The following is a 72,089-nucleotide window of genomic DNA, read 5'->3' on the forward strand; positions in this document are numbered from 1 at the left end:
TCTGCCTTAGAAGCCCGGCGAATCCTGTGTGTTTTCCTTTCATTGCCGGTGCTCCATCGGTAACAACAGCCGACAGTTTATCAAAACCCCCATATTGCTGCACGGCACTTTCAACAGCGTTTCATAATGTCCACACTAGGGCTGACCCCTATTAGTCAAATAGTCGACTAATCGATCGAAAGGAGCCATAGTCGACTGCCAACTCTTCTTAGTCGAATACAATACAAATTTTTTTTTTTTTTTTTTTTTTTTTTAATATTGGTCTGGGGCCGCATGGAACGTCGGTGAGGGCCGCATGCGGCCCGCGGGCCGCCAGTTGCCCCTCCCTGATATGGAGGATATCTAATCCATTGTGCATTGTGACGAACCCGTGAACGGGGGGACCTTGCTCTTACTGACTGTGCCTTTCATTGCAGGCGGGAGGACATTATTGCACGCCCGGTGCTTGGAGTGCCTAAAACACCCCAGTACAGACAGAACAGTTTTTAGCCCGAAGGCGGGAGGGGCTACGGGAGCGGAAGGAGGTGGCGCCCCGGTCATACTTAAAACCTTTGTTTTTAGTGTTTGTCAACTCAGCGCTTCCACTGCCCAAACCTAGGCTAGGGAATGAGAGGAGTATTCTAGGCCTAGGCCCTACCCCTAGCGGTGAGCAGCCTGTGCTATTTTATCCCAGCCCCCTTAGTTACTGTTTACTGCAGAGTGGAGGGACTGGGAGACCCATGTTACTGACCAGACACTCTATATCAGTGATGGCTGTTTACTGCAGAGTGGAGGGACTGGGAGACCCATGTTACTGACCAGACACTCTGTATCAGTGATGGCTGTTTACTGCAGAGTGGAGGGACTGGGAGACCCATGTTACTGACCAGACACTCTATATCAGTGATGTCTGTTTACTGCAGAGTGGAGGGACTGGGAAACCCATGTTACTGACCAGACACTCTATATCAGTGATGGCTGTTTACTGCAGAGCGGAGGGACTGGGAGACCCATGTTACTGACCAGACACTCTGTATCAGTGATGGCTGTTTACTGCAGAGTGGAGGGACTGGGAGACCTATGTTACTGACCAGACACTCTGTATCAGTGATGGCTGTTTACTGCAGAGTGGAGGGACTGAGAGACCCATGTTACTGACCAGGCACTCGGTATCAGTGATGGCTGTTTACTGCAGAGTGGAGGGACTGGGAGACCCATGTTACTGACCAGACACTCTGTACCAGTGATCAGGGGCGTAGCTGGGGGGGGGGGTAGCTTAGGATGATTCCAAGGGCCCAGCACTGGGGGGGGGGGCCAATTTTTTAACTAGACATCACTCATGTGTATGATTGATGCTCTCATTGATACTATGTTTGTTTCTGAAGTGTGTGTGTGTGTGTGTGTGTGTGTGTGTGTGTGTGTGTGTGTGTGTGTGTGTGTGAGAGATATATAGAGAGAGGGGGGGTGAGAGAGATGAGGAAGGGGCAAGAGAGAAAGAGAGCTGGGAGAGTGTGTGTGAGAGAGAGAGGGGGGGGTTGATTACCCAGCCCTTGTGTGGGTGAATGTAACAAGTTCCTAACGTTTTCTTTCCCCTATTATTTCATGCACACTTTATTCGTTGTTTTAAATTATTATTTTCTTTTAAGTTATTTTGTGCATCACTCTGTTTTGAATTTGATGCAAATTTGCAATGCATGAGGGTCATCCTTTTGTGTTAAATGGCTGCATAAAGCAAGCATTTGTTGACTCGCATGTTGATAAGAGTATTAAAACTTGGAACTTGAAAAAGATCTGTTTAAGGTAGAAAAAAAAAGCGAAAAAAATGTGATTCAAACTGTCCAGGTCCGCTCCCACCACAGAGCTTGCTTTTTTGACCAGTTTGTTTATTTTGTGTGTGTTGGTGTTGCCCCCCCAGCATACCACAGCGAAGAAGAGGGCACCAGCCACCACAGACTGGTAGAACATCTGCAGCAGTTTGCTGCAGACATTAAAAGACCTGAGCCTTCTCAGGAAGAACAGTCTGCTCTGTCCCTTCCTGTAGGGCCTCGATGTTGTTCGTCCAGTCCAGTTTACTATCACTTGACCCAGGGTTGTTCCCAGCCTAGTGCGACTCAAGGTTCTTTGGTAGACTATTGCATTGGTCCATTCATTGAAGATGAACACAATGCGACATCCTTTACTAGGCTCACCCACCAACAGTGCAGGTGCTGAACTGCTGATCCGAATGTATAGGTAAAAACCATATTATGCGTTTTCATCAATAAATAAATGGCCAAAAAAAAATTTGCTTGCGCGCCAACGCGCGCTCGCATTCTTTGGGGGCCCACTGATACATTCTTTCATGGGGCCCAGAATCTACAGCTACGCCCCTGCCAGTGATGACTGTTTACTGCAGAGTGGAGGGACTGGGAGACCCATGTTACTGACCAGACACTCTGTACCAGTGATGAGTGTTTACTGCAGAGTGGAGGGACTGGGAGACCCATGTTACTGACCAGACACTCTGTACCAGTGATGAGTGTTTATTGCAGAGTGGAGGGACTGGGAGACCCATGTTACTGACCAAACACTCTATATCAGTGATGTCTGTTTACTGCAGAGTGGAAGGACTGGGAGAGCCATGTTACTGACCAGACACTCTATATCAGTGATGTCTGTTTACTGCAGAGTGGAAGGACTGGGAGACCCATGTTACTGACCAGACACTCTATATCAGTGATGTCTGTTTACTGCAGAGTGGAGGGACTGGGAGACCCATGTTACTGACCAGACACTCTATATCAGTGATGTCTGTTTACTGCAGAGTGGAGGGACTGGGAGACCCATGTTACTGACCAGACACTCTATATCAGTGATGTCTGTTTACTGCAGAGTGGAGGGACTGAGAGACCCATGTTACTGACCAGGCACTCGGTATCAGTGATGGCTGTTTACTGCAAGGTGGAGGGACTGGGAGACCCATGTTACTGACCAGACACTATGTACCAGTGATGACTGTTTACTGCAGAGTGGAGGGACTGGGAGACCCATGTTACTGACCAGACACTCTATATCAGTGATGTCTGTTTACTGCAGAGTGGAGGGACTGGGAGACCCATGTTACTGACCAGACACTCTGTATCAGTGATGGCTGTTTACTGCAGAGTGGTGATAGTTTTAATTCATTGATCTGTTGTCAATATCTTATATATCTTACGTCAGATGTCTCTGTGTAAACACAGGCCCGATGAAACGGTCTCTGTGTAAACATACTGTAGGGCCCCATTTGAAACAGTCTGGACAGGTGCATGATGATATCAGAAGCATGCAAAAGCCCACACACACACCGACACACACAGACTCACACACACACACACCAACACACATGCACACACACAAATTATATGCCGTCATCTCAGACATCAATGCACACACATAGAGAGACATCGAGAGTGTCTCACTTTAGCACACACACACACCGACACACACACACTCTAACACACCAACACACACACACACACACACACACTCTAGCACACTAACACACATGAACACACAGAAAAGCATCTGATAAGGAGAGCGGAGGAATCAGCCCCTCCTTTCCCCCATCTAAGCAAACACCAGCACACACACACACACACACACCACACAGACACCAATGCATACACACCGAGAGAAATACACACACCATCTGATAAGGAGAGCGGAGGAAAACAGCCCCTCCTTTCCCCCATCTAAGCAAACACCAGCACACACACACACACACACACACACAGCACACAGACATTCATGGATACACACCGAGAGGGATACACACACCATTCTGACGAGAAATGTATAAATGATGTGACGATGTATTGACGAAACCACCACTTGGCACTGGCTCGCTCGGTGTGCGGAGGTGCGTGGTCCGGATTGTGGTCTACTTGTGCTGTGACGGTTCAGTAAAACTCTGCAGATTGCCATCTGACTCTGTCTCACTCTCTGTTCACCTCGCCGACATTCAATCAAAGAACTATGAGGGAATTCCTTTCAAATGGGGGCTCGACCGGGATTGGTGATCGGAAAGAGGTGAGCAGAGACCGAGTAGATTATCTGCAGAGTTGGCACAGGATGAGTAGATCATAATCTGTATTTTTTTTTTTTTTTTTTTTTTTTTTTTTTTTTGTCTTCTTGTCCGTGTCGTGCATTTATTGGTCCAGGTCGAAACGAGAGCCGGTGCTTTTTCTTCAAATGACGAGGTGAGCTGAAAACCCATTACTAAATGTTCAGCAAATTGGCAAATTCCAAATTTAGAATAGGTGTGTCATTTGAATGAAATATGCCTGCATAGGATTTCGTGCAGTTGTTGTTTTCTTTATCGAGTGAAGGTCTGATAAATAGGGTTTGAGGCCTAAGGTCTGATAAATAGGGTTTGAGGCCTAAGGTCTGATAAATAGGGTTTGAGGCCTAAGGTCTGATAAATAGGGTTTGAGGCCTAAGGTCTGATAAATAGGGTTTGAGGCCTAAGGTCTGCCAAATAGGGTTAGAGTCCCCGGGTTAAAGTCCCACCAGAGGTTAAAGTTCCCATCAAAGGTTAAAGTCCTGAGAGGGTAAGACGGGGGTTGAAATTCAGAGAAGGTTAGAGGCCTGGGGTGGGGGTGGTTGTGGTAAGAAAATGTGTGGATGTGGAAAAGCAGTGTTTTAACAGGGATTTTGTGTCTAATGGCTAATTGGATCTTAACGGAAAGGATTGAAGACAAATAATTTCTGCAAATCTTTAAGATTACTATCGTGACGGGGTTGGGATCATTAGGGGATACAGAACTGATGCTTTCTTTTATTTCTAATTTGGACTGATGCAATAGAGAGGAGCACTTTTAGCATCCTATTCGGTTGTTATACACACGAAATTGTTGCAATTTAACAGTATGTAGTTCATTTAATATGCTATACTGAATTCCATTATTACATGGTTTGGATAAAGGCATGTTACCATTGTTACTTAGCTCATCCTATTTGGTTTTAACCACACACATGAAATTGTCACAGTCTAATAGTATAGGTCATGATTGTAAATTTTTATTTAATTACTCTGGGCGAAGTTTTATGTATTATAAGGCTGTGTGTAGTCTGTTCTCTCAGTCTTAGCTCCTCTCGCTCTTGAGCGTGACCTTTGCTCTTTAAGGGGCCCACACACACACTCGTGCAATTGTTACCCAGCACACACGCACGGCGTGACTCGTTGGAGGTTGCTGCCTATCTCCCATATTAGAGACGGAATAGATTGGTAGGGCTACTCTCTCTCAAATCAATTCAGGCCCCACGCTGGGATTGATTGATCGCTGATCGCTGTCACCAGCTGATAGACTGAAAACAGTCACCGTGCCAGCCTGTGCCACGCCCTGCAATTGGCAACTCTAAATTTATGAATATTTGTCATTTAATGAAGAAGGATACCTGTGTCAGCACAACCCCATAGCCTAGGTGTTTCTGAGGACACAAAGTCCAAATAATATGGTGAACCGGTTTCATACATTTTTCTTTTATTTTCTTCCGTTTGATATACATAGTATACGGTAAAGGTTTTAAAAGTGGGGTTAGAGTCCCCGGGTTAAAGAACCCTGGTTAAAAGTCCTCCGTGGTTAAAGGCCTATATAGCACCGTTCCACGTAGCCCACGTAGTCACGGCTGCATTTTTATAGGGGTGACAAAAGTATGAAGTTCCATAGTGATGGGTAAAGCCATGTGTCCAGTCGAGTCAAGTGGATATATGAATATTCGTCACGGGATACAAAACCGGTGCGTTATGTTGTTGATAAGGAGGCCATTATCATTATATTATAATGAATAGTGGTAGGGAGGCCAACCTATTATTATTAGAATAAATAACCTATTATTATTAGAATGAATATCGTCCATATTGCATTAGTGTGCTGCTCTGTGGTAGAGGGATGCGGCCGCGGAGCGAGGGAACAGGTCTCTCTCCACATTGCAGTTTAATCATGATCCAATTCTTTAGCGGAGTTCTCACTCGCTGTCTCAGCACACATGAAGCGCGCACCGCGCACTGCTGCTGCTGCTGCTGCTGCTACCCCCTCCCCACCTGTTGCATGTAAACAGAGGCTATTGCCTCACCGTGACGTTAGTCTAGTCAGTGTGGGACCTTCGTGAGATAACGTTAGCTACCGTTACAAAATGACCCAGTCAACTATTCACTTAGTTTAATACATGACTTTGAGGCATTGTGTAACGTTATCCAGCCGGCTAGCTACGGATAGCTCCCGACATCAACAAATCCATCAGCAATAGTCCAGTGCATAATACCTCGGTTGGCTAGGTAACTAGTCACTACGAAATGTCGCAGTAAACTAAATAGTTCACTGAGGCGTTGTCCCAACGCCATCCAGCAGTAGCTACAGAAAGCTCCTGGCATCAATGTCCTACAAGCGTCCTGCAAGCTACCTACAACAACAACATGCGTATTCGAGTCCCTGGTTTACATCGCATGAGTGAGGGCTGCTGACTAGGGTCCAGGTGCAGCGCCGGAGAATTCTTTTGCATGCTGATTCTGAATGTAGCGTTTAGGGTCCAGCTGCACCCCCGGAGAATCCTTGCTCGAGTATACACACAGACAGTGGAGCTGTTTGCAGACAGCGAGGTGGCGATGTCTCGCAGATAATACAACTACAAGTATGATTATATAATATATATATATTTTATTCAAAATAATAATTATATAATTTTTTTTAATCAAAAACAATCGATATAAATAATGGTAAAATAGTTATTTAAAAATTTGCCCCTAAAAAAAAAAAAAAAAAAAAAATATATTTTTTGCCCCTAAATTTCTCATTTAGGGGCAAGTGTGCCCCTAAGTGAAAAAGCTTAGCGTACAGCCCTGTGGGGGCTATGGGTCTTACGTCTAGGTCAGGCATTATAGCTCAGCTACAATCAATGGGCGCAGAGAGATTTGTGTCAATGTCAATCCGTGACGTAGCATTTTTTAAAGAAGGTATGTTGCGAAATGGGGCAGGAGAAGGAAGGGTGATTACGTTTCCCCCCCTCAATCCCCATTAATCTATCTTGTGTTCCCTCTCTCTTAGGCCTAAGGGGGAGTGGGTGTAGACTGGATGTAGACTGGAATTAGCTGAGATTAGGGGTAGAAAGGGAGGAAGCCCTGCGTATTAGGCACTGTTTGTTTGCCTAATACGATACTAAATTCCAACTAACACATGTGTGTGTGTTGGTACCGGTGTGAAAGGTTGTTGTATTTGAGTGATAGGTTTTGTTTGTCATGGTTCCTGGAGTATGGGTGTGAACACCGCAGCCAGGCACCGCTGGCACCGCAGATCAATCACCGCTGATCGTCGTCTACGACACGCAGTTCATCCACGACTAGAACGGGGGAAGCGGCCGCGGGGGAGACACTGAGCTGAGTTTGAGTGGTGGTGGGCCGGCCGGCGAGGGGTGGAGAGGACAGTCTGAGACACTGGGATGGCAGCGGACCGGAGGAGGCACGTTTGTCTAGGGGACCGCACCCTGGAACGGGGACCAACCTCAGGAGGTCAGCCCTTGCCCTCCAGAAGACGGGGCCGACCCAGGTGGGCGGTGCACTGTGACAGAGGGAAGGAAGCGCCCTGATGGACGTTGTGTGTGCCTACGGGAACCAGCTCAGGAGGAGACCCACGTCCCCTAGAAGACGGGACCAGGGGTGCACTGTAATAGAGGGGGGGTTCCTCTGGGTTAGGTGATGAGTAAGGGGGGTCCGGTGGGGTTACGTGCTATCTTCTGTTAAGTTGCCAGAATTGTGTTTCTCTCTTTCTTCTCTCTCTCTCTCCCGCTTTCTCCCCTCCCTCTATCTCTCTCTCTCTGCTCTCCTGGTGTTGATTGTCCTGTCTGGTATTGGATGTGATGCGTGTAATGAGGTGACGATCGACGGACATAGATCAATGAACTGTGTGTTGACGTTTTATTTAACGTCAAAAGGGGGAATTATGACGAATATCCTCTATATACTCATTAGAATATTGTCTACTCATGGGATATTGTATACTCTTATGTGGGACAATGTGTGTTTTGTTTTGATTTGTTTTATGTGAATTTTAGTCTGATTTTCTAATGATCCTTCGGCATAGAGATTGCAACCATTGAAAATCATTGCATTATTTTTTCTTCTTTTTCATTTGTGAGTTTGGGTGGTGGTGACGAAGTATGACGCGGATGTGCCGGAACTTGGAATCTGAAAGTTGAGTGGTTCTTGCGCATTTTTATGTATTTCAATCAATGGGTTTTCTCATAAATAAGTCTGGATGCATTGTACTGGTTGTTGAGTAAGCTGTGTGGTGTTCTGTGTTCTGTGAATCTGAAAGGCTGTCGGGTTGGGGAGCGACCATGGACGCGATGGGGAACGGTCGGCTGTCATCCGCTTCATTGGGGACGCTGTGGTCATGCTGAGAACCGTGCCGAGGCCCTTCTCCTCTCCATACCTCCGCCGGTGGTGGGGTGGAAATGAAACCCGGCCGATATCACGAGATGTCACGAGCTGTCGCTCGCTGGTCGCCTGAAAATGTGGGGCTGATGCCGGATTGAGGGGGAGGGGCCGGCAACAGGACTTCGGCCTGAATTCAGTATGATGCAGTGTCCTCTGGGGGAGGTGATGGCTGACTGACGAGGAGCGCTCTCTGCCTGATGGCCTGCGGGGGATTGGTGTTGAGACTGTGAGATTCACAGTCTCAAAGGGGGATTGTGTGAACTGTGTGGACTCCACACAGCAACTGAATGGTGGACTCAACAACTGAATAAATTACTGAATTTAAATAATTAATTGAAATAAGAATATTAGAATAATAGATGAGAAAGTGTAAATTGATTGAAATTATGCAAAATGTGACTGAACTAAAACTGGACTGTCTTATAAATTGATTGAAATTATGCAAAATGTGACTGAACTACAACTGAGCTGTCTTGAAATATGAGTGATATTGTGCAAAAGAAAACTGACCTGTCTGAACTGTCTTACATAGTATTTCAGGCATGTGCATTGTGCGAAAGCGGTCAAGCATCATTTCCATATTTTACCGGTCCTGGTTAAGGTTAAATCAACGTCAGTTTATTGTTATTTTTTTTTGTGTTTTCATTCCTCTATGAATATACATTCCTGGGTTATATTGGGTAATTGTAATTAGTATTTCACGTGTTTTGATCTATGGCCTGCCCATCTACGGCCCTGACGAACACTGGACGCTACTGGATGACCACTGGACCATCTAATTGTCACATGTCTCTGCTATACCATACGCTTCGTGCTATGTTTGCCTCTGGGCCCCCGTATAGTTAAGCTTCACGCTTCTATGATATACACGCCTGCCTTGGATTAAGTGCAGGTCTGGTGTATTGATGACAGTGTTGGTGGTCATCCGATATGTAGGTATATGTCCGAAAATGTACTCTATTTTGTTCCTGACCTTGGCCTAGGGAGGGGATTAGGCACCCCGAACCTCTAGGCCAAAACAGGCGGCAGTGGGCTCGCAAGAGTCTGGGCGCACGTTAAACAGGAACTATAGTGCTGGGGAGTGACTGAAGGCCCTCGTGTGTAACGAGGTATGAATTAACATACCACTGTGGTACCGTCTAGTCGGCCCAGGAAACGTCGCACGTAAGTTGGTGTGGGCACTGGGTGGTACGTGGACGACAGTTCACACCTAGGAGCAGGGCGGTGCACCGGAGGGGGCACAGCGCCTGCCGTGAACAGGCAAGGCTGGCGAAAACGGTCAATATTTCCATGCCCAGAGCAAGCGGGGTGGGGACAAGACCGTCGGTTTCTAAACTGAGTGGCTGATAGGTACTACGGACAGTCAGCCGCTTGGGGTCCTGACTTGATGACGGACTATGAGGTCGCTATCGACTGGGTCGCCAGCCGGTTGGGAGAGCGTTATGACCCTGTTTATAGTCACAGAAACGTGGGATGTGACCGTGAGTGACTGGACAACAGTGGCATAAATGCACCTGGCTCAATGTACAGTCAGGCCACAGTAACCTTACTAGCCGATACAGGGTTAGTAGGCGAGCTGTGCTTCTGTGATCAGTGTTTTTGAAAAGAAAATGCTGGGAAGCAGAGGGATGGGGGTGTCAATTCAGAGGAATCTGAATTGTCTCTCCTAAGATTGGAAAGGGACCCAGCCTTAAACTGCACCTGAAGGTAAAATAAGGGGACTTCTTCTGTTCATGTGAGGAGACCTTGGCCTGGAAGTGGAGGCCTGTATCCTTGGTTGGGTGAGAAGGGGTCCAGTGTAGGCGGCGATGCGGCCCTGTAGGGCCGGTCTCCCCACACGTGGCATCTCCTGATCCTGGCGGGGAGAGGTGCATCTAAGTAGGGCAAGCAGTGCGTCCGAACGGGAGGAGGGTACTCTTAACTGGAAGGAGGTTAAAAGGGTCAAAGTGTTTTGACAGGTCCATGCTTAGTGTATGTCTTGATGAGTGATGGTTGTGTCATATTGTTGGGTGCACAATGAATTGTTGTGTTGACATATGGATTTATATGTCAAAAGGGGGATTGATAGTTTTAATTCATTGATCTGTTGTCAATATCTTATATATCTTACGTCAGATGTCTCTGTGTAAACACAGGCCCGATGAAACGGTCTCTGTGTAAACATACTGTAGGGCCCCATTTGAAACAGTCTGGACAGGTGCATGATGATATCAGAAGCATGCAAAAGCCCACACACACACCGACACACACAGACTCACACACACACACACCAACACACATGCACACACACAAATTATATGCCGTCATCTCAGACATCAATGCACACACATAGAGAGACATCGAGAGTGTCTCACTTTAGCACACACACACACCGACACACACACACTCTAACACACCAACACACACACACACACACACACACTCTAGCACACTAACACACATGAACACACAGAAAAGCATCTGATAAGGAGAGCGGAGGAATCAGCCCCTCCTTTCCCCCATCTAAGCAAACACCAGCACACACACACACACACACACCACACAGACACCAATGCATACACACCGAGAGAAATACACACACCATCTGATAAGGAGAGCGGAGGAAAACAGCCCCTCCTTTCCCCCATCTAAGCAAACACCAGCACACACACACACACACACACACACAGCACACAGACATTCATGGATACACACCGAGAGGGATACACACACCATTCTGACGAGAAATGTATAAATGATGTGACGATGTATTGACGAAACCACCACTTGGCACTGGCTCGCTCGGTGTGCGGAGGTGCGTGGTCCGGATTGTGGTCTACTTGTGCTGTGACGGTTCAGTAAAACTCTGCAGATTGCCATCTGACTCTGTCTCACTCTCTGTTCACCTCGCCGACATTCAATCAAAGAACTATGAGGGAATTCCTTTCAGTGGAGGGACTGGGAGACCCATGTTACTGACCAGACACTCTGTACCAGTGATGGCTGTTTACTGCAGAGTGGAGGGACTGGGAAACCCATGTTACTGACCAGACACTCTATATCAGTGATGTCTGTCGGAGTGTAGAGCTACTGTATCATTCTAACACACTGTAGACCACTTATACCAACAAAATACCACTTACAGCGCCTTTAAGTAAATAATTGAGTTTGAGTACTTCATCGAGCACGTCGAGTGGTGGGCAATCCACTACTAAGGCATGTCTGAATTTAATTAACTTAATGATGTTGTCAACATATTTGGGGTTGGGCAATCGAATTACTATAATTCAATCGAATTAAATACATATCTAAATAGGCCTTGCAGTGATGAAAACCTGACTTAAACAAATAGCATCACCCATAACACACAGAGGCGAGCATCTCTCCTCCTTGCTTGCAGCAGTAGTAGCAGCAGTAGGCAGGGCTTACCAGCCATGCTCTTCCCACCCAGGGGAGGGGTCTGTGATTGAAGCCGCGTTGGGGCATCGCTTTCCCCGCACTGATTTCCGCGCTGCGCGCCGCTACACGGGGAAGATGGAGCTACTGCAGACGATACTGTCCGCGTTGGTCATCCTGGCCATCGCTTTCCCGCAGAACGCGGCGTGTTCGCGAGGACGTGCCGGACCCAAAGTGACCGAAAAGGTGGGTAGTCTTCCCGTTACATTACATTTACATATACACCGCACTCTCTCACTGTCTCGGATTCGGAGCGTCTTGTTGTCATCTTTTGGTGGAGCTATTATTACGCGCGTCTCTCGCCGGTGTGCGTGGGAACACATAGGCTGGATATCTAGCAGCATGTATCTCTCCGGGACATCTGGAGGAAACGACACACATGCTAGTAGTAGGGTATAGTCTACGTGTCGTTTCACAGCGAGGAGGCCCTGTAGTGTATCAGGACATATCAGCAAAACAGAAAAGCGCAATGCAGGTTATACCCGCAAGCCAGGCCATTCACCCCGATGGCACCTGACTTGCATGCTAATAATATTATAGGCTACTGGGATTACATTTAATTTAGGTTTAGGAGTTGGGACACACACAGGGCCAGTTAGTTGGTCCAATGATAACGGTCGGTGGTCATCATATACGACTAGTCAGATAACACAGACCGAAGTGCAAATTTGCCTAAAAAGAAAAACAGTGGCACCTGCCTTTTATTATGGAGAAAACATTAAACACCAGCGAGGCTAATGATAGAGATACTATGAATGATCATGCTATGGCTAGCCTACTGTGTGTGTGTGTGTGTGTGTGTGTGTGTGTGTGTGTGTGTGTGAGTGAGTGAGTGAATAAATGAACTTTATTTAACAGATTGCAGAATGGGTACAATACAGTACGGCACACACAATTGTTAATTCATTCAATTCAATTCTGTGTGTGTGTGTGCACTATGAACGATATCAGAACTGTATGTTTGTGTGTATGTCGTATGTACTCTGGTATGTTTTGACATAGTGAACTAAAACAGACCTCTCTCTCTCTCTCTCTCTCTCTCCTCCATGTGTGTCTCTTTATCTCTCTCTCTCTCTCTCTCTCTCTCTCTCTCTCTCCATGTGTGTCTCTTATCTCTATCTCTCCTCCATGTGTGTCTATTTATCTCTCTCTCTCTCTCCATGTGTCTCTTTATCTCCTCTCTCTCTCTCTCTCTCTCTCTCTCTCTCTCTCTCTCTCTCTCTCCATGTGTGTCTCTTTATCTCTCTCTCTCTCTCTCTCTCTCTCTCTCTCTCTCTCTCTCTCTCTCTCTCTCCATGTGTGTCTCTTTATCTCTCTCTCTCTCTCTCTCTCTCTCCATGTGTGTCTCTTTATCTCTCTCTCTCTCTCCATGTGTGTCTCTTTATCTCTCTCTCTCTCTCCATGTGTGTCTCTTTATCTCTCTCTCCATGTGTGTCTCTTTATCTCTCTCTCTCTCTCTCCCATGTGTGTCTCTTTATCTATCTCTCTCCCATGTGTGTCTCTTTATCTCTGATTGATTGAAAACTGAACGATATCAGAACTGTATGTTTGTGCAGGGACGCGGGAAGTCCACAGGAAGTGGGGGTGCTGAGATATCGATAGTTTTTGATTATTATTATAATTTTTTTTATATATATAATTTTTTTTAATAAAATATATATATTATATAATTATACTTGTAGTTGTATTGTCTGCGAGACATCGCCACCATGCAACACGTCAAAATGCTCGCTATCTGCAAACAGCTCCACTGTCTGTGTGTATACTCTGCTTTGGTCAAATCACATTCAGCATGGGTGGGGCCTGAGAGTGCTGGGGCTGACGTTCTGCAGATGGATACTATTGAGTCAGAGGCTAGAGCGATAGTTCAACAGGGTCTGAAACGTGTTATGAGGGGGTGCTGAGATAAGTGATATAATAATAACGTCATAGGTTTACCACAAACCAACACTCTCGTTCACTAGAGGAGACTGCTGCCCAACTCTGCGCTCTCACGCTCAGCTCTGCGGAGCGTGCGAGACAAACAATGTAACCGTTTTGATGCACACATCACAGCCCAGCTTACCCCACCTGTTGCGCCCTCCCTCTGCAATTCGTTCCCCGCATACATGATCGCCGACATGCAAAAGGTCTTCGACCACCCTCCCGGGGGCTCGGATAGTTCTGCTGGCTTGTTCACGCCAGGGAAACCGCAGATATATTCCTTTACTGCGAATTCAGCGTCCCAAAACTATTCCAGGCTGCGTCTATTTTTTTTTACAAACGGATTTCCAGTTAAGCGTTGACGATTCCAGGCCGCGTCTATTCGAATCCCAACCGGTTCATGCGTCGGCTACACGCTGTTAATAACACTGAATTATCGAGACAGCGCCCCTATGAGGATCTGGCAATGAATTCCAAGAGTAGGGTAAATCTGCAGTGCCGCTCCGCTCTGTGACATTGAGTAGCCTCGGTTACAATGGAATAAAAGCCAAAACAACCTTGCAGTTGCAGTTACACTCCCCGCCAGCAGGGGGTGCTGCAGCCCCCGCCGCACTCCTACTTGCCGCGTCCCTGTGTTTGTGTGTATGTCGTATGTACTCTGGTATGTTTTGACATAGTGAACTAAAACAGACCCCCCCCCCTCTCTCGCTCTCTCTCCCTCACCCCCCTCTCTCTTTCTCTCTCCATGTGTGTCTCTTTATCTCTCTCTCTCTCTCTCTCTCTCTCCATGTGTGTCTCTTTATCTCTCTCTCTCTCCATGTGTGTCTCTTCATCTCTCTCTCTCCATGTGTGTCTCTTTATCTCTCTCTCTCTCTCTCTCTCCATGTGTGTCTCTTTATCTCTCTCTCTCTCCCATGTGTGTCTCTTTATCGCTCTCTCTCTCTCTCTCTCTCTCTCCATGTGTGTCTCTTTATCTCTCTCTCTCTCTCTCCATGTGTGTCTCTTTATCTCTCTCTCTCCCATGTGTGTCTCTTTATCTCTCTCTCTCTCTCTCTCTCCATGTGTGTCTCTTTATCTCTCTCTCTCTCTCTCTCTCTCTCCATGTGTGTCTCTTTATCTCTCTCTCTCCCATGTGTGTCTCTTTATCTCTCTCTCTCTCTCTCTCTCTCTCTCTCCATGTGTGTCTCTTTATCTCTCTCTCTCCATGTGTGTCTCTCTCTCTCTCTCTCTCTCTCTCTCTCTCTCTCCATGTGTGTCTTTCTCTCTCTCTCTCCATGTGTGTCTCTTTATCTCTCTCTCTCTCTCTCTCTCTCTCTTATCTCTCTCTCTCTCCATGTGAGTCTCTTTATCTCTCTCTCTCTCTCTCTCCCATGTGTGTCTCTTTATCTCTGATTGATTGATTGAAAACTTTATTAACAGATTGCAGAATGGGGTACAGTACAGTATAGCTCAATACATACAATTGTTAAGGGGATGCAGACCAGAGAAAGACTTTCATCTTGTTTACATCAGGGTCCCCCATTTTCAATTCATCATAACATATATGACGTACATGACATACAGATAGACAGTACTGCTACATCTATACATTTATGACATACCAGATTTGCAAATACAGTACTGTTTGTGATACAAAAAGAGTCCAGAAAAGAGAGTATATACATTTGACGTAGAAACTGTACATTGGAGGAGGTTGGGTAGGTGGGGGGGGTAGGAGGGGCGGGTGGGTGACACTGTACAACTGAACAAGCAAAACTGTACATTGGAATATTGACAAGACCATACTTGGTCATTTACTGTACATTGGGGGGGGGTTGTGTTAGGACATTTACAGGGGCCAGTTTCGAATTGCAGTCTCCCGTAGGTGTTTTTTGAGTGTTTTTGAAAGTGGGTAGTGATTCACATTACTTTACAGCTTTGGGTAGGGCGTTCCACATTGATGTGGCATAATTGCTAAACGTGTTTAGTCCCTTGTTTGAGCCGAATCTGGGTTTAACATGATTTGTGGAGCTCTCTCTGGTGTTGTGATCGTGGTATTCACTGACCTTTGGGAAGTATTTTGACATGTACATGGGTACCTTGGTCGTGTAGTGTATCTTGTAGACCAGGCCCATTGCAAGTTGCTGTACTCTGTCGTCTACTCTAAGCCATCCTAGGTTGTCAAAGTGGGCAGGGGTGAGGTGGGTTCTAGGAGTAAGGTCAAGCAGTAGTCTGACCAGTTTGTTTTGAGATGTTTGTAATTTTGTTTTTAGCGCCTTTGAGGTGCTTTGGTACCATGAGGTGCAAGCATAGTCGTAGTACCCTTGAATGAGTGCTCCTGCCAGAGTCTTCAGGGTATTCTTGTTTACCAGTGAGGAGATCCGGTACAAGAATCGTGTTCGTTGGTTGACTTTTTTTTATTACATTGGATGCCATTTTGTCACAGGAAAGATTTGCCTCTAGGATGGAACCCAGGTAGGTAATATCTTCTTTCCTTGTGACAATATTGTCACCCACTGTAACTGAGAAGCCGTCGGTCTTGCTGAGTTTGTTATTTGAACCGAAGAGAATGGACTCTGTTTTGCCCATGTGTAATGATAGTTTGTTATCAGTGAGCCATATGCAGATTTTGCCTAGTTTTGAGCTGAGGGTTTTTTCAACCTGTAACTTGTTCTTGTCAGAGACCAGCAGGGCTGAGTCGTCCGCAAACAGGAACAAGTTGCAGTCACAAGCTGACGACATGTCATTTGCATTAATTAGGAACAGTAGCGGACCTAGTATGCTTCCTTGTGGAACACCACAGCTCACTGTGAGGGGGGGGATAGGGTACCGTTTACCTCCACCATCTGCTCTCTCCCCTCCAGGTAGGATTGCATCCAGCTCACTGATTGACAAGCTAAAGAATGGTGTGATTGACAGTGTCGAAGGCCTTTTGTAGGTCCAGCATGACCATGCCGCAGAATTTGCCCGCGTCCACCTCTTGTTTGATGTGGTTGTTTAAATAGAGAAGGCATGTGTCAGTGGAGTGGGATGTTCTGAAGCCAGATTGGAATTCGTAGATTAGATTTCTTTCCGCGAGGTATTTTTCGACCTGTTCGTATAAAAAATGTTCCATGACTTTCGAGATGGAGGTAAGGATAGAAACAGGGCGGTAGTTGCCAGGGTCTAATTTACTGCCTTTTTTGTGCAGGGGTGTTACTCTCGCAATTTTGAAGTCCTTGGAGGCGTGTCCCTGTTTTATGGAGAGGTTTATTATGTGTGTGATGACTGGGGTGATGGCGGCTGCTGAGTCTCTGAGGAATTTGGAGGGGATGTTGTCATGGCCAGTGGCCTTGTTAGGTTGGAGGGCACTCAGTTTTTTGAGTACCTCATCTGTTGTTACCATTTCCAGTTTGAAATCGTCTTTGTGGACCCCTAGGTTCTTGTAGTATGCTACTACAGTATGTGTTCTACCCCATACTGCCCTGAGTGGGAGGGTAGTTTGTTTACCAGTGTTGTGGCTATGTTTGTGAAGAAACTGTTTAAGTAATTGGCTACATCCAGCCTGTCTGTGATGAGTGTGTTGTCCGTCTTTATGTTTATGTTTGAGAATCTGGTTTTAAGTTTTTTACTGCAGCCTAGTTGGTTATTGAGTAATTTCCAAAGTTCACATGGTTTGTTTTTGTTTTCCTCGGTTTTGTCATTGATGACATTTTATTTGCTGTTTTGATCATGGAGTTTACGTCATTTCTTAGTCTGTTTCTTTCCAGTTTGAGTTCAGTCCTGTGGGCTTGGAGTTCACTGCTCGTGCTTTTGGTAAGCTTTGACGGACTTTTACGAAACTCGGAGCATTTTTTGTCTCTGGTTTTCATAGCGGTCAGTATTTCAGTGTGCATCCACGGTTCAGCGCAATTTTTTACCCTGGTGGTTCTTGTTTAGTATTGTTGAAAATTTGGTTTTGAAACCAAGCCATGTTTCTTCAACCAGTGTACCATTGAGCTCATCTGACCAGTCCAGACTCTCCAGTTCAAGGTTAAAGGCCTCGCTAGAGTAGGTTTTGAGGTCTCTAGATGTGACTGTTTTGTGACAGCCAGCCTTTTGTTTTAGCTTTTTGCGGGTACAGAATATCATATAATGATCACTTAACCCGCATGCTATAACCCCTTTATTGGAGATCTTGGACTTGTCAGAGGTCAGGATGAGGTCAATGGTAGTCTGAGTCAGGGTTAGAAATTAAAAAAAAATTTCAAGGGCTTTTTTTGCCCCCCTTAATTGATTTTCGGGGGCTTTTTTTTGTATTTCGGGGGCACTGGATTTTTATGATAAACGGTAGGGGTGGGACGGTTCACAAAATGGACGGTTTGGTTCGTATCACGATTTTGGGGTCACGGTTTTCAGTTCGATATACGTTAATTTTTATTAAAAAAAAATTTAACACTTAAATCTAAACATGCTTCTCATTTATTAAAAATAAAATAAAAGGTTTACAGTGTTTACAGCCTTAAATAATGTTTGGCACACAAAGACCGAACTGACTGAAAAATATATTGTCAAAGTATTAACTTAGTGCAAACAAACAATATGCTCAGCCAGCACTAGACTTTCCTTTCTTTAATATAAACACACAAAAACAATGTCAACCATGTTTAAATTCCCTGATTGTCAGTTCTTAATGGAAAGATTCGTTTTCTGCTTGAAATTATTATGTTTCTGTCTACATTTATTTAGACTAACATTATTTAAATATTGAGTGCAACTGTGGTGGATTACGTAATTCGGTGAGTTGGAACTATCTATGGGTTGGTGCGGGTCCCCACGGACATTTTAGCGTGTGGCACCTTCAGCTCCGGTAACGTTAGGAGGAGTTCATAACCATAGATATCTATAGCATCAACATGCAGTGGGACAGCGGTAATAGTCCCGGTTGGAGTTAGTAAAACACAGTTGTATGTTAGCCTTCTTGGATGTTGAATAAACGCCTATCATTGTCTTTAAACACCCCACCTCTCAGACTCCCATTTCCTCCTCTGCTACAGTAGCTAGTAGTAGCTACGGTGACATTTCATTGACTGTACAGTATTAGCTTGCGGGCTGCGTCGGGCTGCCATAGTTAAAACGTGCGTTGTTTTGTACAAACTGCTAACGCTATGGCAAGATGTGTGTATGCCTATGTAATGTTAATGGCTATGTTTTTAAAGTCGTAATGAAGATTGATTTATATTGTGCGTGCCATTTTTACACAAACTGACTAGCACCTGGCTGCAGCTGGACCCTATTGGGCTCCAGTGCTGCTGCTGCTGCTGCCTGTAGCCAGTGCAGAACACCGGCTCCGCCAAATAATTTTTTGTATTTGCGCGTCATCTGAACCGTACGATACACAGACGCTCCATTACCGGATAAATATATATATAATTAGTAAACTGTCGGGGGCATTAAGTGCCCCCCTTAACTGATTTTCGAGGGCATTTTGTCCATTTTCAAGGGCATTATGCCACAAGCCCCCGTTAATTTCAAACCCTGGTCTGAGTTGACTCACATACACGTGTGGGTTGGGTGATTAGCTGGCTGAGGCCGTGCAGATCACAAAACCTATTGAAGGATTTGAAGACGGGTGCATCTTTTTGTTGCATATCCGTATTCCAATCCCCAATAAGAATATTTTCTGCATCCTCAGCTCCAGCTAAGCACGCATCCAACACATCATAAAAGCCATTTTGGTCTGGCGGTCTGTAAATTGTGCCGACTAGAACAGATTTAGCCCTTTCAAATAGAATTTCTACAAAAACAGTTTCAATAGCCTCATGATCTAGGTCCGTACGGTTAATGAATTTGGTGTCTTTATGAATGTACATACAGACACCACCTCCATGCCTATTCCTGTCATTACGGACTATTGAATAGCCCTCCAATTCTATTTCCGGGTCTGTTATTGATGAATCCAGTTTAGTTTCAGGGAAACATAGAATGTTTACCTTACCGCTAATGAAATGCTGTCTTATTTCTGCCAGTTTGTGTCTAGTCCGTTTTTATTTGCTGTGTTGCCTATATCCTTGAGAAAAAGGTAGGGTTCTTCTTCTGTGGGGAGGGGGGGGAGGCTCTGTGATGTCTGGGGGGGGGATCCTTTGATCAGGGTGGGTGTCCCGCAACGTGGGGGGGGGGGGTGGGGGGAAGGGCTGTGTTGTTATTATTTGGTCCGTGTGTGGGAGGGGGGGGGGGGGGGGGTGGGTGTGATTCTTTGTCATGTCCTGGTTCATCTGCTAGCGTCTGTGTTGATTCCGTCTTGATGCCCGGGTGGTGAAATTCCGTGGGGAGGGGGCAGGGGGCTGCGTTGATTCCATCCCGCCGGCTCCCTGTGGTGATGACTCGCTGACCGGGTGGCCTTCGGTGGGGGAAGGGCAGGGTCTCGTCTTGTCCTCCCGTGTGTTCCTCTGCGGCGTCTGATGTGTTGATTGCTCCGGTGTCGGGTGGAATGTAGGCACCCGACGCCGGAGGTAGGATGTTGTTGTCGTTGTTTCAAGTTCAAGTTTCAAGTTTCTTTAATAGTTGTCATACAGAAGTACAGAATACTTTTATACAAAATGCTTCTTACTGTTGCGCTCCAGAGACTGTGCAAGACAAGATAAGTATGAAATAAAATGACATAGTAAAATTAGAAGAAAAAAAAATGAGGTCACAGTGTTCAGTTTAGACATATGTACAATGTTCGATGCAGAATAGACGTAGTTACCATACAATATACAATACTGTGCAGTGTACTAATATACAATACTATATAGTGCAAGGCAGAAATGGAGAAATGGGACGAGGTGCAATTTAGGTACAATTCACAGTAGGTGTACGAGTTGTAGTGCAAATCCTTTATCAATAAATATAAAGTGTAAGTGTGTTTGTGTGATCTAAAGTGTGGAGAGTGGGTGCTGCAGTGTGTTGTTTGTTTGAGTGAGTGTGTGCGTGTGGGTGTGTGTGCTGTGTGCATTTGATGGTTGTTGCATAGTGATTATTGTTCGTTTAGCAGCCTGATGGCCTGGGGATAGAAGCTTCTTCTGAGTCTTTCTGTGCTCGCCTTAAGACTCCGGTATCGCTTGCCTGACCGCAGCAGTTCAAAGAGGCAGTTCAAAGAGGCAGTTGTTCAAAGAGGCTCGAGTCCTTAATAATTCTCTTAGCCTTCCCCTTGCACCGCTTGTTGTAAATGTTCTGGAGGGTGGGAAGCCCCCCTCCAATTGTGCGTTCGGCTGAACGTGTCACTCTTTGTAGTCTGCTACGGTCTTGTGCAGTGCTATTCCCAAACCAGGAGGTGATGTTGCCGGTCAGGATGCTCTCTATTGTACATGAGTAGAAGTTCCTAAGGATCTTCTGACTGACTTGGAACTTCCTTAGGCGCCTGAGGAAGTAGAGGCGTTGTTGTGCCTTCTTCACAACACTGTCAATGTGTGTGGTCCATGTCAAGTCCTCGGATATGTGGGCTCCGAGGTACTTGAAACTGTTCACTCTCTCAACCGGTGCCCCGTCGATGTTGAGGGGGCTGTAGTCCTTGACCCCCGACCTCCTGAAGTCCACAATCATCTCTTTTGTTTTGCTGACGTTCAGGGAGAGGCAGTTCTCCTGACACCACTGTGACAGGTTCTCTACCTCTTCCAGGTAGGCCCTTTCGTCGTTGGCAGAGATCAGGCCCACCACTACTGTGTCATCAGCAAATTTGATGATGGTGTTGTTGTTCCGCTGTGCTACGCAGTCATGTGTGTACAGGGCAGGGTTCGAAATTAACGGGGGCTTGGGGCATAATGCCCTTGAAAATGGATAAAATGCCCTCGAAAATCAGTTAAGGGGGGCACTTAATGCCCCCGACAGTTTACTAATTATATATATATATTTATCCGGTAATGGAGCGTCTGTGTATCGTATACGGTTCAGATGACGCGCAAATAAAAAAAATCATTTGGCGGAGCCGGTGTTCTGCACTGGCTGCAGCAGCAGCCAGGTGCTAGTCAGTTTGTGTAAAAATGGCACGCACAATATAAATCAATCTTCATTACGACTTTAAAAACATAGCCATTAACATTACATAGGCCTACACACATCTTGCCATAGCGTTAGCAGTTTGTACAATGTTTGTAGCTGTTAGCTAGCTAGCCCTTCACAACAACAGCTAACACCGTAGCTACTAGCTACTGTAGCAGAGGAGGAAATGGGAGTCTGAGAGGCGGGGTGTTTAAAGACAATGATAGGCGTTTATTCAACATCCAAGAAGGCTAACATACAACTGTGTTTTACTAACTCCAACCGGGACTATTGCCGCTTTCGCGCTGCTTGTTGACGTTATGAACTGCTCCTAACGTGACCGGAGCTGAAGGTGGCGGTGCCACACGCTAAAATGTCCGTGGGGACCCGGCGCCAACCCATAGATAGTTCCAACTCACCGAATTACGTAATCCACCACAGTTGCACTCAATATTTAAATAATGTTAGTCTAAATATATGTAGACAGAAACATAATAATTTCAAGCAGAAAACGAATCTTTCCATTAAGAACTGACAAGCAGGGAATTTAAACATGGTTGACATTGTTTTTGTGTGTTTATATTAATTAAAGAAAGGAAAGTCTAGTGCTGGCTGAGCATATTGTTTGTTTGCACTAAATTAATACTTTGACAAATGTAGCCTATATTTTTCAGTCAGTTCGGTCTTTGTGTGCCAAACATTATTTAAGGCTGTAAACACTGTAAACCTTTTATTTTATTTTTAATAAATGAGAAACATGTTTAGATTTGAGTGTTATAGAAAAAGAAAGCAATACGCTTGGACCAGCACTCACAGATTTTGGTATATTTAATGGCAGCCTGAAACAAACATGTTTCGGAACGATTATGTTCCGAAACATGTTTGTTTCAGGCTGCCATTAAATATACCAAAATCTGTGAGTGCTGGTCCAAGCGTATTGCTTTCTTTTTCTATTATACTCGACGGGATTTCAGCACCCAGTGTTATAATTTGTGAGCGCAGTCTATCTTGACTTTTAGATTTGAGTGTTAAATTTCTTTTAATAAAAATTAACGTATATCGAACTGAAAACCGTGACCCCAAATTCGTGATATGAACCAAACCTTCCATTTTGTGAACCGTCCCACCCCTACCGTTTATCATAAAAATTCAGTGCCCCCGAAATACAAAAAAAAGCCCCCGAAAATCAATTAAGGGGGGCAAAAAAAGCCCTTGAAAAAAAATGTTAATTTCTAACCCTGGTACAGGGAGTAGAAAAGGATGTTGTTGTTGTAGTTGATCGCGACGGCAGTCGTCACTGCTCCGGTGTCGGGTGGAATGTAGGCACCCGACGACGGTGGTAGGATGTTGTTGTCGTTGAAAAGGATGTTGTTGTCATTATTGTTGATCGCGACGGTAGTCGTCACTATTTGTGGGAGCCTCTGATTTATCACTTTCTGTTGTAGTCGTGTAACCGGGCCCGGGTTTAATTTAATATCTCCTGCAAGGAGTAGATAAAGGATGATTATCGTCCTTCGATCTAGTTTACCTGCTGGGGGCATTTTCTTCCGCTCCGGATTTGCCGTTAGGAACCAGTGGATAGCTGCGGTTCCAATGGCCAGATGTTTCTGCTCTGAGCCGTCGAGGAGGTAATAGTCATTGTGTCTACCGCTTTCTCTTTCTCTTCCGATTTCTCTTTTATCCAATTCCGTTTGGTTTAGCTAGTTTAGCTCTCTCTCTCTCTCTCTCTCTCTCTCTCTCCATGTGTGTCTCTTTATCTCTCTCTCGCTCTCGCTCTCTCTATCTCTCTCTCTCTCTCTCTCCATGTGTGTCTCTTTATCTCTCTCTCTCTCTCTCTCGCTCTCGCTCTCTCTCGCTCTCTCTCTCTCTCTCTTTCTCTCTCCATGTGTGTCTCTTTATCTCTCTCTCTCTCTCTCTCCTCTCTCCCTCTCTCTAGGTATTCTTCGACATCACAGTGGCGGGTCATGAGGTAGGGAGGATCGTCATCGGTCTGTTTGGGGAAGTGGTCCCTATAACTGTCAACAACTTTGTCGCCCTGGCAACCGGAGAAGTAGGTCTCACACACACACACACACACACACATACACACATACACATACACAGACACACACACATAGTACTATTCTTTACTTTGTTTGAACCCTTTCATTGCCACACTACCAAAGGGTTGATTTGATTTGAAATCTTTATTTCGAACATGCAATGAATACAAACAAACAATAACAAAAGCAAAACGCAACTCAATCTACATGTTCGAAAAGGAGTAGGAAGAAGTATACACTTATTTAATCCTACCCCTTTTCCACTACTCAAATGAGTGTACAATTTTAAAACATAAAAAAAAATATATATATATATATATTATGCAAAAGAAATTAAAATAACGATATATGTAAAACATGAAAGAAATAAAATAAAAATGTAAACACCCGTGAATATCAAGTCCCTTCCTCATCCCTGTACCTTGTGAACATAATTTCCTTATACCTCAGTTTGAATTGTCTCATGTTTGGACATTGCTTTAGCACCACATTTAGACTGTTTCACAGTTTCACTCCACATATCGAGATGCAGTGTCTTCTCATGGTAGTGCGTACACTAAGAACTTTTAAATTGAGTTCTCCCCTCAGATTATAACCCCCCTCCCTATCAAAGAACAATTCTTGAATGTTTCTTGGAAGTGCATGACTTTTTGCTTTATACATTAATTGTGCCGTTTAAATTCCACAAGATCATTTAACTTCAATGTCTTTGACTCCAAAAACAATATGTTAGTGTGATCACGATAACCTGCAATGTGAACTATCCTTATGGCCCTTTTTTGGAGTATAAAAAGTGGTTGTAGTGTAGACTTATTATTGTTTCCCCAGACTTCAGCACAGTAATTTAAATATGGTAAAACTAGTGAACAGTAGAGAATGTAGAGTGATTTTCTATCCAGAATGTGCTTTACTTTACTCATGACTGAAATGCTTTGTGAGAGTTTAGATTGGACATGTTTTATGTGAGGTTTCCAACAGATTTTATGGTCTATTATTACACCTAGGAATTTTTTTTCATAAACTCTTTCAATAATTACATTTATTTTAACTTGTACCTGAGTATCCAATCTACAGTTTCCAAACAACATAATTTTAGTTTTGCTCAAGTTCAATGATAATTTGTTTCTATCAAACCATTCCTTCAATTTCTTCATTTCAGATGTGATGACCTCTAAAAGCTGCTGGACATTCTCACCAGAAAAAAAAAGATTAGTGTCATCCGCAAATAAAATACATTTAAATATATTGGATACTTTACATATCTCGTTAATGTACAAGATGAACAGTTTTGGACCCAACACTGACCCCTGGGGGACACCACAAGCAATGTCCAAACATTCAGATTTATAATCTCTCATTGTCACAAATTGTTGTCTTTTATTTAGATAGCTTCTCACCCAGTCCAATACTACCCCCCTGATCCCATATCTCTCCAATTTCCTGATTAATATATCATGATTAATAGTATCAAATGCTTTTTTTTAGGTCAATGAATACTCCAGCTACATGTTTTTTTTTGATCTATGGAATTTGTGATTTTTTCAATGAGTTCTATTAATGCTAGTGATGTTGACCGGTGTGTTCTGAATCCATACCAGACCACGTGAGTGGATCGGCGCGGCCGAGAAATCCGCTCTTCGCTCTTTAAAGCTTGGTCCGCTCCGCTAATCACTCATGTTGACCCCGCCCCCAAGTCGCTCTCCGCTCGCTCCCCGCTCACCTTGAATCGAGCGCTCCCCGCTCCCCGCGCCAGATTGCTCGGCAGTTTTTTTTCTTCTTTTTTTGGAGCATGGTGTAAATGAGCTCAAACTACAACAGTCTACACCCCCTGGGCCCCTTAACAATTGTTTGTATTGAGCCGCATTGTAATTGTAGCCATTCTGCAATGTTAAATAACGTTGTTTATCCATTCACTATCTCTATTAAGCGATGATAGGCTAGCCGAGCCACAATGCTATGGTCGCTGCCATTAACGTTAGCATGTAAGCTAACGTCAACAACAATGGCGTCGATACTTTTTCTAACTGGACTGAGTGTGGGCGTCTCTACAGTGACAAAGCCTGAACGAACAGCCTATCACAGGTTCACCCTTCTCATTGGTTGAAAATGGCCTTCATGTTTGTACATCGCCATCTGTTGCTTTGGCATTGTACTGCATGTATATATTACATCAGTGTTAAACCACTGTGAGCGGCCTGGAGTGGATTGGAGCGGAGGAGAACTCTCGCTCCGGACGTCGCGCCGACTCATTTTAAAACCCACTCCTCGCTCACGTCAAAACCGGCCGCTCCGCGCCCCGCGCCGCTCACACTCCGATCCGCTCACATGCACTGATCCATACTGGCTATTGGTGAGTAAATTATGTTTATCAATGAATTTATCTAATCTGTTGTTGAAGAGTTTTTCTAATATTTTTGAAAACTGAGGAAGTAGAGAAACAGGCCTATAATTTGTGAAGTGGTGTTTATCTCCAGTCTTGAACAGAGGTATGACTTTTGCTATTTTCATTTTATTCCGAAATCGACCAGTTTTTAATGATAAATTGCAGATGTGCGTGAGTGGTTTTGAAATCCCACGAATGTTTTTTTTTTTTACTATTTTCATATCTATTTCATTACTGTCTGTAGATGTCTTGTTTTTACATTTATTAGTAGTTTCTATAATTTCATTTTCATCTACCGCTTCCAGAAACATTGAACTAGGATTTCTTTCAATATAATTGTCTTTTATATCTTCAGGAGTCACTGGATCTGGGATTTTTCCCGCTAATTCTGGTCCAATATTTACAAGAAAATTATTAAAGTTGTTAACCACATCATCCATATTGCTAATAGTTTGATCATTTTCCATAAAATACTGAGGATAGTTTATTTGTCTTGATCCATTCCATTCCTGATGATACCATTTTATATATTCCAAACACCTTTAATATTATATTTGTTGTTATCTAATATTCTACTATAATGATCCTTCTTACATCTTCTCATAATATTAGTCAACTTATTTTTATATTTCTTATATTTATTTTCTGCTTCTTTAGTTCTATGTTTTATAAATTCTCTATATAGTGTATTTTTTCTTTTTACATGCATTCTGTAATCCCCTTATGATCCATGGGCTGTCTGAGTGTTTATGTTTACTGCTATATTCTTTTATTGGACAATGTTTGTGATATAATAAGTTAAATATAGATAAGAATGTTTCATATGCTTTATCAGTGTCTTCCTCTTTATATACTATCTCCCAATTTTGTAGTAGCAAATCATTTTTGAAAGCGTTCATTGATTCTTCAGTCCTTACTCGTTTAAATGGTAGTTTATTGTCCTGCTTGTTTTCTGTGTAGTTGTTGTCATAAACTGTAAAAACTGGTAAATGGTCGCTGATGACATTTATTAGTAATCCACTCACTGTATTGTTTTCTATAATGTTCGTAAATATATTGTCTATCAGAGTGGCACAATGGGATGTGATTCGGCTGGGTCTTGTGATTTTTGGATAAAGGCTCAAACTATACAATGTGTTGATGAATTCCTCAGTCATTTTATGTTTGTTTGGATTTAAAAGATCAATGTTAAAATCCCCACAGATGAAAAGGTTAACTCTTTCACGGCGATAATACAGAAAGTTAACCCTTTCACTGCCACACGACAAAGGGTTAACCCTTTTCACAACCACACTACAGAAGGTTAACCCTTTCACTGCCACACAACAAAGGGTTAACCTACCTTCTGTAGTGTGGTAGTGAAAGGTTAAAACCTTCTGTAGTGTGGCAGTGAAAGGGTTAAAGACTGGTCAACAATATGTCGTTGTATTGAGGTGTCCGTCATCATGCCGCCAAGCGTTCTGTTAGTTGTAAGTAAGATGTGGCTGTTTTTTTTTGTTATTTGTATTATTATTATCTTATTTTTAAACCTTTATTTCAAATCTTCTAGAGAAGGGTAACACAAATGGTCACAGTTCCACGCCTTCATACCTGGGAGCTGTCCGGTACAACCAGTCTGACACTGTTGACCACTAGGAGCTGCCCTGTACAACCACAGTCTGACACTGTTGACCACTAGGAGCTGTCCGGTACAACCAGTCTGACACTGTTGACCACTAGGAGCTGCCCAGTACAACCACAGTCTGACACTGTTGACCACTAGGAGCTGCCCAGTACAACCACAGTCTGATACTGTTGACCACTAGGAGCTGCCCAGTACAACCACAGTCTGACACTGTTGACCACTAGGAGCTGCCCAGTACAACCACAGTCTGACACTGTTGACCACTAGGAGCTGCCCAGTACAGCCACAGCCTGACACTGTTGACCACTAGGAGCTGCCCAGTACAACCACAGTCTGACACTGTTGACCACTAGGAGCTGCCCAGTACAACCACAGTCTGACACTGTTGGGCTACTGAGAGCAGCTGGGGTTTAAATGCCTTGCTCAAGGGCACCTCGACAGCAGATGCGTCAAGGTGTTAAGTCCGATCCATACTTGCTTCCGCTAGTCTCATCCGCTCGTGTGCATTGGTGCGCGTGACGTCATTTGTGTAATTCTCGTCGGCGCGCTCATCCGCGCGTAGCCCAGATTTTGTAAGGCGCAGAAACCGCGCTTCAGGCGCGTGCCGACTGCGCATGTGCCAGCTGTCAAAACAAGGGCACTCGGCGCGGCGCTTCCGGACACCGAACACGGAGTATAATCAGAAGCGCGTGCGCAGCATGTCCGTGTGCGCGTCACTTTCCGAGTACTTAGTGTTCATTTGTCACTTCCAGCACCCACATTTTCCCAGTTGGGGATTCGAACTTGTGACGTTCCAATCACAACCTATAAAGCCCACTCTCTATGAACTTACACTGGTGATTGAAGCTGTAGACCTTGTGTTGTTCCCACAGAAAGGCTATGGATATAAAGGCAGCAAGTTCCACCGAGTGATTAAGGACTTCATGATCCAAGGAGGAGACTTCACGGCTGGGGATGGAACTGGAGGTATGTCAGGAGACAGATGTTGATCCCAATAAATGACCAGGGCCCTATTCCCCGTACCTGGTTCAACTAAGTCGATCAAGAGTCCCATTATCCAGATTCAATTAACCCGATGTTTGAATCCGGGATTTTCCTGTTCCTCGAACGCTGATTCAGTCTCGTTCATTCGAACCAGACTTGAGACTCAGGATAATTGCGCGCGGCCGCCTCAGCTGAAAAGACAGCAGGTGTCGATCGCAGAAATCCTGATTTTCTAACGGCATTGATTGATTGATTGATTTAAAACTTTATTAACAGATTGCAGAATGGGTACAATGCAGTACGGCTCAATAGCCTCGCCGACAAGTTAAATGCATAATCTATAGGCTAATTTTAAGTCCCTCATTACCCCAATCAATCAGATTATATTTCTTTAAACGTGCCTGCTGGCAGTAGGCTTATGGAATGAATAATCAAATGAGATATTGCTAGCGAAAATAATTAGTTCAACTCTTTCAGAATAAGGATAAAAACAAGCCCAAAGAGTATCTAATTGATAAGAATTAATAGATGCTTATGAGGATATCTGCACTGTATGCGCTCGGCTTAGGTAACATGTACTTTATATATAAATACATTTTTCAAGGCGCGACCCCCGAAATAACAGAGGCTTGGAGCCGGCTATACAGTTTCACTATTAATCAGGTTTTAATCTGTTTCGGACATAATCCATATGCATTGAATTGATTAACCTTTGGTTTATACCAGTGACGCATGTTCATCATCAGATAACAGTGAATCTAACTTCATTAGACGGCCGACGTACGGCTCTCTTGTCCATTAATGGATATATAATGGATATTTTATTTATCTGGCACCGTGGTGTAATGGTTAGTGTAGCTAAGGGGCTACACAACCCTGACTGTATTGAGATATGTTAGATTAAACCACTGCTAAAGAATATGTTAATGGCCAGACAGTATAAGTACACAAAATGGCGGACACTCTATTAACGGCGCGGGGACAGTGATACAAGTTGAACAAGCATTTTAATAGTCATAGCAACATACATATTATATATCACGGTTCTCTTTTAATAATAGAATGTCAGTGCAACAAAGTCAGAGGTAACGATAGTTCCTATACTACGGATACTCGACCGGTGGAGCTCTGAATGGAGTGAGACGAAGCGAGGCGGCACAGGGAAAAGCAAGATGGTGGCTGGAGACGGTGGTTCTCTCTAGAGCTCCGGCTCCAGAGAAACTGTAGACTGGTGGGATAATCCTGTCGTCGCTGGGAGAAAGGGTCTCGTACGGACCGGTCCTTGTATTCCTAGTGCCCGATGGCAGGGTTAATAGCTATTAATCCAAAAGCCCGTTGGCATAGATGATAGCTAGTTAGCTCCGTCTGTACTTGAAGCTAACCCGCAGGCGGTCTCCAATGAGTAGTTATGTCCAGAACCAGCGTTTCCGTTAGAACATATTCGTGCCGGTCTGTTTGTCCTGCAAGATTTCTATCCCCGGACATATTCGAGAAATGCCGGTCAGCCTGGTTTTCCTTTTTACCAGCTGAATGCCACCATCGGCGCCAATGTTAACGTTAATATCGCCTAATCGATGTTTTAAATTATGGCTATGTGTCTAATCTGCCCATCGCATTATCAAAGACTATTTTCCAGTCAGTGCTGTCAAGGCTGTTTATCGCGTCGTTTCCGTTTCAGAGCAGTTAGAAAAGCCCCCGTTTTGATATAAAAAACAGCTCATTCTGGAGCATTCTATGAAAATCGTCTTTTAGTGGAATATTCCACAACGTTGATATTCGTCGGCCTTTTTATGAATCGTTTTCAAATAAACGCTAGATGATCAATATTTTTATATTATACGTGCACGCAAGCACATTACGGCCGCGCGCGGATAATCGCCCCGTTGATTTCCTCTCGGACTTTTAGTGAAAACGAAAGAAGACATTTCACAAAACAGCTTATAACTTCATCAAACTTACTCTGATTATCCTAACACTGATAACATAGAGTCCTTACCTGACATCAGATGGTATCCAACTGGTATATTCCAATTCCTGATCACCATTCGAAAAAATCGATACGTGTATGGATCCAACGCGATACTGTAGAACTCCATGATCAGCGGGGATCTGAGGTTCCAGAATGAACTGTGTCACTGGTAACCCTGGCTGGATCAGTGAACTGGAAAATGTGGATATAATGTCGCACCTCAGCCAGGATAATTAAACTTTCCACTCGGGCCTGATATACCTGTTTGTCGTTATGGTGGCCAGACAGGCTCAAAAAAAGAAAGAAAAAAAGATTCACATCCGAGCGGCGCCATCCGCGCTTTATCAGCGTGAAGCAACATGTAATGATTGTTTCGTTCATCGCATAGGCTATTTAATTTGAGCCTATTTTAATACAATTCAAATAATAAAATTGTGCTTAGAGAAATTATTTTCACCGGACATTATGACCGGAGATATTTAAATATTCGGACTTCAACATATTTTGCCAGTCAAATACCGGTAATTACGGGCTAACGGAAACGCTGTCCAGAACGTCGCTGGGTTTAACTATAAGTCTCTCCACGTTACTTCGCTTACACAAGTCACTATACTGTGCCAATAATGGCTCGACAATATTATAGTGGTATCTAATTAGCCATGCGGCTCTCTATAACGATACACTGCTCTCGGTCTGTGCACAACTGCACCAGACGTCTTCTCTCTCACTCTGTTAGTTTTCCTGTTAATGCTGCTGCTGCACGTCTTCTCCCCAACACACTCTATCTTAGTTCCCTGTGGACTCAGCCTGTTCACCTATACAGATCAATGCGCTCTCTCACTTGACCGGGCATGTCTGAACATGTTCTGAAACATGTCTAGAGGGGGCGCGCGCCTGGCGCCTACGGCGTTAAGAATGGGACATATACAATAAGGCGAATGATAAGTACTGTTAGGCAAACAGATGACGTAAAGATATATATCTTATATATATAAACAATATATAAGTTATACAAAATAATAAACACAGACTTTCAGTGTTAATCTGGACCTTCAGAACAGTTAGTCCTTATACCTCTCACGCGGACGACCCGCGTTCGAATCCCCCCTTTTTCTAATATTTTTTTTCTTTTTGCAATGTAAATGCTTCAATTTGGTGCACTTTGAGAGCTATATAAAGAATGACATACTCAATGCATGTAGATTTATAATATTTTAACTTAAAACTAGGCTACTTTTGCGTATAGTCATTAATATTATATTCCAAAAAAAATTATATTAGAAACACTGGGTTTCGAACTCGGGTCGTCCGCTTGACAGGAATGAGCACTAACCATTACACCACTGTGCCAGACAAAATATATCTATTATATATCCATCAATGGACAAGAGACCCGTGTTTCTAAAAAAAAAAATTGAATGAAGTTTTATCTCTTTATTCTCGAATGCATTAATGTGACGTCAACGGCTCATTCAATTGCTCAAATCCGTCAAACAGCGCATCTCAGACATTTTAATCCCAGTTACAATATCACAATAACGTGTGAGTGATGATACAATTCAACAATCCTCAGATTCCTCGTAATTCATAATCCACAAAGACCACAATCCACGCATAGACACTTCAATTTTATGCTTGAATGAAACACAATCCGGGCGCTCCGTTAAGCAAATCTACAGCGGAGAATATATGAAACTAATCAGAGCCAAACGGCCGATAGGTTTCATTCATTAAAAATATCCCCGCGGGATTCACATTTGCAATGTGCCGTTATTAAAATAACCACATGCAGCGTGTATCGCGACTCCGAGCGCCGTATATGACGTGCATTATTTTATTTAGGACAAAGTAAATCTATAGGCTGAATATGATTTATTATCAGCATTTAGTTCTATTATTATACATTTCAAAAGCCCCCTCTAGGAAAACGAAGCACAAAAACATAATTCAAAATGGTATAATGGGATCTAGACTGTGAGAAATATTTCAGGAAGCGAGCTGGCATTTCTTTGCGAGGGTGTGGCCATGCAGGTTATCCAGCTAACTGAACTAAACCCTGCCCTCGACCAGGTTCAAACTTTCTGATCTGTTACCATGGTGATTTAGAAAATCCGACTTCGGGGAACGGAAAGGTCTGGCTTAAGTCAAGCTATGCTGAAAATTATCCGGCTAACTCAGTTAGCCAGGTACGGGGAACGGGGCCCAGATGTGTTGTTTTGGTCATTTTGTGTCCCTAAGCACTCCAATTTGGGACACACAATGGTGCGAGTGAAAACAACCCATTGAGATTCCAACTCATCCTCTCTCTCTCTAACTCCTCTCTTTCTAACTCCTCTCTCTAACTCCTCTCTCTCTAACTCCTCACTCATCTCTCCTCTCTCTCTATCTCCTCTCTCTAACTCCTCACTCCTCTCTCTCTCTCTCTCTCTAACTCCTCTCTCCCTCACTCCTATCTCTCTCCCTCTCTTTCTCTAACTCCTCTCTCTAACTCCTCTCTCTCTCTCGCTCTCTCTCTCCTCTATCTCTAACTCCTCTCTCTCTCTCTCTCTCTCTCTCTCACACACACACCCAGCTCTGTGGGGGAGTTGCTCTCCTATTAGGTTTTCTGTGTGGTGTCCATTAGTGATGAATGTAGTGCTGTATTCACTCAATGCTGCCAAAGTTTTGTTGACCTAACAGCAATCCATAAAGAGAGGCAACCCCTCCATCTCTCCCCCCGCCCCTCTCTCTCTCTCTCTAACTCCCCTCTCTCTCTCTCTCTCTCTCTCTCTCTCCCAGGTCGTAGTGTCTACGGGACAACGTTTGCAGATGAGAACTTCCGTCTGAAGCACCTGGGTGCAGGCTGGGTGAGCTCTCCATCTCTCTCTCTGTCTCCCTCTCTCTCTCTCTCTCTCTCTCTTGCTCTTGCTCTCTCTCTCTTGCTCGCTCTCTTGCTCTCTCTCTTTCCCTCATTTACAGTCACGTTGAGTACATACAGAAATAAGCAACAAAACATTTAACCATAACAATAACACAACAAGACGAGGCAAAAAGTAAGGATAACAAATTAAAACACAACTTGATTGACAAAGGTTGGAGATCAAGGTCTTAAACTCTGCAACAGAGGGGAGAATCTCAAGCTTTAAGGACTGTTTACCAAGCTTACCAATATTATCACGGTTGTGTATTGGAACCCACAATGCAGACAAGGAGTGATGGTAGACAGAACTTGTGCAAACCCAATATGGGTGCGTTTAATATAATGGTCAGTATCCAGTAGGGTTGACCTTCGAATTTTTTTTTGGAATTCAAAGGTTCAGGGCCGAGATTTTAATTCGAAGCTTCGAGATAAAAAAAAAAAAAAAAAAAAGTATAAATATATATATTTTTGGGACTTGTACAGCACTTTGTCAGTGCTGTAAAGTTTAAACCTTTTTAAATCTTAGACAAACAAAACACCTTGCTTTCATGAAATATTGTAAGCTGTTATTTGAGGCTTTATAAAAGCAGCACAATGAACACAAATCTGTCAGTGCTGAGTCCGACCTCATCTTAAATAACAAACGGCATTGCTTGTTGTAGTTAACAATGAGAGGCAGAGTTGATTTAGCAAAAAAAAAAAAAAAAAAATCATATATTTTATTTTTATTTTATTTATCCTTTATTTATCCAGGAATGTCCCATTGAGATACAAGATCTCTTCTTCCAGGGAGTCCTGACCAACACGGCACACAACAAGTTTCAACATAAAACAGGGCATTAAACAAAAAACATACAATTCAAATATAAATACAGAAGGCCATTTGTGCAGTGGCAAGGAGTATAATCAGATCAGCAATAGCATCAGGTAAAACAGTTACATGTTTCATAAAGGGCTAATTGTAGCATACCTTTAAAAGCATTCACAGTAGGAAGTGCCTCTAGACAAAGTTTTACTTGCAGCGTATTCCATAAAGAAGCAGCTAGACATGGACATTTGAAAGACTTATATAACACCACCAAGAAGCTGTCAGGAAAGTTTAGTAAACCAGAAAGACCAGTTAAGGACAAAGATGGACAGCCAATCATCAGAAAGGAAAGACAAAAGGAAAGATGGGTAGAACATTTTGAGGAACTGCTAACAGACCAGCACCACAGGACCCACCAGACATCCAGCAAGCTGACAGGGATCTGCTGATAGACTGCAGCGTGCCAACAAAAGAAGAGATCCGCAAAGCCATCAAGAAGCTGAGGAACGGCAAGACTGCAGGACCCGACGGTATTCCGGCAGAAGCACTGAAGGCCGATATAGAGACGATGGAAGAGATGCTCCATCCTCTCTTCAAGAAGATATGGGAAGAAGAACACATCCCATCAGAATGGAAGGAGGGCTACCTCGTCAAAATACAGAAGAAAGGAGATCTGAGCCAATGTGCAAACTACAGAGGGATCACATTACTCTCCATCCCAGGAAAAGTATTCAACAGGATTATACTGGACAGGATGAAGGACGCCGTCGACCCACAGCTACGAGACCACCAGGCGGGCTTCCGCAAAAACAGATCCTGCACAGACCAGATTGCAACACTGCGGATAATACTGGAGCAGTCATTGGAGTGGAATTCACCCCTATTCATTAATTTCATTGACTACGAAAAGGCTTTCGACAGCGTGAATAGAGAGACCCTCTGGAAGCTACTCAGACACTACGGAGTGCCAGAGAAGTACAGAAATATCATCAGGAACTCCTATGAGGCGATGACCTGCAGGGTAATTCATGGCAGTCAACCCACCGACGCCTTCCAGATAAAAACTGGAGTGAGACAGGGCTGTTTGTTGTCACCATTTCTGTTCCTGCTGGCAATAGACTGGGTCATGAAGCAATCCACGGCAGAGAAACGAAATGGCATACGATGGACATTATGGACGCAGTTAGAAGACCTCGACTTTGCAGATGACCTGGCCCTTCTCTCTCACACCCAGCAGCAGATGCAGGAAAAGACCAGTACCATCGCTGACAACTCTACTCGGCTTGGGCTTAACATCCACAGAGGGAAGAGCAAGGTCATGAGAATCAATGCTGACAACACATCACCCATCATTCTGGAAGGAGAAGCGTTGGAAGAGGTAGACAACTTCACCTACCTGGGCAGCATGGTTAACAAGCAAGGTGGAACAGATGCTGATGTGAGAGCCAGGATTGGCAAGGCCAGAGGAGCCTTTCTCCAACTAAAAAACATCTGGAGCTCAAGAGACATTTCAATCACAACCAAGATCAGGATATTTAACACCAACATGAAGTCAGTCCTACTCTATGGTGCTGAGACCTGGAGGACCACTGTCACAACAACCAATAAACTACAACTTTTCCTAAACACCTGTCTGCGCCGAATCCTCCAGATTCGCTGGCCTAACACCATCAGCAATAAAGACCTGTGGCAACGAACACAACAACAGCCAGCAGAGAAAGAGATTCTCCAACAGCATTGGAGATGGATTGGCCATACACTCCATAAACCATCCCTGAGCATCACAAGACAATCTCTCAGGTGGAACCCCCAAGGGAAAAGAAAGAGGCCGACCACGAAACACCTGGCGCTGAGACTTGGAAGATGATGCCAAGAAGATGGGACACACCTGGGGCCAGCTTGAGAGGTTGGCTCAGGATCGGGATGCTTGGAAAACCCTTGTTGACGGCCTATGCCCCAAACGGGGTAAAGGCGTAAGTAAGTATTCCATAAAAAGGGAGCATAGTGGGAGAATGCAGCTTTACCAAGCTCTGACTGCATCAAAGGAACATTTAAAAGCATATTTTTTAATAATCGAATTTTATTTTCATATTCGAATCCCATGCCCATCGAACGAAGCTTCGAAGTATTTAAGACAGCCCTAGTATCCAGGCAGGGGTCGATACACGGGGGTGGTAATCATAATGTACATGGGTGCAGGAGAATCAGACAGACTGGGTCAGAACAGGGGCAGGTGTCGTCAACCAGGCGTGAGTCAGAGCAGTTCCTTGTGAACCAGGCCAGTGTCTCCAGGTCTTAGCCGGGCAGGTCAGTGTCTCCAGGTCTTAGCCGGGCAGGTCAGTGTCTCCAGGTCTTAGCCGGGCAGGTCAGTGTCTCCAGGTCTTAGCCGTGCAGGTCAGTGTCTCCAGGTCTTAGCCAGGCAGGTCAATGTCTCCAGGTCTTAGCCATGCAGGTCAGTGTCTCCAGGTCTTAGCCGGGCAGGTCAGTGTCTCCAGGTTTTAACCAGCAGGTCAGTGTCTCCAGGTCTTAGCCGTGCAGGTCAGTGTCTCCAGGTCTTAGCCGTGCAGGTCAGTGTCTCCAGGTCTTAGCCGTGCAGGTCAGTGTCTCCAGGTCTTAGCCGTGCAGGTCAGTGTCTCCAGGTCTTAGCCGTGCAGGTCAGGGCGCAGTTCCCTCTCTCAGGGTGCAGTTCCCTCTCTCAGGGCGCGGTTCTAGGCCTGGGTCCTACACAGTTTTAAAGCCTGACAGTCTTTCTCGCTTGATACCCACACAGTTTAATACCTGACATATATCATATATATTTTATATTTTATATATATATATTTGCGATTTATTATACTGTATAATTATAGCACATGCATGAGTCTGGTCTCCTTTGAAAGGTAACATTCTTACACTTTATTTTATTCTTTCTGTAGTTAATTAATTGAAATTAATGCGATAAAGTCCCAGCCCTAATAATATGGTATATAATATCTCCTCATTCCAGTTGAGTATGGCCAACGCCGGTGCAGACACCAACGGCTCTCAGTTTTTCGTCACCGCAGCCAGAGCTCCCTGGCTGGACGGGAAACACGTGGTGTTCGGGAAGGTCCTGGACGGCATGGTGGGTAGACCGCACACACATACACACACACACACACAGACGCACACACACACATGCACACACGCACACACACACAACGCACGCACGCACGGTCTCTCTAACTCCTCTCTCTTTAACTCTTCTCCTCTCTCTCTCTAACTCCTCTCCTCTCTCTCTCTAACTCCTCTCCTCTCTCTAACTCTTCTCCTCTCCTCTCTCTCTCTAACTCCTCTCCTCTTCTCTCTCTCTAACTCTTCTCCTCTCCTCTCTCTCTAACTCCTCTTCTCTCTCTCTCTAACTCCTCTCCTCTCTCTCTCTAACTCCTCTCCTCTCTCTCTCTAACTCCTCTCCTCTCCTCTCTCTCTAACTCCTCTCCTCTCCTCTCTCTCTCTAACTCTTCTCCTCTCCTCTCTCTCTCTAACTCTTCTCCTCTCTCTCTCTAACTCCTCTCCTCTCTCTCTCTAACTCCTCTCCTCTCTCTCTCTAACTCCTCTCCTCTCTCTCTCTAACTCCTCTCCTCTCTCTCTCTAACTCCTCTCCTCTCTCTCTCTAACTCCTCTCCTCTCCTCTCTCTCTCTCTAACTCTTCTCCTCTTCTCTCTCTCTAACTCTTCTCCTCTTCTCTCTCTCTCTAACTCCTCTCCTCTCTCTCTCTAACTCCTCTCCTCTCTCTCTCTAACTCCTCTCCTCTCTCTCTAACTCCTCTCCTCTCTCTCTCTAACTCTTCTCCTCTCCTCTCTCTCTCTAACTCTTCTCCTCTCTCTCTCTAACTCCTCTCCTCTCTCGCTCTAACTCCTCTCCTCTCTCTCTCTAACCCCCCCCCACTCTCTCTCTACCCCCCCCCTCCCCCACACAGTCGGTGGTTCACACCATTGAGCTTCAGGACACCAACGACCGGAACCTGCCGTACACCGAGTGTGTCATCGTCAACAGCGGGAGGATCTCCGTCAAGGAGCCCTTCATCGTGGAGGTGGAGGGATGGTAGCGGCGTGCGGAGCAGCACACTGTGGAGCCAACATGGCTGCCCGGTGAAGCGCGCAATGGCCAAAATCGCTTCATATCTACTGTTAGTAGTGATCATTCAGAAAGTTGCATTCAAAATGTTCGCCACATTGTGTAGCGGTCGCGTCTCCGCGCCCATAAGGTAGACAGCACGCAGTGGGTGTCTTTGACGCTGGATTTTTTTGTGCCAAATCGCTGGTGGAGAGGAGATGGCAGCCATATATAGAGCTGCCGACTAGTGCCAAAAAAATAACCAATGTTTAGACCTTGCTTGGTGTGGTGAGGTGTACAGCTTGCCTATCTGTGGGCACTTCACATCTTCACGCCGTTCACTCGCCAGTCATTACGAGTGACTTCTGAAATGATCTCTATTGTATGCAGATGATGTGATGCAGATTTTATTTACTAATTTCTGGCCAGAGCATATCAGCCTCACACGTATACACTAGCTAGCACACTAACACAAGGGTCTGTTGTGGTCACAGTAACATGTCTTCATCATCTGTTACTATCCAGACACGGGATAGGGGACAGAATCTGTCCTGTAAGACCTAAAGGGCCGCTTCGCACATTTTCAGGACACGACGCACGTACGTAAAACTTACCAACGCGTTCCGTCTCTTGTCCTTATCGCCCTTTCACTACCACACTACAGAATGTTAACCCTTTCACTACCACACTACAGAAGGTTCACTACCACACTACAGAAGGTTAACCCTTTCACTACCACACTACAGAAGGTTAACCCTTTCACTACCACACTACAGAAGGTTAACCCTTTCACTACCACACTACATAATGTTAACCCTTTCACTAACACACTACATAAGGTTAACCCTTTCACTAACACACTACAGAAGGTTAACCTTTCACTACCACACTACAGAAGGTTAACCCTTTCACTACCACACTACAGAATGTTAACCCTTTCACTACCACACTACAGAATGTTAACCCTTTCACTACCACACCACAGAAGATTAACCTTTCACTATCACACTACATAAGGTTACCCCTTTCACTACCACACTTCAGAAGGTTAACCCTTTTACTACAAAAGGTTAACCGTTCACTACCACACTACAGAAGGTAGTTAAAGGTAGGCTAACCTTCTCTAGTGTGGTAGTGAAAGGGTTAAGTTAAAAGAAAACTGTGAAATGCCCCTTGCAAGGAGATAAGGTTTAACAATATCGTTTTGCCAAGTCAAGTGGTGTGTGACATCATCATCGTAACAGTAACGATCATAATTGACCCACTCCACTGCTACATAAACATTTGCACATAGCTATTCATTCAACACCTTTTGTCAAAAGGGTCAACTTGCCATCGACAGCTGTTCATCTGTGTCATCTGCGTCTATCTTGACCCAATAATAGATACAGGATTTATTTTGGTCCAATAGTGATATTGGTAATTGAGGAGGAATAGAAATTATGTCTTTATACATTTGACAATAATCACTTGCTATTTAGTTTTATTATCATTTTACACATATCCTTATAAAATATCCCTACATTTTAGAATCAGAATCCCTAATACAAACTTGATTTGATTCTTTTGTATTAAATAGTTGTGCTTTTCCAAAGATCAAAATGTAAACTGGAAAAAAAATGTGATTGTGCCAAATGATCCAGTTTTGCTAGTTCTTATCAGTGGCTTCATTGGCAGAATAATGTGCCGATACATATCTGTCAAAAGCTAATATTATCTATGGTCGCGTCCATCCAGTCAGCACTGTACTGCGTCCACAGCTACCTTACATGAATGATGTCTGTATCTGTCCATCCAGTGAGGGCTGGGCGATATGGCCTAAACATTTTATCTGAGATTTTTTCACACCACATCCGATTTACAATTTTAATCTCTTAAAAACTAGAAACGCCAAGGAAATCATTCAAATAAGCTTTGTTTTTATTTGACACAAAAAAATTATCAAACCAAGATGAATTTCCCTATTGGGATTGAAGTGCAAACCTAACTTTCACCAATCTTCACTTAAAAAAAAGAAAAGTTTTATATATAAAAGATTACTCTTGATCAAACAAAGATGAATGTCCCTATTGGGATTAATAGTGCAATAACTTGCTTTTTCACCAAACTTCACTTAAAACAAAAGGTGCCTCTTGATCATCAAACAAGAATGAATTTCCCTATTGGGATTAATAAAGTGCAAATCTAACTTTCACCAAACATCACTTTTTGTCAAATAAAAGGTGACTCTTGATTAAAAAATAAATAAAATCTTTTTTTTTGTCAAAATCGATTTTTCATTTTTAAACATCGTCCTAAATCATGAATTTGAATTAATCGATAAAATCTATTTATCGCCCAGCCCTACATCCAGTCAGCACTGTAGTGTGTCTACAGCTACTTTACATGAATGATGTCTGTATCTGTCCATCCGGTCAGCACTGTAGTGTGTCTACAGCTACTTTACATGAATGATGTCTGTATCTGTCCATCCGGTCAGCACTGTAGTGTGTCTACAGCTACTTTACATGAATGATGTCTGTATCTGTCCATCCGGTCAGCACTGTAGTGTGTCTACAGCTACTTTACATGAATGATGTCTGTATCTGTCCATCCGGTCAGCACTGTAGTGTGTCTACAGCTACTTTACATGAATGATGTCTGTATCTGTCCATCCGGTCAGCACTGTAGTGTGTCTACAGCTACTTTACATGAATGATGTCTGTATCTGTCCATCCGGTCAGCACTGTAGTGTGTCTACAGCTACTTTACATGAATGATGTCTGTATCTGTCCATCCGGTCAGCACTGTAGTGTGTCTACAGCTACTTTACATGAATGATGTCTGTATCTGTCCATCCGGTCAGCACTGTAGTGTGTCTACAGCTACTTTACATGAATGATGTCTATTAACTAAGTATGCAAGTTTTACAGGCGACACGCTGTGTCAGAATGCCATTGTAGCAAAATCCAATGCTGTGAAGTTCTGCCGACAATGATACTTTGCCATTTTGCCGTTTGAATATGAACGCGTATCTTTTGATGTTGTATCTGATCGAGTGGTAATGTTACCGTCCTGATACACGATGCACCATATCGGTTTCTCCGAAGCAGATTGCACAATTGCACAGGATAAAGTTATGCCTTTGTGAGCGGGCCCAGCGGTAAGAGCCTCTTGTCTGGAAGTCGGATTGTGAGAATTCAATTTTATTTTATTTTAAATGTTCAATTAACAACACAACATCAACAATAAGAATCATAATAATGACAAGACAATAAGAAATAATAAATACAGATCAAAACTTAACTAATAAATACAAAATACCAAATACAAAATACAGAGTAAAAATAAAAACACCACAACAACACAAAATACATTAGGCATTTCCTCCCCCCCAGGACTTTGAGAAAATAAATGAAAGTTATTTTTCTTAAATTTTCAGGGTTTTTCGGGAGGGGGGGGGTTCACATTAGCGTAGTTTGAATGTTTAAGAATATATTTACTGTAACAGCTAACAGTTATAGTATCTCTAAATAGTAAAAACCTTTGTTTAAAAAAAAAAGGCAGTTTGTGAGTGACACCTAGTACCTGACTGCCAAGGTGTTAAAAATGCAGCCAAACTTTAGATTGGATTTTCTCAGTTTTTCTCTGCTCTGTCTTGACGTTTAACTAGATTCAAATAAGCATATAATCTCCTTCAAATATGTTCAGATTCCAATGTACGACACATCATTTGAAAGCTTACATTCTGTAAATGACAGGAGGGAGACTTGTGCCACGAACCGCCGGGCTCGGTCACATTAATGTTCTCGCATATCTTTTGGAAACGAGTCACTGTCCTCCGGCATTGATGTCATTCACGGTCAGCCGGTATAACCGTTGTCCTGCACGTTTTCCCACGTCGGCGAGAGACTATAGCGTTTCCTGCATCGGTGGATCAATCCCGTGACATTTTGAATGTCGTTCTAGCAGTCTCCGCCACGCGCTGGTCGTCACATTGCGATGCAGACGCGGTGGCCGGTGGCGTCCTCCTCAAAGGTTTCAGTCTCTGGGACGATATGATGAGGATGGAACGCTTCTCCTGGAAGAACCTCGCCACCCGGGAGACGAATCGCGACCATCGGTGGAGACTAGGGCTATACCGAATGTCATTTTTTAACATTCGAAGCTTCTATTGAAGTATTCGAACGAAGCTTCGAATGTCTGTCGTCATATTTTATGATGTAATCAATTTTTTTTTTATATCAAACTAAATCCTCAATTTGAATAAAGTGATTCATCTGATTAAATGAGTTTTTTTTTTTATTAAATCAACTTTCTTAAATGAATATAACTAATCAGTTTCGTCAGCATAAATAATTCAATAAGGGCACGGTTGGTACGAAAGTGATGGTGACGTCTTGATGGAGCGCCGAGTGCCAAGCGGATGCAGATAGGCTACATCATTTATGATAAATGTTTTATTAAAATTTGTATGACTAGTCATATACTATAATAGTATAATATTAGTGTAGCCTAATCTGTATCTGCAACTGTGAAGAAAAACCCCATTGGTTTAAACACAATGAATACAAAATATATAATTTTTCTTTTAATTTCTTTTAATAAAAAAATAAAATTCGAATGTTGATTTAGAATTCGAATATCAACATTATGATCGAAGCTTCGAAGCATTCGGTACAGCCCTAGTCGACACCGAGCCAAACCGTCTCCCGGTGGCGAAGGACGTTTCCAACACTTGTAGGACATCGCTGTCCCCATTCTCATCGTATTATTCCAGGACTATTGTACCAGCCTACTGGACGAACGCAGACGTGTCTTTCCCCATGTACTGTGACTACTAGTCAGGGGTCGAATAAATACATCGGATAATGATGATGATAATAATAAAAGAAGTGTAAAGAAACAATGTTAACTGTCGAGGCATTGTTTCAACAATGATCATTCATTCTTTCATACCTGCTTTTCCTCCAGAATGCTTCCCTAAAAACACGTCATCTTTGTTTGAAATTTGCAATAACTGTACATGAAAGTGCCAACCGAGTGTAATTCTTACAATAAACGCTATTGCAAGAATCAGAATGAATGGAAATGGTATCATTGTGTAAGTTATGTTAAGATAATGTTATGCTTCTAGCTATGTTTCTAGACAACAGGGTTATGTTATGTTTCTAGCTATATTTCTAAAAGATATGTGATGTTTCTAGACATCAATATTGTTGTGTTTCTAAACACAATTATGTTTCTAGACAAGATTATGTTTCTAAACAACATTATGTTTCCAGTTATGTTTCTAGACAACACGATTATGTTATGTTTCTAGCTATATGTTTCTAGACTAGATTATATTATGTTTCTAGACAACAATATTACGTTAGGTTTCCAGCTATGTTTCTAGACAAAGAGGTTATGTTATGTTTCTAGTTATGTTTTAGACAACAAGGTTATGTTATGTTTCTAGCTACAGTATGTTTCTAGACAACAAGGTTATGTTATGTTTCTAGCTACAGTATGTTTAGACAACAAGGTTGTTATGTTTCTAGCTACAGTATGTTTTAGACAACAAGGTTATGTTATGTTTCTAGCTACAGTATGTTTCTAGACAACACATTTATATTATGTTTCTAGACAAGGTTATATTATGTTTCTATAAGAACAAAGCGGGGCTCGCAACTCACTTGTAGTTCCAGGGTGATTTTAATAAACAAAACAGGCAGTAGATGCAACGTTTCGACCTTACCAGTCTTCCTCAAGCATGCATACAACACAACATGACATATTTTTTATACAGGAAGTGAAAAATCAGCCCCACCTGGTGATCAGGGGCGGTCCCAAAACTTGCATGATTGATATATTTACATGATTGACATAATTTACAGATAGGCATAATTTACAGGCAGTAGTGTATAAGGTACAAATCCTAGCCACTGAAAACAAAAATGAAAAAACAAAGTATATTGACTGTCTCCCTCTATAGGTTAAATTTATAAATAAGGTCTAATGTCAAAGTCTTCATTGAGTCCTGTTGGTGCCATAGTTTTAAGATAATGGATCCACCATACTTCTCTCCTCAGCAGGAGGTTATCTATATCTCCCCCACGTCTTGGAAGATGCACCCTCTCTATTCCAAGGTATCTTAGTGATGAGACATTGTGGTGTGCCTTTTTAAAATGTAAAGCTACTGGGCTTTTTTCATCCTCATTCCGTATCGTACTCCTGTGTTCGGCAATACGTGTTTTTAAAGCACGTGTTGTCTTACCGACATATGCCTTACCACATGGGCACTTAAAGTGGAGATGAAGCAGTGAACAATGTGATCCTAGTTTGTTTGTTGTGTACCTTGTGTAAGACAGGGTTCTATAATCAAATGTGAAATCTATCTTATTTGTCTGAAAAATCAAATATAATATCCCTGTTTTCAACATGGGCGCCGCCATTTTGTTGCTGACGTCATACCGTTAGCTTGCCGAGGCTCCAGCACACCGACAAGCTGTGTAGCCAGCTACCGTTAGCTTGCCGAGGCTCCAGCACACCGACAAGCTGTGCAGCCAGCTACCGTTAGCTTGCCGAGGCTCCAGCACACCGACAAGCTGTGTAGCCAGCTACCGTTAGCTTGCCGAGGCTATTAGCACACCGACAAGCTGTGTAGCCAGCAGGCTGAATGCTCCGCGACGCTGGTTGAAGTGGATCTAGGTAGCCAGCAGGCTGAATGCTCCGCGACGCTCCCGGTTGCTAACGCCGGTCCCCGGCTGGTGCTAACTAGCTAGCCATCGCTCCCGAGAGCTAACGCCGGTCCCCGGCTGGTGCTAACTAGCTAGCCATCGCTCCCGAGAGCTAACGCCGGTCTGTCTGTCGAAGACCGAGGGAACCGCATCAGGCTTCAGCTGATTAGTGGTCTTCTGGACAAACCTTCCACCCCCAACAACATAATCCGAGGCAATGAAGTGTTCTCTGGGGATCTTCATTCCCTGTCCAACAGGCTGATCACGCCGCCTGAGTGCAGCCAGCCTGAGCCAACATGCCAACAACACTGTTTTTTTCACTGGTAGTTTGTGGAAATTAACCAACTTTCCTCTCTCTCACATGGTAAAATTAGTTTGAACAGCCAGGAGCAATACAAACAGAACCACCGCGGTCCCGTTGTTTTGTAGGCAACATTTTATTTACTGACTGACCCATTCACTATAGGCAGCTAACCAGCAGTGTATACACCAAACAAGCCCCATGACGTCAGCAACAAAATGGCCGCGCCCATAATGATAAATGCTTCAAAAATGCACATAATAAATCGTTTTTTCTTAGAAACTGCTTATTTTTATAACGTGATTTTTTCTGTGGCTTATCTAAATACTAATGTGATGCTATGAATATGTATTTATCGCACTGCTTCATCTCCACTTTAAGCATATAGATTACATTGGTAGTTTTGCATGTTATTTTGCCTCTTATTTGTATCTCTTTCCCAGTTGTTGGGTGATAGAAAACAGTGCATTTTTCTGTAAAGTGGCATTGAGCACACGAACCACAACGTCTGTTGCCATCTGGCAGGTAATCTAAAAAAGTGTGTTTTTTTAGGAGGCAGGTCTGATTTAACCACAATGTCTCTGATGTTATGTGCTCTCCTGTAGACTAATCTAGGGGGGATCTGAAAAGATTTATCCAATGTTGGATCAGAACTGAGAAGATGCCAATGTTTTTTAATAGTTTGTTTAAAAAGGTTGCCTAGAGTCGAGTATTGTGTAACACACTGCATAGGTTGTACAGAGGTAGTTTTGTTTCTTGTAGATTGTAAGCAGTCTTCTTGGGTTTCCTGTATACATCTGTTTGGAATGTACCATTGTCTTTTTTTATAATATCTAAGAAATTCACTTGGTGTTGGTCATACTCCATAGTAAACTTTAGATGTTCATTTTTAGCATTGTTGTCTAGAAACATAACATAACCTTGTTGTCTAGAAACATAATATAACCTTGTTGTCTAGAAACATAGAAACATAACATAACCTTGTTGTCTAGAAACATAACATAACCTTGTTGTCTAGAAACATAATATAACCTTGTTGTCTAGAAACATAACATAACCTTGTTGTCTAGAAACATAATATAACCTTGTTGTCTAGAAACATAGAAACATAACATAACCTTGTTGTCTAGAAACATAACATAACCTTGTTGTCTAGAAACATAACATAACCTTGTTGTCTAGAAACATAACATAACCTTGTTGTCTAGAAACATAATATAATCTTGTTGTCTAGAAACATAATATACAGAAAAATATAACGCACATCCTCCGTTTGTTGGTGCTGAGCCAAACTGTAAACACAGTAATACATAAGAACAAAGCGGGGCTCGCAACTCACTTGTAGTTCCAGTGTGATTTTAATAAACAAAACAGAAAACTTTCTGGAAATCCAACAAATATTTTTTTAAATGAGATTCATCATCAATTAAAGAATTGGTTGGACAATGGCCTCTTGACCAAAAAAGAATATGCCTTTCTGAAGATAGATCATCCAAAGACTCCAGTGTTCTATTGCCTGCCAAAAGTTTATAAAGATCCTGTTCAACCTAAAGGTAGACCAATAGTGGCAGCAATTAGATCTCTCACTGAAAACATCTCTTCCTATGTGGACTTCTTCCTACAACCAATTGTGAAATCTCTCCCATCCTTCACACAGGATTCGACAGACCTACTCAAGACTTTGAAATCTGTCCAGGATCCGACCACTGTGACCTACATGGCCTGCTTGGACATCGAATCCTTGTACACCTCAGTACCCCATACAGGGGCTCTAGAAGCTCTGACACTGTTCCTGAATCAGCCCCTGTACACCTCAGTACCCCATACAGGGGCTCTAGAAGCTCTGACACTGTTCCTGAATCAACGTCCACCGGATTCAACACCAGAAACACACGTTCTTATAGAACTGACAGAGACTCTACTCACGCATAACTACTTCATGTTCCAAGATGAGAACTATCTACAAACCAAAGGCGTGAGTATGGGAAGCAAAGCCAGCCCGTCCATAGCCAATATTTATATGGGTCTTTTTGAGCAGAATTATGTATTCAACTCTTCAGAAAATGTATTTTTACCATACATTAAGATGTGGAAAAGATATATAGATGATATTTGCATACTGTGGACAGGGGATGAACACGACATTGATGTTGATATGGCTCAATTAGTCAATAATGTCACTAAACCTGATGTATTCCCCTTGCCACGCATGGAGGATTGTGTAGACCAGGTAGGCTCAGCCACATTTGTGAGCAAATTTGACTTACTTAAAGGATACTGGCAGGTCCATTGTCACCACGGGCCCAGGAGATAAGTGCATTCATTACTCCTACCGGTTTGTATTCTTATAAAGTGATGCCCTTTGGTTTGCGAAATGCTCCGGCCACATTCCAGCGTTTGATGAACCGGGTGGTGGCAGGACTATCTGGTTGTGCCGTCTATTTAGATGATGTTGTCATATTTAGTGACACGTGGGAGGACCATCTGCAGAGGATACAGTCCCTCTTTGATAGATTGGTGTGGGCACGGTTAACCTAAAATTTGGCCAAGTGTGAATTTGCCAGAGCTACAGTTACTTACTTGGGGAAAGTGATGGGGCAGGGGGAGGTTCGACCTGTTGAGGCTAAGGTGGTAGCCATCAACAAATTCCCACCCCCTGTTACAAAGAAAGAGTTGATGCGTTTTCTCGGAATGGTGGTTTTTGCCAAAACTTCTCTTCAGTGGTAGCGCCTCTCACAGATCTTCTAAGGTTAAGTTTGTATGGTCAGAGAAGGCCCAGTGTGCTTTTACCAATGTAAAGGCTCTTCTGTGTTCTTCTCCGGTGTTGGCAGCACCACAGTTTGAGAAGCCTTTCATATTGCAGGTTGATGCCAGTGATGTGGGCACCGTAGCTAGGGTGACCAGGTGTCCCCCTTTTGGTTGTACTGTCCCACCATTTGACATATTGAGAGGATGTCCCTCTTGTTGAAGACCATGTTATTCTAATACAAACATTTACATTATCTATCTGTCCCACTTTGTCCTACCAAAATCTTACTGTTGTCCTGCTTTTGGACTTTTTGCATCTGGTCACCCTAGGCCCGTAGCAGTGTTGCTGCAGGCTGATGATGATGTGGGGGTGGAAAGGCCGGTAGGGTTTTTCTCAAAAAAAATGTACGTCATATCAGTTAAATTATTCAGTCATTGAGAAGGAGGCTTTAGCGTTGATTTGGGGATTGCAACATTTTGATGTGTATGTTAGTTCTGGGACACCTTTGGTGGTATACACAGATCACAATCCCCTCACTTTTTTGCGCTCTTTCCCAAACCCCAATCAGCGGTTGATGAGATGGGCATTATTTTTGCAGCCATATCAAGAAGGGAGATCCCCCCTTGAATGACCCTTCTAAGGTTTCTCTCCACCACACTGCCAGTGGAGCTTTTTTCTCTATTGTTAGGTTTTAGTGAGTTTTTCCTTACCTTCGCGTGGGGTATGTCTGGGAGTGCTTGCATTCTTTCATTTATTTGCATTCATCTAAAAATGTTTGGACCTTATGGTGTTCTTGTTCTGTTCTTGACTTATTGTTATGTTTTCTTCTTGACTTGTTTAAAGAAGACCTGTACGGCCCATGGGGACATTAACGTGTGTTGTCGGGCCCTATAAATAAATTTGATTTGATTTGATATCATTTGGATGTTCGCCATATTAGAGGCACTGAAAACGTTATTGCTGACGCTCTCTCTTGCGCCTTCTAGGTTTAATGTGGATAATTAATTGTGGTGTTGTTTATTTGTGCTTCTGCTATCCCTCTGTTTTACTCTTCTTAAAATGCTCCTAGGGTTCAAGGTTGCGGAGGAGTGGAGTGCTGTAGGAATGGTGGAACGTAGATTTGGATGTACAGCAAGTAAATGATTGAAATAGGAAGGTGCTGGAGGGATGGTGTTGTAGGGAACGGTTCAATTGTTATGCTTGATATTGTTTTGTTGTTAATATAAAGTGTCTCCTACAGGTTGACTCAGGGATATACCTGGATATCTCCATTAACCTGTCTGTCATCCACAGACTGTGTAAAAGGCCTGACTTCTCCATTTGTCTGCCTGTCTCTCCTCCAAGCTGGTCCTGACCCTTTGTTTGTTTAAATTTGGTTTGGTTGTTTCTCATATTATCATTTACAAGCACCACATACTGACTCACTCATGCACTCACTATATTACTGATATTACTGATCCATTCATTCTTTAATTTCTTTTGTTTGTAAATAGTTTAAATAGCATAATTAAATTACTTTTCTTTACAAACCTCAAGTACTTGTGTGGTCTCCCTTGTTTTGTCTGTACCTTGAGTTTGGTTCATGACACTACTATACTTATAACACTACCTATCATGCTAATATACTACTATGACCTCAGAGTGTAACACTCAAGATCGACACTATTTGATGAACAGTGCCACTGACCCTTAGCTGACAAAGTTGTACCCTTCCTGCTGACTTGTTGTTCACAATTTGTAAGTCGCTTTGGATGAAAGCATCAACTAAAATATAAATGGCATTGTATGTGTTGACTTTATCATCAAAACTCGTTGGAAATTGTAGTTGGTGCATTTTTGAATACCCATAAAGAAGGTGGGTATAGCCCCGTGTACCCCATATACCCACAGTTACACCCCTGTGTTGGGGACTGTTTGTTGACTCACGCATCTCGAAATGTAATGACTCCATTCCCGCTCTTTTCTTTGTGTGAAAGAGGATATTAAGCTCTGCTGGGGTGTCGACTTTCACTTCACTCTGACTTCACTTCACTTCTTCACTAACACACATCTCGCTTATTCTCCCTTTAAGCACTAGGCCTAGTTTTTCCACTAACACACATCTCGTTCATTCTCCCTTTAAGCACTAGGCCTAGTTTCTATAGAACTAATGATCTTTTGACTATAGTTTTTTTTTATAATCTTGTATGGATCTATACTGTAATAAACATAGGTGATCATATTGACCTTTAGAAATCGTCTCCTGATCATTCTACTTTCGATTAAATATTCCTACAATTTACATAATTTAGTCATTTAGCTGACGCTTTTATCCAAAGCGACTTACAGATTGTGAACAACATTAGCAAGCAAGATAGAATAAGTATAGTAGCATAGTAGTATAGACATATTAGCAAGATAGGTAGCAGTGGCGTCGTTAGCCCTGGGCTTCCGGGGCTTTAGCCCCGGATGTTTTTCTCCTAGCCCCGGTCCTTAAATTTTTTTTTTTTTTTTTTTTTTTTTTAATGTCAGCATCCCCATTGTCTGTGCTGAATGTTTATTAGTGTTTGGTATTTTTTGTTTTCATTTGATCCTATCATTCTTTCATTCACCGATTTGTGGACTTTAAGATGTGCACTTTAACACAGCAGCACCTGGAGCCCATGTCCAGTGTCCACTGACAAAGACATGCTCATGATACTGTGATAAACTATAATAAGCTTTAATCGAACACTGGTTCATTTCCTCGGATAGTCCGGTTGGTTTGGGGTGGTGTGAAAGCTCATTCACTCTTGCAAGTGAACCCTGCTACGGTTCATTTGAGATGTGAATGCAAAGCGGACCAAAGGCAGGAAAAGACCCAAAAATCGATTTTTTTTTTATGAGAAGACTGAAACATAATTATAATGAAACACACAATAGTTTTTTTTTCGATTGCTTAAGTATGATTTTGAAAACGGGGCCCGGTGTTTCAAAACACACAATTAGCACAACCACACACACAATTATCAGAACACCTCAGATCCTTTGCTAAATTAAACACTTGTCAAAACCATACACTAATTTATAAAAACTACATTTTGTTACCATATGAAACACACGTTTCATATGACTCAATTCTGTTTAAACCAGTTACACACACTGCTGTGCTTAACCTAAAACACATTTAGCAATTCTACTTCTCAGTGATTAGAGTACTGTAAGTGAAGTACGCAGATAATGTGCAAATATACAATAAATTCACCAAACACTACACAAGACCAATGCTGTAGAGTAGACTGATGAAAATATAATTTATTTATCTACATATACCCAAATGAATGATGCAGACTGCTAAAAAAACATTTTCTCTCCATATACCCAAATCAATGATGCAGACTGATGAAAATATAAATGTTCTCTCCATATAACCAAATCAGTCAACATTTCAACATGGAGAATCACAACAAAACATGTCCCAGTTTTCATGCTACTATGTGCATAACACTGTAAGCTCAGAAAATATCAGACAAACATAAAATACGGTATCCAGTACAGGTTAAAATTACAGTAAAACAAAAACAATTTTGAAAAAATTTAAATAGAGTACAGAAAATACTAGACATTATCTCTTTGCCTATGGATCTGGCAAGATAATTTTTTGTTGTGATTCTCCATGTTGACATGTTGACTGATTTGGGAAAATGGGAGAAAATGGATATATTCATCAGTCTGCATCATTGGTTGTCTTGTGTAGTGTTTGGTGAATGTATTGTATATTTTCATGTTCTCTGTGTACAGTACTTCACTCTCTTTCCATTTTGGTTGAAGACAGGTGAACTCACCTGCTGCATTTTTATAGTGCTTAAACCTGATTGGTGTATCTACAATTAAGCAATGGTGTGTTTGTGCATCTGATGGCTGTGTTTAACCAATTGGCTCATATGTGTGGTAATTTGACATTCTGTGTCTAATGTAATGGAAGTGTGTTTAGTGTTTTACAAATCACTGTGTGTATTGTTTTGCAAAAAGTGTGAGGCTGACATTGTGCTTATAGGGGTGCAAATCTGGGCCTACGTTTTGCTCCTTGAGTGTAAGGTTTTGATAATTGTGTAATACTTTTGATTTGAGTGTTTATGCAATTGAAGAAAACTGTAAAGACTAGAGATGAACTGTTTATTTCTTTTGTACATAGGCTGTGCATAATGTTTGTTTGTTTGTTTGTTTATTTGCTTATGTGTATGATTCTTAACTGTTTTTATTTTGTTATTGGTGTATATGTGTGTATGTATGTACAGTATATGTATATATATATTATATATATATATGTATATATATGTGTATATATGTATATTTGTACTCCTGTTGGGGCCTCTTGGACCAGATCAATGTTTTATCTGGCAAAATAAAGGTTAAATAAATAAATAAGAAACTGATGATTTGGTCCTGTTAACTTTGAATTTTCTATGGGAACTGCCCAGATCCCTCTCATGGACATGGACCTCACTTTGAGAACCTCTAATGATTCGAGTTCTTCAGTATTCATCTCTAATTACTCAAAAATTTCGTATTTCTGTGTTCAAGCCCCCAATGTTTTCTAACCCTAAAAACGCCCCTGATAGGTAGTATAAGAATAGTAGCGTAGTAGTAGTATAGACATTAGCAAGATAGGTAGTAGGATAAGTATATTAGCATAGTAGTATAGACATTAGCAAGATAGGTGGATAAGTATATTAGCATAGTAGTATAGACATTAGCAAGATAGGTAGTAGTATAAGAATAGTAGCGTAGTAGTAGTATAGACATATTAGCAAGATTGGTAGTAGAATAAGAATAGTAGCATAGTATTAGGGTCTATAATAGTTCCTATTTTTGATATCAATGAATAAATCGGGGAAACCAAATATTCATCATTACAGGGACCAGATTTTTTCTTCCCGCAACCTTTTGGGTCCCCGCCCCGGCGATTGAGAAGCCCTCATGTTAACAGGTGTAATTATCCTCAGTAAAAGGTGCTCTGGTGTCGGGCTGGGTGCTGCTGACAGCCCGTCTCCCCCAACTGACAGAACACGGCTACTAATGAGAACTACACCCTGCAATTTGTTTCCCCCTGTTCTACAACACTCACGCACACACACACACACACACACACACACACACACACACACACACACACACACACACACACACACACACACACACACACACACACGCACACACACACACGCACACACACACACACACACACACACACACACACACACACACACACACACACACACACACACACACACACACACACACACACACACACACACACACACACTGATACAGATACAGTACGGACATATACGCACACACACATCCAGGCACACACAGATAGAAGCGTGTGCACACACACACATACTCACACAAACACAAACTGCACACACATAGAGATGGATTCAAACACACACACACACACACACACACACACACACACACACACACACACACACACACACACACACACACACACACACACACACACACACACACACACACACACACACAAACACACAATCGCACACACATAGACATGGATTGAAACACACACACACACATGGGAGGAAGATGTGCGAACACAAAGGTCAGAGCGAGAGCAGAATTCTCCAGAGAGCGACGGGAGAAAACAGTGAAGCATCCAAACATAATCCTGACACCTGGAGACGAACACCGGCTCCCGCAAACACGGCGCCAGGTAAAGGTTAGAGACCTGTGGCTGCTGAGTCTGTTGTTTCTATGGCAACTCCTTTCCCACACAAACCAGGGGAAACTATAAAGGAAGGAAGAGTCGGGGTGCGGCTGGGTAGCGCAGTGGACTAAGCACTCGCCTACCACCGCAGAGACTCTGGGATCGAATCCAGTTGTCAGCGGTACCTCCGGCTTGGTCAGTCGTCCCTACGAACACAATTGGCAGGGTTAGCGGGTGGGAAGCCGGTGGGGGATATGTGTGTCCTGGTTGTTGTAAACTGCGACTCCTACTGGTCCTACTTGTACATCAAGCTGCCTCACGGTACGGAAACAGGAGATAGGCTCCTGCCCCATGTGCCGTTACGGCTCGAGAACCATTGGTTCTCAAAGACAAACTTTTTCCGCACGCGTTACGTTCCCCCAGTGAAACTCCTCGCTGTCAGGGTCAGGTGATAAGAAGCGGCTGGCAACTCCACATGTATCGGAGGAGGCATGTGGTAGTTCTACACCCTCCCCAGACCGACAGTGGGGGAAATGCGCGCAACAACCAGGAAGGGAATTGGCATAACGACTCAATTGGGATGGGTGAAAAATACAGAAAGCCGAAATATAAATAGAAGAGAAAAAAAAGAAGGAAGAGTCGTTGCGTCAGAACATCAGCGGTCTACGCTTCGCTCGGTGCCAGACTTTTGGTGCCAGTTCGATCGCAGCCTGTGCGAGACGCGTGGAGAAGCAGAACTACCAGCTATCTGAGGAAATGTACATCAACCAGTATATCAAACGTTAAATGGTAAATGGTGCATTTATATAGCAGCTTTTATCCAAAGCGCGTTTTTGTTTGTTCCTCACATTTGACCTGTTCACTCACACATTCACATGCACACCGACGGCGGAGGCGACCGTGCAAGGTGCCGACCTGCTCATCGGGAGCATTTAGGGGGTTAAGTGTCTCGCTCGAGGACACTTCGACAGGCTGCCACAGGAGGAGCGGGAATCTAACCGGGTTTACCAGTGGATTACCAGACGACTGCTCTATACCTCCAGAGCCACTGTCGCCCCTAGTTAGCTAGTTAACGAAGCAACACATTGCAGGTGATTCTGACATCCGAGGTAATAACCTGTTTAACCCGTTCACTGCCACACTACAGAAGGTTAACCCCTTCACTACCACACTACAAACAAGGATGCAAGGTGTCATGGACACGAGTATTCATGCCGGCAAAACGTCTCCATCGGGACGCATCCTAGGCTGCGCGTGGTCGTGTTTTTAGATGGTAAATATTGAAGCCTAAATATTAAACAACATAACGTTGGACGACAACAATTTAACACGACTATACTACCCTATTATTACTCAATAAAAGGACATGTTGACAGAGTCACCTATGGAGCGACAATAATTTGGCCATGACGACAAGGTTTCTCTCTTTAGCCTTTGGCGTGGTTTATTATTCACATTGCACACATCAGTACACGAGACCTTCTCCTTGAGAGAGGCGACGGAGGAAGAGACAGAGGGGGAGGTAACATCTCCTTTTATACCTCTTACCTGGCGTCAGCTTCAATAGCTACGCCTATAGCGCCCTCTTGTGGAAACAGTTAAGCAGTTACATGCAATCGCATATAACACATAACTTCAACAGGGACCATTCACCCAAAATTCACCCAAAGCATATTTTCTTCTTACTCAGAGTGCTGTCTATACATCCATCACAAATCTGGGGGTTTGGTTTGACCCCCACCTGACCTTCAACGACCACATAAAACACCTCTGCAAGACCTCATTCTATCACCCCAGAAATATATCCAAACTCCGTCCCACTTTAACCCTGTCAGCCGCAGAGAAGCTTGTCCATGCCTTTGTCTCCTCAAGACTGGACTACTGTAACAGACTCTTCATCGGGATTCCTGGCAAGAGCATCCAGAAGCTGCAATACATCCAGAACAGCGCTGCCAGGATCCTTATGAGAGTCCGTAAACATGAGCACATAACCCCCATCCTCCACTCACTACATTGGCTCCCTGTCTCATCCCCGATCAATTACAAAATCCTGCTGCTCACCCATAACTGCATAAACGGACACGCACCCCTCTACCTTCAGGAACTCATCACTCCACAATCCTCCACCCGCACCCTCAGATCTGCAGGTAGCCTGCTCCTCCGGGTCCCCAGTACCAGGCTCTGCACCCTGGGGGACCCTCAGATCTGCAGGTAGCCTGCTCCTCTCTGCACCCTGGGGGACCCTCAGATCTGCAGGTAGCCTGCTCCTCCGGGTCCCCAGTACCCGGCTCTCTGCACCCTGGGGGACCCTCAGATCTGCAGGTAGCCTGCTCCTCCGGGTCCCCAGTACCCGGCTCTCTGCACCATGGGGGACCCTCAGATCTGCAGGTAGCCTGCTCCTCCGGGTCCCCAGTACCCGGCTCTGCACCCTGGGGGACCCTCAGATCTGCAGGTAGCCTGCTCCTCCAGGTCCCCAGTACCAGGCTCTGCACCCTGGGGGACCCTCAGATCTGCAGGTAGCCTGCTCCTCCGGGTCCCCAGTACCAGGCTCTGCACCCTGGGGGACCCTCAGATCTGCAGGTAGCCTGCTCCTCCGGGTCCCCAGTACCAGGCTCTGCACCCTGGGGGACCCTCAGATCTGCAGGTAGCCTGCTCCTCCGGGTCCCCAGTACCCGGCTCAGCCCCATGGGGGACCGAGCCTTCTGCTCGCCTGTGGAACAGCCTCCCCTGGACTCTTTTAAAGCAGCCTCCTTGGTTTGTGGCGCTCAAAACACCAAGACAACGTCTCGATCCAGAAATAAGGACCTGGTTTCAATAAAATTCAAACCTATATTTATTCTCGAACGGACAATTGAGGTCATCCTCATTTTCAATGTCGTCGAGACTTAGAGACATTTCAATGCATACATTTTTTACAATATAACAATAATAAATATGAATAAATCTATCTATATAGCACTTTTCATACATGGACCGCAGCCCAAAGTTCGCCACAGCAATTAGTATAAAATGAACATGTAGTTGACAGAATAAAAAACAATGCATAAATTGCAGACATACATGTAAGAATAGGTATAAAAGACAATAAAGGACTTCCGGTTTGATGACAGTATGTGACGGTCGCATCTGTCACAAGCTCCGCTCCATTTTTTGTTAATTTCGCTTAAATACCTACTTTATACAACACTAATGTGTTTAAACCTCGACTTATATATTAACTAAGACCTTCAACTATATCAACAGTGAAACGCAGCATGCGACCAAAGAAAGATAACTCAAAAAGACGTGAAGCAGATTCTCCAACGGCAGTCGGCGCGGTGACACGTTCAGGAAAGGGAAGAGCGGACACTATTGAGAATAAAAAACCCGACAATAGCATGGATTCTAACATTCAAACGACCTCAGCAGAGACAGTCATGGAGAGTATTCCACCCGACTTCAATACGCGGATGACAGATATGATGAAAATCCTAACCGACAAGGTTACTGAGATGGCTAAAGCTGTGGATAGAGTCGAGGCTAATGCTACCGCATTTAAGATAGCCATAGAGGCTAAACTTGAGGATATCAAGACACAGATTGTAGCACAATCCGATCGCATAACGGCGGTTGCAAATACTGGGATCGAATACTCACGGAAGCAAGAGGAGAAGAATAAGGAACTGAAGATATCGCCGAAGTATCAAAGGAAATGCAACTGGAAAACAAACAGCTCCGGCAGTTGATCCAAGACAACAAGGAGGAAAACTTGATCCATCTGCTAGAAATAGAACGGCACGCCCGCAGATTCAATCTCCGTATAGTGGGTCTGGATGAATCAGTCGACTGCACAAATGACAAGTTTGCTGTAGTACTATTCGAAATCCTAGGTTCTGAAATCCTATCTACAGAACCGATAGTGGACAAATGCTACAGAATTGGATCTGAAAACTACAATAAAAACAACAAGGAAAGAGTGATAATTGCTAGTCTACGGGAAACTGCAACAAGAGACACGATTATCAGGGAATCACGCAAGAGATGGGGAAAACTGATGTACAAAGGGAAAAGAGTGTGGTTTTATGAAGATATGTGCAAGCAAGCCATAACTCTGCGGGCCCACTACAAGGTTGTAGTAAACCAGCTATTTGAGAAAGGTCTCCACCCCATCCTACGGTACCCTGCGAATCCTTCAATAGTTGAGGGAGAAGGAAAGAGATTCATGCTACGTTCGCTTAAGGCGGCAGAAGAATACATGAAGAAGATAAAAAGTGGATGACAAGATTCATCTTTCACGGATAACTCTACAATTGCATGGACATCAAAAACGACAACATACAAACTTTTGACAACATTGAGAAATAAGTAATTTGATATAAAAAACGCTAAACACCATATAAATATAGATTCACAGTAATATGCAGATCTTGATTTGATACCGACCATTTTGGAACATTCTAGATTTTTATACTCTATTTTTCAGGCTATGAGTCATAACGGAATATTCTGGAATACACTGGATGGTTATTGTTTTAGGGCACGAGGAATGTTCTGGAACATTAAAGCATCAAACTGCAAGTAACGAGCGGCTGACAGCACTATGGAATACAATACCTTTTTCAATGATGGCCCCGTGAAATAACAATGATATGAGTCTTGGTCATGAAATAGACGTGACGAATAACGACCACCATAACAGATTAATGATCACGCATGACGGTGGACGATCTGCATACAAGTATTTAAAATCTCCTTGTTGTTTAGATGTGTAAACATACAAAGGTATTTAAAACATTTAAGTAGATATTCCCGGATTAGATGGGTTTTCGATATCTAATTCTAAACATCACTATTTCTTATTCTTTATTTCGTTATTCTGAAATGTTCTAACCAATAAATGTTAATAGAAGGTTTAAAAAAAAAAAAAGAGGTTTAAATGAGTATACCAATCGAGGTATAATTTTCATTCTGTTATAATTACATTAAGGGGAGAGAGGCTTGGTCACAGGTGACATTCTATTAAATTAGAATTAAAGCATAGATCCTATGGTATACATAGGAAAGATTAGGATAAATTGCTCATTCTGGGCAAACCGGAGGTGCAGGAAAGGAAGAGGTTGTACGCGAAGGAGGTATCAAATAGGTACCTTGTACGACTCTGTAAGGGAGGGGGGTTCAGTTATTTTTTTGTATAAATGTATGTTTTTATGCTCGGCTCTCAACAGGACCTCAACAGTGGGATATAAATCCATTGTGCATTCGCACTCCAGAAATATTACCAACAAATACAAATCAATATGTATAGATTATGGCTAGTTTGAATATAATGATCTGGAACACTGGGGGAATAAATAATCAACATAAACGCAAAAGCGTGCTCACATTGATGAAAAACAAACAGGTTGATGTGGCATTTGGTGTACTATCATCCCGAGCCCCAAGATGGCGCTTTAACACAACACTGCTGAATAACAAGGAATTCATTACACAACTCAAAGAAGCTCCTTCAGTATTCCTATCAGAGAATGTGAACTCGGTGCCGGACCCTAGAATATTATGGATGTCGGTAAAGGGAATGATCAAGGATTTCACGGATAGCTTTTCATCCAAAATACGCAAGAATCGATGCTTAAAACTGGCGGAATTAGAAACGCTCTACTCTACATTATTTACTTCTTTACAATATAACGACTCGGCTCGACTGGAATCTCAAGTTAATTTACTAAAAATAGAGATTAACGCCATTTACAGACAACAATCTGAAGTACAAATACGTAGCACAAGACAACAGCATTACTCTCAAGGTTCCAAACCAAGTCACCTACTAGCTACGCGATTAAGAGTTAATGCAAAATTTGCAGATATAACCTCCATTAAAGCACAACAAGGACTTGTAACAGACACCAAAGAAATAAACACGACATTCAAAGAATTCTACTCCAACTTGTATAAATCAGAAACGACCTTCGATCAAAACAAAATGGACACATATCTTAATCAAATTAACCTCCCCAAACTTTCAGAGGATGATGCTAAACAGTTAGAAACACCAATCACACTAGAGGAACTGTCGTATATTCCTATATGAATATCTATTAATTACAGCACCGTGAGGTTGCTAACTAGAGGAAGGGAAAGATCACAGTGTGATAGAAAACATGGTCCTCATCTGGGCTCCCAAAAATAGCCAGTAGAGAATATATTTGTACAGCCAAACAACCAGAAGCTATGGTCCAATATTCATTTAATTGCAGCGTGGGCCGAGAGTGGAATAATGCATTGGTTACATACAGGAAACTTCAAGCATAATACATGATTGTACAAAAGGTTTTGATGAGGTAAATCACAATAGCCCTCACACGTTGGCTCTTTTCATCAAAGACAGTATTGTACATAAATATTAGTCATGTTATGTTAATGAACTGAGACCATAGTACTCCTTGTCACCACATGATAAACCCTGGGTCTAAGATAGGCATCTTACTCTAGTTATCACAAACAGTGATTATTCCATATACAGTTTTACTCACATAGGGACAAAGTAGACCATGGTCGGTGGTGGGCGATGGAGGCGCAGACTCAGACCCCCTGGGGACGGGACGGTGTCCTGAGCTGGCCTCCCTACTAACTGCACTCCTCCCTTCTTATAGTTTATCTGACTTCCCTACTCTTAACCTAGTTCCACCAATCACAAGTATCTTAAAAACAGGCAGTCCTCATTTGGTGTCTTCTGGTCGTGTGTGTGCCTGTAACAGCCAGGGGTGGCCCCCTCCTTTTTGGACAGAGGGGGGGGTTGGACTGTGGCCTCCTTTGAATGAATCAATCATGTTAACATTCCTTCTATTTGGTTCTTCTGTAAGTTACTTTTCTAATAGGTTACTATACTCTTGTTTTATTATTCCAACATTGTTTTCATTCTAAACTAATATAATGCAATTATTTCCTGTGACCTTCTTGATTAGGCAACTGTCCTTACTGTTATACTGAGTCACCGTTTTTCTGTGGTGTGTGACTGAGTAAACAATGTCGTCATGAGAGGTGTCGCCTGGTGATTTTCAACATGATGAGGTCTGATGACTTGCAGCCTTAATAGTGCTTGTGTTGATATAACATTAACCCAGTATAGTCAGTGCTCCTTAGGTTAATACTATTCAATTCACAAGAGCCATCCCAAAACCCCATCTACCAAACTGACACTTTGTATTTTCTGAATCTATCATTGTAAAGATTCAACCACATTACTCTGGTCTTCACAGAGGCATTTCCGCTTTTGGTCTTCTCTTGCAGTGCTCAACTGTCACATGTCTAGGTGTTTGGTTTCTTGGGGGACTGGAATGGCCCTTTCTCAAACAACCCTATCATTATAGGCTTGGCCTGCAGGCTTTCTCCGAAATGTGCTCTGAGAGTCTATGTAATGCCTAAATTACCATCACTACAGATATTTTCAGTTTTCAGGGTTAATCTAACATTTTGATTATGAAATTATGAAATTATGAAGTCAAGGTTACCACAATTCCTCCCTTTGACATTTTACTAATGTCATATTACAAGTATCTTGACTTAATTTCTATACATACTAGCCATACAATTTAACATAATAACAAAAATCATAAAAATTTGAATTTTTCTCAATTTTTTCTTCTCAATTTTTTCCATTCTTCTTTGGTACATCTCATAAATTTTGGCCTTCTTGTCTTCTTCTTTTCTTTCCCACATTTCCCCTGACTATGGCCCCCTCCCGGGGAATCCAAAATGACCCATTCATCCAGAACCCCAATTAACCTACTCTGCCTTAAATGAAACAGTGTTTACCACTCTTTCATCAGGCCTCGTTCCTCTGTGCACGTTGAATATGCTAAAAACAATTAAAACAATTTAATCTAAACATTACACATTTAAAGTATAATCAATCACAATTTTTTAAAATTACAGTATCCGTTTACATGATCTGGGGAGACAAGATCCATTAGTATCAAAAAATTTTCATTTTACATTCATTCTCTGAAATAATCTCTTCTTTCTGCTAATTTTTTCCTTAAGATAGTACAATCACATTTGCATAATCAATCAATTGCTTCCCACCTATCCTCCCCCCTTTTATGACACATACAATGGTCATAATCTTATCACCTCTTGTTTTTACAGCTCAGTTTGGCAGAGGAAAGCAGAATTTCAACCCATTCTCCTCACTCTGGCCATATCCTCACTTATGTGAATGCATCTTTATCTGACCCTGCGTTGTGTAATTTATCCGCCCTTTGCTTGCGCGTCCTACCAAATCAATGTGCACAAGACAAAGCCCATCAGTACCTATTCAGTCTTGTCCCTGTCCCCTACAGTCCAACCACAACTCCCGAGAGAACCTTGTTCACACATTTTCAGCTCAGCCTTCAGACTGGCTCTGCCCCCCCCGGCCAGGTCACATGTCCAGGTCTAGTCATCCTTCATCTCATGACAACCCGTCGTCAGACGATTATAGCGTGGAAGTTCCTCCAAACCACATCTGTTCAGTTTTTACAACCTGGCCCCACCCGCATGGGGTTTGTATAGGCGGGGGTCTCCGTGTACAAGAATTCTCTCACCACAATTTGTAATTGACCACCATTGGACTGCAGAGTAACAGGGAAAAATGAAATCCTACGTTACCGCTCTAATGTAATGTATTCATGTCTCTCCCACCGTTGACCTGCCTTTCCCCTCCTTTTACTGAGCTGTTGAAGAAACAAGCACAGTACACAATATGTCAACATACTTAATAAGGGAAGCCATTAATTCCATATGCAAATCGTGGTGGCACTACTTAACTGTCATCGATCTGTTCCAATGCATCCCAGCCTCCAACAGTCCTCTCACCAGATCATAAAAAAAAACATTTGGGAAGAAAAAGAGAAAAAAATCAAACAAAGCCACACACTTCAATAAACAAACACCTCCAGTCTGTTGTGGCCCCAGTCTATGTAACAACCATGCACACCCAAAAACATGAAAAAAATCCACAAATTTTTAAAACATGAAAGAAAAGAAAAACCACGTTTTCCAAAACCATCCATCTACCCTCTATCATCAATTCTCACACACACCCTCAAACGGAACAGCATCCTGTCCCTGCGACTCGACACCTCTCAAGTCAGCACAATCACCCCTACCGGTTCCATTCAAACACCTTTTCAGTCCACACAACTATAGATCAAAACACTTAGAAAATAAATCTACAAATGTACATTCACGCTCACTCATACATACAAAAATCAAACTTAACTGAAAGCAGTGTATCTGTACCAAACCCACCACTGCTTCCAAAATAAAACTTTAAACCTTGACACTCAACCAAATAATATGACCTAAAGTAAACGCTTTCATCCAATTTCTCATAGTCCCACAACACATTCAATCCTGAACTTTAGAGTTCTTAGAAAAGAAAGAAAATCAAAAACCAATCAAACATCATCATTCAACATCATCCACACCTCCTGAGCACCCCACAGTGGCTGTTACTTTAAACAAAACAACCTCTTTCATTCAAATGATATGAACTGAAATCAAAATGACATCGCTCACTCCTTCACTCCTGCATCAAAACCCCTTTCATACAACATAATCTCTCAATCCCACAAAATAACCAACACTCTCCATCATTCTCAGCCACACAGATCATCTCCCTTGTCCTTTCTATCACACATCCTTCATATTATAAACATATACTTTCACGCTGCTCCCACACTTGCATACCACCTGGCACACAATCATCCACCGTTCACACTGATCATTTGAACCTAAACAAATACTTCCAAACTCTCTCTCATACAACTCATTAATCAACCACAGACCGACAATGGTTTAGTTTGTTCCTCCCTCTCCTGCTCTCTCATCAGGCTACACTCATTATCAGGCTAATACCATCTCTTCTTAATCTCTGCACTCAAAGGGTCTAGCAGAACCCCTTTTTCAACCTGAAGTCACCCCAGCCTGCTAGAACCGTGATAACTCCAGGTTATTCCTTCAATCAAACAGGCCGCCCTAATCAAATGTAAATAACCTCATCTGATTTTGCTCCTATTCAACCTCTCCTCCTACCCTCTCTTCTTAAATTAACCGCTTTCTGTCTCAACATCTCCCCCGTCGTAAAAGTAACTGTCATCACTTTACAACTGTCTTCTGCAATCTTCACCTCTGACCTCTACATACCCTGCTTCTAACTGCCTAGCTCCACTCCGTCTCCCTGTCGTATAACCGCCCCTGTTTGCAGCTGTACAACTGTACACTCCTATCTTCACCTCTGTGACCTCTCTCCTGTTGCGTCCAATCTCACTCCCTTCTTGACCCCCCTTGGGCCGTTCCTAAATTGCTTAGTAAAGATAGCCCGGGTCACACCTGTGAGCTCCCATGACCTAACCTAAATTTCTTTACCCCATGGCCCCCCTGTAACTCAACAGAAGGATTAATCATTGAACACACAAAATCATTTATAATAACTGCTAAAACACAATCTTACATCATAGCAGCATCTAAACAAACCCCTTGTCACTAAATTATCCCACTGTGACCCAAGGATTTTGCAATCAATCCTAATATAAAACATCAGCTTATGCAAACCAATGGCCTTAAAGACATAACAATCTAACAACATTTCAACATAGCAACGCAACAAAATACATATACCAACAAGCCTACATCATAAAGACTTGCAGCAACATTAATCCAACAGTGTAACTTAAATCTGACATCAATGTATCCTATACATTTTAATTCAAGCTACATTTTAACTCCAGTATACAAGCATTTTAATTCAAGCTACATTTTCCAAGCACACAATTGTATATGTTACACAGATTTAAAAAACTACCATTTCAACACAACATCATTTAAGTAATAAAATTACCACCTAAGCATCCCCCACAGACTTAATGTATATATTTTGTTCCCACTTTTAAATGATACATTGACCCAGAGTAGTTAAATTGTGTGTCTAACTTGGTCACAGGCAAACGAAATCATTCCCTACTGATAGACTCACTGCAATGTTTTGCAGTATAAACACCCATCGATTTTCTCCCCAATGACTATCTCCCATAATCTACAACATCACACATGTACACACTTGTTTTGTGCAGTGCACACAGTATTTCCCTTCTCAAACAATAGTCACTGATAAGGTTAGTTTTGTGAAATCTTAACCTATTACCGGCAACGTTCATCAACTCATCATACATGTAAGCATCACTCATTTCATAAAAACATTATAGTGGTTAGTTTCTCAATCCTTCCTCATACCATACACGTATCTCACTCTGTAGAACATTTCACCCAATTCAGCCCATTATTACTCCCAAACTACCGTTTATCTGTGTATCATGTATGCAATAAAAGTTATGATGTATTCAAAACGGGTGACTCCGTCTCTGGTCTGCATCCCCTTAACAATTTTATGTTTTCCACTGTACTATTTTTAATCAATCAACTACTCCTTCCCCCCTGGTTAAAAATACACCCCTGTGCATCAAAGACAACAAAACAATCTACCCAGTTCAGCCGGTTTTATGAATCCCAGCTTAATTCTGGGCATGTATATTAAATCATCTTCCCCTGACAGGCACCCCTCAATGTCTGCAACCCATTCTCAACGTCCTCCCTTAAACCAACCACTGATAAGTTATAACGTTACATATCCTCCCCTGCGTACACATACCCGTAGTAATAACAACCATAAACAGAACCACTTCCAGACCTACAACACAAAGCAAAAATATTAACACTTACCACCGTCCCCTGAGCGAAAACAAACGAAAAACGATCCGCACATGCGCAGTAGCAACCGATGCGACTGTCACCATAACGTTGCCACGACAACCAAAATCTGCCACGACATCCTAAACATGCCACGGCATTCCTAAAAATGCCACGACATCCTAAACATACCACGACATCCTACCGCGTCCACTACTACTCCCCAAACATTATTTCTCATATCCTAATCATCCCATATGTCGCCCGCAATCTCACAAAACAGCCGCATGCAAGCTAATAGCCTAGCCAGCCTCAATGCGAGGTTCCATGCGCCCCCGAAAGCCCCAAGTTATGCCACGTACGAGATCCGCACATTCATCCACTCCGCCCAGTACCAATCTAACAATAAACAACTCACACATGCCTAAATACCTACTTTAAAAGAACAAACATATCGCAAAAGAATTTAAAAACATTCTCATATATCAACGCCGTTACACAGATCAACACTAATCATTTCTCCTACCCTTCTCTCCGCCTGGCCCCACGCGCCGTGAACGTTACACACTCCCCATCCAACACCATGACGTCATCATCATGCGACTTCTTTCATTCACGATACTCTTGTACACAATTGTTACCGCATCATATTTAACCACTAAAACGACCCCAATCACCTCAACGAACGCCTCGACTCGCTTCCTAACAACAATTGCTCTCACAGCGTTTCGCAAATTTTTTCACATCGTCGCTCTAACATCTCTAGAATACCGCATCTCCTCCCCAGAGCTAAACTAGTTAGCCCCAATCTCCAATATGATTCGCTTCAGACTAGTATTGATCCGATCCACGTCACAACATAACAACCTTCGTCAAGCTTGCTACTGATCACATACATTTCACACAAATTCACAAATACATAAATACAAACAAACCGACCCCCCGTACGAGACATCGATTACATGGCGCAACGCTATCAACCTTGGATTCTTGTGTAAGCCGACTCTCCATCTAAAAATTTATCACTGAACATCCTCTAGTGTCCTTTTCCTAAATACCCCATACTCTCCTAATCTCCCGCGTCATACACAGTTCCTCCGAGCGGCAAGCCCAGTCATATACTTAATAATTCAATTTTCGACCCACTAACAGGGTATAGAATTCCCACAATCACACACTCATCATACTCCTTTACCTAACCCTACACTACATTCTCTTCATTAAGATATGTCTGACTACCCCGCATTATCCATCAATTTTCTCGTCACTTCTCAGTCCCTCGTCCCGCATCTCTGTGACTTAATTCCACGCCGGTCCCTTCAAATATTTTACCTAAATTATCCTATACGCTTTGGATCACCTAAGCTCTTGCTTTCACCAGACAGACATACAGATCCGTATACTTTCCCTCACTTAGGCCTGCTCTTGCACGTAGCCTCCTAACTCGACATCTTGTCAACCATTTTCCTCAGCGCCTCCTAACATCAGCCCTAACTTGTCCCTACAATATGACTAATAACTCTTCGTCGGCTGCCGCTCTTATATAATCAAAAAAAATCTCGCAAGTTTCATCCTCCTGTTTACCCTGGCACTGCACAAATACGCTGGTCGTATTTCCTGCAATAAAACCCCAAGCAAGCAGGTCGACAGCGGCCTCCTGTTTCTAATAACAACACAACCATCAAAAAGCTCATGATTGCCCCTTCACTGAACAACAAGCGCGCTGCCGTTAATTTTGGACATCCTAAATCTAACATCACCACCAGTCCTGTAAGCAAATAATACACATATCCACCCTGGGTCCTACTGTGGCTATACACGACCATTCCTAACATTCCTATTCACCCCACGTCTCCCTCATCCTCCAGACAGCCACCCACTCTGTACTGCAAATTCCCAACTTCCCGGCTCTTTTTCTGCATGCTCATTATGTGAACAAATCAGAACGGGTCTTAAAAACGGCACCAATTGTCGTATATTCCTATATGAATATCTATTAATTACAGCACAGTGAGGTTGCTAACTAGAGGAAGGGAAAGATCACAGTGTGATAGAAAACCTGGTCCTCATCTGGGCTCCCAAAAATAGCCAGTAGAGAATAAGTGTGTACAGCCAAACAACCAGAAGCTATGGTCCAATATTCATTTAATTGCAGCGTGGGCCGAGAGTGGAATAATGCATTGGTTACATACAGGAAACTTCAAGCATAATACATGATTGTACAAAAGGATTTGATGAGGTAAATCACAATAGCCCTCACACGTTGGCTCTTTACATCAAAGACAGTATTGTACATAAATATTAGTCATGTTATGTTAATGAAATAAGACCATAGTACTCCTTGTCACCTACATGATTAAACCTGGGTCTAAGATAGGCATCTTACTCTAGTTATCACAAACAGTGATTATTCCATATACAGTTTTACTCACGCAGTGCAAAGTCAGACCATGGTCTGTGGTGGGCGATGGAGGCGCAGACTCAGACCCCCTGGGGACGGGACGGTGTCCTGAGCTGGCCTCCCTACTAACTGCACTCCTCCCTTCTTATAGTTTATCTGACTTCCCTACTCTTAACCTAGTTCCACCAATCACAAGTATCTTAAAAACAGGCAGTCCTCATTTGGTGTCTTCTGGTCGTGTGTGTGCCTGTAACAGCCAGGGGTGGCCCCCTCCTTTTTGGACAGAGGGGGGGGGTTGGACTGTGGCCTCCTTTGAATGAATCAATCATGTTAACATTCCTTCTATTTGGTTCTTCTGTAAGTTACTTTTCTAATAGGTTACTATACTCTTGTTTTATTATTCCAACATTGTTTTCATTCTAAACTAATATAATGCAATTATTTCCTGTGACCTTCTTGATTAGGCAACTGTCCTTACTGTTATACTGAGTCACCGTTTTTCTGTGGTGTGTGACTGAGTAAACAATGTCGTCATGAGAGGTGTCGCCTGGTGATTTTCAACATGATGAGGTCTGATGACTTGCAGCCTTAATAGTGCTTGTGTTGATATAACATTAACCCAGTATAGTCAGTGCTCCTTAGGCTAATACTATTCAATTCACAAGAGCCATCCCAAAACCCCATCTACCAAACTGACACTTTGTATTTTCTGAATCTATCATTGTAAAGATTCAACCACATTACTCTGGTCTTCACAGAGGCATTTCCGCTTTTGGTCTTCTCTTGCAGTGCTCAACTGTCACATGTCTAGGTGTTTGGTTTCTTGGGGGACTGGAATGGCCCTTTCTCAAACAACCCTATCATTATAGGCTTGGCCTCCAGGCTTTCTCCGAAATGTGCTCTGAGAGTCTATGTAATGCCTAAATTACCATCACTACAGATATTTTCAGTTTTCAGGGTTAATCTAACATTTTGATTATGAAATTATGAAATTATGAAGTCAAGGTTACCACAGAACTCAGGAAGGCCATATCCGAAATGCAAAGTGGTAGGGCTCCTGGAAGAGACGGTATCCCACCAGAAATGTACCTTTCATGTTGGGACATAATTGGACCCCTATTACTTAATATGATTTTATACTCAGTCAAGGAGGGGAACTTTCATAAGAACGACAATATTGCACTCATAACAGTCCTCCTTAAAAAAGACAAAGACCTCACCGAGTGCGGCAGTTATAGACCCGTAAGCCTCCTCGGAACCGATATCAAACTGTTCTCTAAGGTATTAGCCATCAGACTTCAAAAGCATATGACGTCTTTAGTTCATCCGGATCAAACTGGCTTCATAAGAAACCGTTTGATCACTGACAACATAAGACGATTACTATACGTACTAGATGCCAGCAAGGACGACACCACACCCAAGGCGATGCTGTCCCTGGATGCAATGAAAGCTTTTGGCTGGAATGGTCGTATCTATGGGCAGTATTAGAAAGGATGGGGTTAGGAAAAGGATTCATTGATATGATTAAAGTATTATACAAAGACCCATCGGCCATGATTACAACAGGTATAATCACCTCCGGAATATTTCCGGTATCACGCTCTTCTAGACAGGGTTGCCCTCTTAGTCCCGGACTATTCGATTTATCACTAGAACCTTTAGCACAATATATAAGACAATCCCAACTCATAGAACCAATCGTAATCAAGGGCACACAACACAAAATTAGTCTATATGCGGACGACGTAATACTGTTCATGCAAAACCCTAACACCGCAATGCCTTATCTTCTCAAGTTGATTAATGACTTTGGCGACCTATCGGGATTTAAAATAAACTGGCCAAAGTCGGCTTTCCTTCCACTGAACGCCCCTGCAAAGAATACAAGTCTTCCAGAAGAAATACCAATGGTTAAACACTTTAGATGCTTGGGAGTTGAAGTATTCCCTACCATAAGCCAAACGGTGAAACACAATTACATAGAAATCCAAAATAAAATCAAATGTGACCTTGACAGGTGGTCAAAACTTAAAAACTCAGTACAGGCACGGGTTTCAATAGTTAAGATGGATGTCTTACCTAGAATCAACTTCATCAGCTCAATGCTTCCGTTACCCCCTCCAGATGGTTACTGGAAAAAATTACACTCTTCCGCATATAAATTTATTTGGAATAACAAACCACCACGTATAAAAAGATCCACCGCACAGAGAAACAAAGCCGACGGAGGGATGGCAATCCCAAATTGTTTCCACTATTTTAAGGCGTACACTTTAAGACCACTGACAACCTGGTTTGAACCCCAAGCATCAGTATCCTGGAGAAATTTAGAAGTAAATATAGTAGCACCACAGAGACTGCAGGACATAGTATACACCAAAATATCAATTAAGCAATGCAAACTGAAATTTGGCCCCATAATTACACATGTGATCCGGATATGGCGTGAAACACAAAAAAAATATTCTAATCCACATAAATGGCATAATCATACTCCCTTATTCAATAACAATGCACTCCTGATTAGAAAACGACCTATAATATTCCCTAGATGGGAAAAGCAAGGCATACATACATTAGGAGATGTTTTCAACAAACAGGGTATTTGTAGCTATGATGAAATAGAAAAAAAGTTTAATCTCACCGGTTCCACATATCTTTTTTACGCACAATTATTGTTATGTTTGAAGACTCACGGTGTTCCATTAAGGATACCAATTGCACACCACAGATACCACACATTTTTCTATGAAAGAGAGACATCGAGAGGTTTTGTATCAGATTTTTATCATCAATTACTAACGGCTTCGTATGAAACCCTCCACCTAGACTCTGTTTGGAGGAGGGATATACCAGACCTAGAAAAAGATTTTGATTGGCAAGAAGCCTGGGCAAATGTTCGACTTGCATCAAGGAACCCGGACCATCAACAAATCAATCTTAACTATATTCATAGGACATACTTGACTCCTATAAGACTGAACAGAATGGGTCTTAAACAAGACTCCAAATGCTCCTTATGTACAAATGGGGACGAGGGGACATTTATGCACATGTATTGGGACTGCCCACCAGTTAAGATATTCTGGGAAGAAGTGACCCAGCAATTATCAAATCTCTTAATTCTGAATATACCTGTACACCCCTCTATATTACTGCTGAATGATGTTTTTGAATATGCAGTAGGCTACCTATACAACAAAAGAGATTGGTTTTATCTGGTATTACAGTGGCTAAAAAACTGATAGCATCACGATGGTTTCAACCGGAAAAAATGTGCCGAAAGGTCTGGATTCTTACATATCTCGATGTGATTTATCTAGAAATATCTACAGCAAGGATTTTGGGTCTCAATGAATCCAAATTGACAATGTGGTTAGAAGTGGTGGAGAGAATAAAAGCAAGCATTTAATGGTAGTGTCTGGTTAGGAGCGAAGGATAATGGATGGATTATCCATGGGGGGTCCAGGGCGGGGGGTGCGAGCAAGAGCATATGTGTGTAGGGGAATAGATAGCAGGTATTAGGGGTATATCTTGTATAAGACATTTATCCAAACGATGAGTTAACTGATGTACACTGTTTTACAATGCTTGTATATCTAATCGTGTGTTGTCATGTTTGTTTATGTGTTTGTTTAAAAAATTATAAAAAAAAAAAAAAAAAAAAATGAAAGTTGTGCAACGTAAACGTGCAGACATAAGAATAGGCATAAAATAAGTACAATAAGTACAATGTTGCTCGAAGGTATGCGAACCCCCCCCCGGAACAGTCAGTCCCCCGAACACATCAATCCCCACCACATCCCCATCCAAGACACACCCCCCGATAAAGCACGTCATGACCGAAGGAAAACACAAACAGCCCGCGTGCCGCTCACACCGCCATGCACGGCGACAGGACAATACAGTACGGCTCAATACAGACAATTGTTAAGGGGATGCAGACCAGAGAAAGACTTTCGTCTTGTTTACATCAGGGTCCCCCATTTTCAATTCATCATGACATTTATG

At 42.9% G+C, this 72,089-nt stretch overlaps 1 protein-coding gene across 1 annotated transcript; it reads left to right on the forward strand.

The window, feature by feature from the left end:
• Positions 1-11,944: 11,944 nt before the first annotated feature.
• On the forward strand, positions 11,945-38,520 carry ppic (peptidylprolyl isomerase C; the record flags this gene model as incomplete). Its single annotated transcript, XM_084323159.1, has 6 exons — positions 11,945-12,052; positions 23,682-23,795; positions 28,667-28,760; positions 33,526-33,593; positions 37,441-37,557; positions 38,392-38,520. The coding sequence occupies 6 exons, from the start codon at positions 11,945-11,947 to the stop codon at positions 38,518-38,520; spliced, it is 630 nt and encodes a 209-aa protein (XP_084179285.1).
• Between the last annotated feature and the right edge of the window lie 33,569 nt (positions 38,521-72,089).

The sequence above is a fragment of the Notolepis coatsorum genome (assembly GCF_963971535.1).
Source record: "Notolepis coatsorum genome assembly, chromosome: 10".
NCBI classification, from domain to species: Eukaryota; Metazoa; Chordata; class Actinopteri; order Aulopiformes; family Paralepididae; genus Notolepis; species Notolepis coatsorum.